Source organism: Neovison vison, chromosome 4, assembly GCF_020171115.1.
Source record: "Neovison vison isolate M4711 chromosome 4, ASM_NN_V1, whole genome shotgun sequence".
Taxonomy (NCBI): Eukaryota; Metazoa; Chordata; class Mammalia; order Carnivora; family Mustelidae; genus Neogale; species Neogale vison.
The window spans coordinates 82415973-82488061 of NC_058094.1; the positions used below are offsets into that span (position 1 = coordinate 82415973).

The following is a 72089-nucleotide window of genomic DNA, read 5'->3' on the forward strand; positions in this document are numbered from 1 at the left end:
CCTCCCAAAATACATATGGTCTCGCAGAATATACAGCTTATCTTATGCACTATGTTAAATGCTTACATAATGTTTATATCAATAAGCCTTTTGGTGAATCATTACAGAACGAGAATAATCTCCTTTTCTATTTCCTTATTTAGTTTGGAGTGTATTCATCCATGTTTAAAATGAAAATTCAAAAAGAACTTCATCTATAACTCTCCTCACACAGGCACCTATTTTTAGCTGTTGGTTTCTACCTTGAAATAGTAACACCATAATCAGCAAAAGCCATTCCAAAGTAGAAAGTGTATGTATATATGTGTATATGTGCATGCATTGAGTGTGTGTTTTTATGTGCGTGTGTGTGTGTGTGTGTAGCGATGGGTCTATGCTCAGGTGACTTGGGTCATGTCCAGTGAGGTTCTGGCGTTCTACTCTGTCTAGAGGCTGTTCCTATTGATCCTGTGTCTGAATCAGCTCAGGATAGCATACCCAATACCACAGACTGGATGGCTTCAGCAACAGACATTTATTTCTCCTGGTTCTGGAGGCTGGGGAGTCCAAGATCAGGGTACCAGCAGGGTTCTAGACAGCTGTCTTCTTGTTGTACCCTGAGAAAGGAAAGAGAGAGGTCTGGTGTCACCAGCTCTTGCACGTCATAGCTCCATACGTATGACCTCATTTAACCTTAATCACTTCCTAAAAGACCTATCTACAATGCAGCCACATGAAGGGTTAGGGCTTCAATATGTGGATTTTGGGGACATAATCCAGTGTATGGCAATCAGTCTATTATCTTACCTAAGATGAAACCAGTGCTATTTTCTTTGCCGTAGCAAGTGCTCAATGCCAAGAAATGAAATAGATCATGAGGAAATAAAACACATGATACTTATTTCTGACAATGTCATGCCTGAATTTGTACCTTTGTGTGGTATTTAAAGAAATTGAGAGCTTAAGTTTTATTCACCTTCAGATGTACTTTTTTGTATCAGCCCTGTTCCCTGAGGAAACTGCAAAATCTTGTTGTCCAAACCACTAGCCTGTGAAGGATATGAAGTAAGAGTCAGGGGAGCATGGAGTTAGAGATCAAATAGCCTCTAATTATCAGCTTCCCCAGGCACTTGTCCTTGAAACTTTTCAACTCTCATGTTCCCTTGGTTTCAATTTATCTTAGTTTTTCCTAGCAGAAGATAGCTCATATTTTCTTAAAATAATGAGTTGGATCATTTATTTTTATTTTTAAAAATATTTTATTTATTTGTTTGACAGAGAGAGTGAGTGCACATGCAGGGGGAACAGCAGGCAGAGGGAGAAGCTGGCTCCCACTGAGCAGGGAGCCCAATGAGGGGTTTGATCCCAGGACCCTAGGACCGTGAGTTGAGCCAAAGGCCGATGCTTAACCAATTGAGCCAATCAATCATCCCGAGTTGGATCATTTAATGTGAAAATGTAGAAGAATGCTACTATCCAATATGAATGGGTGCCATAATTGGCTTGTGAAATGATGGTTAATGGGTATGCACACTCTTTGTCCTATATGTTATTGTCTCTGGAGGTCTCACTCATTCAATGTATATATTAAATAATCACTATGCTATGACACCCAACATAAAACATGGTGTGTTGTGTTGTGGCATTGGGATTTACTATGTTGGTATATCTTCCTGACATAAATAATAATGACAAAGTAAGAACCAAATATGTGCCAGATTCCATGCTAAGTGCTTTAATAGGTTATCTTCATTCTTATAAAAACCCTGTGACAGTGTACAAGTCACCCCATTAAATAAAAAACTAAATATGACAACTTATTAGAAACTAATAAGAAATAATAATGCATTTTTTCCTTTCCATAATTCCTTTCCATAATAATGAATTATTTTCCTTTCTTTTATTTTTGAGTAGAAGAATGACTAAATGGGTTGGTGGTGGTGAAGAAAAATTCTATGCATAATAAAGGGCTGCTAAAGCCACAGTGAACCCCAAAACCACAGCAGATACAGACAGCAGCATGGGTTCTCCTGATAGCCTCTGAGGTTAATCAGAGCTTGACACCCATCCTTTTATTTCTAATAAACACAATTAAGCTATATCCTCGACTTCTTTGCCCAACCTTCAGAGAGGCTCTGAGCCCACCTGGATAGAGTCACAGTATATGATTTATTAGTTTCAACATCCACTGTTTAAATAGCTTAAACAGCAAAGGCATAGTTTAAGCACAATGTACTGTGGAAGATTATAAGTTCTGGGAGCATGAAGAGTAGAGTAGATTTTAACAGAATTTTAGGTCACAGAATACCCTGAGATGGCCCTAATATTTGTCTAGTTACTAGCCCAATACCTATTTGTTGAACTCAAGGAAAATGAAATCTGATATTGCCCTGTTGTTTTACAAATGGAAACCTGGAGAACAGAGAAATTAGATGTCTAAGGTCACAGAGCTCAGTAATTGTAGAGTCAGGACAAATACTAAATGTTCTTGCTCCAGATTCTCTGCATGTGTCTGAATTATAAGGCCTAACTACGGGGATGGGGGTGAGATGGGGGGTGGGGTGGGGGGTTTTGGAGGGGAGATAATTTGGGAGTCACATGGTTCTCACTGTGTCAAACACTATGTTAATTAAGATGTAATGCATCAACAGCTCTTTTTAATAAAGGGCTACTGTAAAATGTTAGAACTTGAGCATCTAAGTTCTCATCAGTTTGTTTAAAATCTCTATGAGATTTGAGTGTGAACACCTTTCCATTGTGTTGAGGGAATAGTCACTGGGTAAGCATTTTTTCTTCAGGAGACAAGGCTCATTCTCGGTGCCTCCCATTGGTGAGATGGAGGGTGAAAAAGAGAAACCTGCTATGTTTCATGAAAAAGAATTTTGTTTTGGAATATTACTTGAAGAAAAACAGACCTGTGATTTGATGACTCTGTATATATTATCTTTATTAGGTTAAATTCTTAGTGTTTAGAGTTTATCTCTAAATAACACATATACTATTTTCACTTATTTGCTGGCAATAATAGATGCTCTTCTATATCATTCAGCCTATGGATGAAGCCTGAATCAAAGAGATATCAACCTTGGTTTGAAATATTCTTACTAGATGGGTGATATATATATATAACCCATCTAATATACACACACACACACACACACACACATACACACATGCATATCTAGTATGTGTGTGTATATATATATATATTTAAAGATTTTATTTGTTTTTTTATTTATTTATTAGGGAGAGAGAGAGAGAGAGAGAGAGGTGGGAGGGAGAGAGACATGCAGACTCCACACTGAGTGTGGAGCCTTACACGGGGCTCAATCTCCTAACCCTGAGATCATAACCTTCAGCCGAAATCAAGAGTCAGATGTTTAACTGAGTCACCCAGGTGCCCCTAGGTGGAAGATATTGAGCAAGAAACTTAACATAAGTGTCTCTTTATCTTCCGTGAAGTGAGGATATTTATTTAGAGCACAAATCCAGTGGTTAGTATGAAATAAATACTTTGTATTGTTATTAATCCTCACTCAATGACAGTGTAACAGCCTTGATGTAGAACATGTCAATCTTTGGTTTATTTTGTACTACACTGAGCTTGACTAGTGTTTTGAGCAAATGAGACGTTACTATTTTGTGTTCACTTATTATAGTAAATGGAAAGGATTTTCTTATGACATGATATGTTTATGTTAGAGTTTACATAACCGATTTCAGTTATTTTTAGTATATTAAAATCATTAATATTCCTTAAGGGGATGGAAGTATGACATCTTTAGAGGACAAAATGTTTTAAACTTGGGGAATCTGCCTGTACTAAATTTTCAAATACTTGTTTGAGGTTTTTATAGCCAAGACAAAAATAATAAATAAATAAATACAAATTACTCTCTGATTGACTAAAGAATTACTTTCTGATTGACTTTTCTCATGTAAAACTTTATTCTCCCCCTATACCCCACTAAACACATTATATTTACCATTCAAAAATCCCATATGAATCTGACTGAAAGATATTTAAGGGATTCCCATATTTAAATAGTTTAATATTTCTTTTGCTTTTGCTTTCTCTTTGTGGTTTTGAAAAAGACATTCAAGAACAAAGAAGGGTTAGCGAAACTAATTTAGTATTGAATATTATTTTATGCTTGTCAGTTAAATTCTTGTAGTACTGATAAAAAGAAATCCGAAAAGTTCTTTAGTTTGTACTCTTAGGATCTCTCATCTCTTTCAGGTTTCATTAAAAGATAAATTGAGGGCACGGCTTGCATGGAGCACTGGGTGTGGTGAAAAAATAATGAATACTGTTTTTCTGAAAATAAATAAATTGAAAAAAAAAGATAAATTGAGGCAATTAAAAATTTTAAGAGTATATTTGAAGAAAAATCTATTGAATCAGGCAGTGTCAAACCAGATGTGGTTAGGAGCACTCCACTGACAGGAACTCAAGGGAAGACTTGGGTTAAGATGATGTGGAAGGAAGCAAAGCAAGGAAGTTATTTGATTGTCTCTAGCTTAAGCATTTGGCTTATCTGGAAAAGCCTAGTTGGCAATTTCTGGTTGGTTTTTCTTAGATTTAGATTTCTTAACCTTGAAGGATTTACAGGCTTAGGTTTCGGTATACTTATGTAGGCTACAAGACAAGGGAGCCACCTAATCTAATGGCCTCCTTGCTTAATTGATTTTATATTTCTTAGAGGCTGGACTAGGTAAAGAGGAAGTTTGGAGATTGGGATGGCTTTAATAGAGACCTCATCCAAGGGGGCTTTCTTGTACTTGCCACAGCCTGAATCTACTTTGGCCCTGGATCCTTCGGGCTATTTGGTCTACTTATAAACAAATCTAAACTTAGGTTATAAGACCAATAGACATCCGAGTTAGTAAGAGCTTGTTTGGATCAGTAGGACTATGCCAATTTGAAATATATCTTTTGAAACTGGACTTATGGATGTAAGGAATCACATACCAGCCTTCTTTTGGCCTAGGGTGATGACATTAAGGGAGGGAGAAGGAGAGATTATTTTGGCATTGATTAGTGGTGCTTCTAATTAGCTGTACTTCTCTGTCTTGATGACTTTTGGTAACTTCCCTTAGATGGTTTGCTTAACTTTAGACTTTATTTTATATTTAAGATTTTCCATTTTACATTAACTTCCTTAAGACAATCTAACTGTAAATATTAAACTTTAAACTCTAATTGAATAGCTGTTTCCTCTAGAAGAAAGTACTTTTCCACATATGAGATCAGCCCATCAAGCTGTTGATAACCCAAATGTGGTTGTGTTAGTTTGGTCTTTGCACAAGGGAAAAAATAGAGGGCTGGCTTTCATTATCAGAGAGGTTAGGAGGACATGACATTATTATTTCTCTATTACTTCACACAATGTGATATAATCTTTTATTAGACCTTCTCTACTAGCTGTTTGGAAAGAAATCAAATGTGCAGCCTCTGAAACTCAAGGAGGCATCTCTGTGGTGATGAATCTTTGGTGGATACTTGTATTTATCAGAGGTTTTAAAATTGAAAACTGTGCTCAGTTTCAAGCCAGGGTTCCTTGGTGGAACTTTATTCTTCTACAAATGGGAAAATACATTTCATTTTCATAGGACCAGTGTCCTTTCTCTGCTATTTATTTCCTTTAATTGTCAGAATAACAGGTGCTAGTAGATAACTTTTTAGACTGTTCATTGTTAATGTTTTAATTTTCTTGTAAACTATTTATGTTTTATCCTTTCTTCTGTTAGCATCAGGGCTCACTGGGGTGGGAAATTATGGAAGCAGTTTTTGGAAAAAAAAAAAAAAACATCAGGTAACAGTCTCTTAAAATACCACTACTTTGGGTAGTATGTATAAGACTAATTGGTACACATGATGATGTAAGAACCAGTCACTTCCCCAAATAAAATCAACTGAGAGACCAAATGAGGATAAAAAGATTAGACATGGATTGATTTGATCAATAGAAAAGTTACGGAATGCAGGTCATTAATACACAAAGTTCTTTAATAGGTTTATATATACATTTTTGCTTAAAATAAAGCAAAAATTCTGGATATTTGGGATGGCCCATATGTTGGATCTGAGTTAAAAGAGATGAGGTAAGTCATCAAGAAAACAGTAACTTCGGTGTTGCCAGGGTAAAAGAGCCTCCTGCTACAGAAAATAGAGTCCTTGCATTTCATAAGATGTCAATGCAATCTCGATACGGCTTCCATCCTTGCCCTATGACTGGGCTCTAAGCAGTTTGGGGGTTGGCAACTTGCTGTTTGAACAGATGAACTCAAAAACAGTCAGCCCAGGGAGTGTGACAGTGCATACATTTTTTTGCTGGGTAGTTACGGGTGTCTGAAAACCCACATTTCCTACCAGTGTGGCTAGGGAGAAATGCTGCAGCTGATCCAGCTGTGAGTTGTCTGAACCTCCTGATTTACAAAAATAGTTGCTTTCTATGAAGGCAAATCTCTGAACCTTTAACGGGTTTAGAGGAAGTCCATTTCAGGATGATGGTTACATCCCAGAGATATAATGCTTCCTGGCTTTCTACAAGTGAGCATAAAGCAAGTTTTGTAATTAGATAATTCTTTGGGAAAAATGTGTATTCACTTATTTTCGAAACATAGGTTTACCCAGGCTGATTTTCTGTCTTAAGTCTGGTTAGTGCTTGATTTCACAAGGGGCTATTACAAACATGTTTGTGGTGTCATACCATCACTCAATGGATACTGTAGAACTTAGAAGTCTGGATACAAGGGTTAACAAATACAAAATATATTTTGCAATTTGATGTTGTCATTGTTATCAACTCATGCCAGAAAACTCGGGGTCATCCTAGCTCTCACCCTCTTCCTCCAACTGGCTCCAATCCAAAAGGTCACCAGAATGTGTTTTTTCAACTTTCTTATCATTTAACTAAAAGACTGTCTACATTAATTGTCAATGCATTGCTTTGACCTTACTTTCTGCTTCACAGTAGGTTTTGGTTGTCTTTTTTTTTTTTTTTTTTTTGAATCCTTCAAATAGCTGATTCCCCTCTCTTTCTCTACTCTGTACTCTCTCATCTTACCCAATGCATCTCTCTTTCTCTGGCAAGACTGATTTGCTATACCAACTGTATAACAGAATTTTTAAGAAATATTAGGGAAAACAATCTTTGCTGATCAATTTTTTTTCATTCCAAAGGGAAATCATTCTCTTATAACCCAGATTTCTACTTCATTGAGCAGAAGAATATCACCGAGACCACTAGAACAATGTAGGCACTGAAATGTCAATATTGGTGATCTTTAAAATTAAGAACACTTTAGTAGCTCTTTAGTCTTTCATTCTGAACTAGGTTGAGGGTGTTAATGTGAAGTCATTTAGGCTGTTTTTGAAACACAGACCATGGTTGCTCATTTCTTATAATGTCTGTGACTAAGGTATCATTTCTTCCATTTCCACTGATGTCTTGCTTTATCACTATGTCAGCTCCATACTCATTGTCATACCATACCTTGTTACAATGACTACTTTCAAACAAGTTTATTTCCTTTATTGGTCCATGAGTTTCAACAGACATGGGTTCTTTAATCCTTAGAGATTGCACCTGGCATGGTACATGGAAAGAACTCAATGAAAGTCTATTGGATCAAGTGTAATCAATCATATGATTTTTTTATTCCATTCAATAAGACTTCTGTGCAGTTCTCATTATGAAATTACTTACATACTCATATAGAAAACTTGGAAAAATGCAAAATCAAATCCCACAGACCAGAGATATAGTTAACATTTTGGCATGTTTCCTGTTCTATTTACATATATATAAACCAATATATGTAAACTTAAATATATAATTTATTTACATAAATAAATATGTAAATAAATATACATAAATAAATATATGATATATATATCATATATTATATTATAGAATTGAAAGCATGGCTGTGGATATGTGTTTTAAAAGCAGTATGTCATGAACATTTTTACCATGTCTTATTATCTTCCAGACTATATTGTTAGTAATGGAATTATTGGACCAAATTATCTTACACACTAAGACTCCTAAAACACAATGACAGATTGCTTTAAAAAAAGGAGGTTAACAATGTTCAGTTTCACTAACTGAGTATAAGCGTTTGGTTCTGCTACATTCTTGCTATTATTGAATATTTAATTATTATTAATGTTTAAACTTTTGCCATATCATATCACATCTCATCATAAGATGAGGAGTTGTATTTGCAGTCCTTTGGTTGTTAATGAAGATGACCAATTTTCTCAAGTCTAGTATTCACTTCTATTTATTTTACTCTGAAATGGCTGTTTCTGGCTTTTATTCATGTTTCCATTAGGGTTTTGATATTCTTATTGATTTGTAAAGGACAAAATATTGATAATAGTAAGCCTTTATGATATATTATAATCATTTCATAAAGTATTTGCCCTTTAGTTTTTATATTTCTTGTGTGAATTTTTGTGAAAAAATTTGTGTGAAAAAATAATATTTTTCAATATTATGTTTTGATGCAGTTATTTGTCACTTATTCCATTTCTTTATGCCTATAAAGAAATTTATTTGAACCTTAGAAATGTCCTTATCTTTTTCCTGTTTGATTTTTTTAATTAGGTTTAACAATCTATATCTATCATCTATATCTATATCTATAGAAATAGTTTTCATCTTTTGTATGAGGTAAGGATTTAGTTTAATTTTTTTCCATTAATTCTTGGTAAATTCGCTTGCCTGTAAAATGTCATTGTTATAGAAAACTACTGTTATCTCCATGCTTCCTGCTCAATCAATGTTGAAAATACTGATTTCAGAGCCTGAACTCAAGTGGGAACCATTAAATCAGAAAATCATAATTGGAGAAAAAGGACAATTAATACTACTTTGCTAACTTTTATTTCAATGTGTGAGTCAATAGGGGAGGCACAGGCTTTCATTCTTCCATCATTGCCTTGTTAGCTCATGGCCACTATGAATCATTCTAGGCTGGGAAGAAATTATGGTTGTGGTTCCTCAAACTGAATTATCTCCAGAGATATTGAAGTGCCAAACCATTACTGTGTGGTCTTATCACATTACTAAGTGAGTTCTAGAGAATTGTTTAAAAACAACATCATGGTGCACTTGGCTACAAAGTAGATCTACTTTCTAGATTGATTTAGCCTTAACCCCACTGGGGAGAACAATCAATGGCAGAGATTACACATAATTTCCCCTGCATAGTGGAAAGAATTGGAGGATTCATGGCAGAGAAGGCTAATCTTCAGATATGTCATCCTTAGGGAGGTTGGGAGAATGAGTTTGTTCATGGGGATAATTTCTGAAATTTTACTATCTGAATAGAAGCTAAAATAAATCATGTTACTTACACTCTTTATGCAGTATTCAGTAATTCAGTAAATATCTGTTGCTGTAGGAACTACTTTTAAAGGATAGTAGGAGATGTAACAGAAGTACACAAGAAAAAATATCCCTATGCCAGTGTTATTGGAAGCACAAAATGGACTAAAGGTTGAGAGACAATATGTTCATCCATCTGAGTGCATCAAGGACATGAGGTTCTGAGACCTCAAGAAGCTGCTGGGTGCTTTAGTTATTTTAGTATTTTAAAGATTTAATTGGGGGAGGGGAAGGGAGAGGGGGAGAGAGAGAATCTCAAGCAGACTGTGTTGAGCATGGAGCCTGATTCAGGGCTCGATCTCATGACCCTGAGATTATGAACAGAGCCAAAACCAAGAGTCTGATGTTTGACTGAGCCACCTAAGTGCCCCATATAAGGATCATTTGCTCTGAATGCAGCAGTGCCTATGTCTGTGTGTGTGTGTGTGTGTGTGTGTAGGTAAGGGAGAAAGGGTTTAGGACTGGAGAGGATGGAGAAGAATTCAGAGTGTAGGAAATGAAATGAGAACAGGTTCAGAGACAGGGACATACTCCATGTATTCAGGGAATAAAATATAATTGAGTTCCCAGAGAGGATAACTAGAAAGGGATGAGGTTATAAGAGCCCACATACATGGTGCTCAGTCAGTTGTTCTCAGAGGGATGGTTCTTCTCTATGCGGCCTTGCTAAATCTGGGATAGGTTTTTTTTGTTACTGTAATAACTTGGGAACACTGGCATTTAAAGAGTGAGGGTCTACATTATTAAGCAACCAGCAATATATGGGGAAGACCTAGTCAGTAATTTCCTGTATTCTCAACTTTCAGATTTTCCACCAGAAAGTGATCTAGGTAAAAACTTTTCATAGTGATTTTCGTTTAAAAACCACTCCATTTTATTTATTTATTTATTTATTTAAAAATTTTATTTATTTATTTGACACACAGAGATCACAAGTAGGCAGAGAAGCAGGCAGAGGGAGAGAAGGGGGAGGAAGCAGGCTCCCTGCCAAGAAGAGAGCCCGACGCGGGGCTCGATACCAGGACCCTGAGATTATGACCCGAGCCAAAGGCAGAGGCCCTAACCCACTGAGCCACTCAGGCACCCCAAAACCACTCCATTTTAAACAGGACATTTCTACTATAGCTGAGAACAACAAGAAGAAGAAGGGAATAGAATAAAAACAGAAGGGTTTAGGCACACTGGTTTGTACCAATTAAAAAAAAAAAAACCTTTTATTGTCTACATTTGTTTTCTATTACTGCCTAACAAATTACACAGACTTAGTGCCTTATAGCAATACTCATTTATCAGTTTATAGTTTTGTTGATCAGAAGGCTGGGTTCTTTCTCAGTGTTTCCTATAGCTACAATCAAGTGTTATTGGGACTGTAATCTCACCTGAGGTCAGGCCCTCTTGCAAGATTATTTATCTTGTTGGCAGAATTCACTTCCTTCCAGTTGTAGGGCTAAGGTCTCTGTTTCTTGGCTGATTGTCACCTGAGGATCCTTATCAGGTCTTACCAGCCATCTTCTGTCACCTGCCATGTAGCCCTCTCCACAGAACAGTCATGTGCTCCTTCAGAGACAGGAGAATGTTTCTGAAGCTTTGAATCTCTGACTTTCTCTGCTTCTGATCTCTGGATCCAGACACACCTAGTTAAGTCAAGCCTACATAATCTCGCTTTTGATTAAGTCAAAACCAACTGATTAGTGACTTAATTATGTCTGAAAATTCTGTTTTGCCTATAATATGATATAATCATGATAGCGATGCTCCATCATACTCACTGTTTCTGCACATAGTGAAAGGGAGGCAATTACGCAGCAGTCCTATGGACAGGAGAGTGAACTCTTGGGGGTTACTTTACTATTCTGCTTTCTAAATTGTCTAGAAGCATCCAGAAATACTGTGCTGGCACCCTAATGTTCATGATGATTGAATACTTAGCAGATCTGGAAAATTCTAGGCTTGGCTTTTGCCTTGGCCTTGACAGTGGATCAGATACAAAGAGATTATATGAGATCTAGGAATCGGGCAAAATTACCGCTCCTTCCCCAAGAGAAATCATCACAGGATATTTAATAAGTATGTGGGTGCATATGATACTAGCCATAAAACCAAAATATGCTTTAATATACTATCTTCTAGATGGGGAAACATAGTTTAGATATTGGTGTCATACTGTAGTGATTATGAATTGATTTAAATTGGCTAATTTGTCAAGTGTAATTTTTATTTCCTGCATCACTTAATTTCATTTGATCTGTTGGTATTTAACATGTAAGGAGATGAGAGGAGAAAAGAATAAAAAAGTAGTTGTGGAACAATGAAGGTGAGAACAACAGATTAGAGAAAGAAGAGGAAAGTGAGCCCTGGTAAAACCAAGTTTTCTCTGCTTTCCTCCTCCTAGTGCTGAGCTGTTTGCCTGCATAGTAATAGCACCTGTCTGACAGCCTCTTTTCTTATGGTCTTGCTAAAACTCTTTAGAACTTGAAAACACGATCTGTGGTGAGGCTTTTGGTTCAGAAGATTTAAAGGAGAGAGAGGGCCTCCTTCAGAGAGAGGGTTAGAAGCAGCTCTCTAAGGGTATTGGTACTTGGCTCCAGTGTCTTACTTATTTCATCCTGCTGATCAGGCTGCTCACAGTTTGTTAATTAATGGGTGTTTTGTTTGAACAGAGGTATTTTATACATTGGCTTACACAGTGATAACTCATCTATAATTTGTGGTTTGGAATGAGGGTATATCCTATATCCCTGTGGTTATTAAGGGGTAAGTGGTATTGACATCATACGGGAACTATTTGAAGTGGAAATCTGCCTTTCTACCCCAGGCCTACTTCATCAAGCCTCTGGGCAGGTTCCAGCCATCTGTATTAAGTAAATCCTCCAGGGGTTCTGATGAACTCTAGTTTGAGAAACAGTGCTCTACTCAAATCATATAGTCTTACCTTCCCTCTTATGTCTATACCATCAATCTATTTATATACCTATCCCCCTACCTATCATCTTTCTCTATTTCTGAATTTCTTCTTATTGGAAGCATAGAGAAAATGAATACTATTTTATACATTTCCAAAAATTTAGAATATTTAAGTTAACAAAAATTTAGAGTATTTAGTTTAAGTTTGATTGCAGCTCAAGAGGAGGTAAGTCAGAAGACAGTAGGTAGCATAAGGCTATTGCAGATATGCAACCCAGTTGTTCAACAATTAACAGGTTAAGGCTAGAGCTGTGTGTAAAGGACCATGAAGACAGTGGCATTCTTCTTTCTTGAGTAGGAATCCCAAGATTCTTTTCAAAAAAGTTCTTTATCACCCATAGTAGGAGATTAGGCAAAAGGCTTCAAAAGGCTTACTGTAAGTCTCTTGGTTTCATTTTCTGTGAGGTTTTTGCTCAAAAATTAGAACAGTATAGCATGGGGGTTTAGGGGGTGTAGGGAAGGAAAAAATGAAATAAGATGGGATAGGGAGGGAGACAAACCATAAGAGACTCTTAATCTCACAAAACAAACCAAGGGTTGCCAGGGTGGGGTAGGGAGAGGGTGATTGGGTTATGGACATTGGGGAAGGTATGTGCTATGGTGAGTGTGAAATAACTAATCCTGATGATTCACAGAGCTATACCCCCGGGACAAATAATACATTACATGTTAATAAAAATAATTTAAAAAAATTAGAACAGTACAGTGGTAGAAACTAGCCCACGGTAGCAAAGATATCTAGAAAATGCCCATTGTTTTGGCAGTTCTTTTCTTTTCTTTCTTTCTTTCTTTTTTTTTTTTTCAGATTTATTTATTTATTGGAGCAGGGGAGAGGCAGAGGGAGAGGGAGAGAATCCTCAAGCAGGCTCCCCACTGAGCAAAGAGCCTGGTGTGAGCTCAACTCACAACCTGACCTGAGCTGAGCTGAAACCAAGTCTGACACTTAACTAGACTCTCTGCCTCTTTTCTTATGGTCTTGCTCAAACTCTTTAGAACTTGAAAGCAAGGTCTGTGGTGAGGCTTTTGGTTCTGAAGATTTCAAGGACCTTTAGAAGCAACAGACACTCAAATGACTGAGCCACAAAGGAACCCTCAAGTCAGATGCTTAACCAACTGAGTCGCCCGGGTGTACTTATTCATTTATATTTATAAAAAATCTAGGATCTAAATATGTCCTAGACTTTTTTCTTACATGGTAGACTTTATAGATTCCATATCAGTGTCAAAGTTTTACACTGTCCTAGATTGTGTGCCAATGCCCAGTGGAACCAGAGCACACACTGAGAGTTGGAGCTGAGAGATATGTATTGGAAGCCTGGCATTCCACAAGTGTGGAAAAATGCTTCAAAACAACAGTATAGCTGTGGTTTTTATTTTTCAGGTGGGTTATTTTGAAAATGCTAGTGTATTTTTGTTAGTATCACAACTTTGTGAAAAATAGTGGTTTTTATGGTCACATGTGGGCCATCCTCTGGGACAGACTGGAAGGGGAGTGGAGCAAGCAGGAACCTGGGTGCTGGCTCGGTTGTGGAGTGACCCCACAGCACCTCTTGCCTGCAGAGCTGCAGTGCTGAAGGTCCCAGGGCCAGATTGCTTTTGCGAGAAGATTAACTGGAGGAGACAGAAGCAAGAAAAGTGAGAGGATGTGTGCCAGCTCTACCCCTAAAAATTTCAGGAATAAATACCAGGAAGCCAGACACCCATTTGTAATCCCTTGGGACCAAAAATAGGAGAGAAAGTTGAGACAAATGCAGAAATGATCAGAGGAGTGAAAATTAAGAGGGATAGGAATAAGGTAAAACAGAGAGAGCGCTTCTCTTATGGGAGCTTCTGGACAGATGCTGATGATGTTGAGGAGGGCCTGGGGAGGAGAGGGAGGTGAGGGTACGTGTTTGGTTTGTGAAACCTGAAGAAACCTTTATCCTCCCACTGCTCCTGTTCTTACAGAGAGTTTGTTCTTTTTTCACTATTTAATGGGCCAGTTCCACAATTGCTTCATATCCACTCATAAAAGTGTACACAGATCCTGTACTGGATCATGAATATTATAATGTCCTTTGTTCCCAGTAATAGCATTCATCGCACCCCAGGAAGAAGAACCACCAGGCCCACAGCCCCAGGCACATCCCATTGATGTTTCTCTGCAAATCCAGGAAACTAGTCTTCTATTGTCTAGGGTTTACTTAGATCTGGGAATGTAGGGTGAAAAAAATTCCATGCTAACATCTTCCTCTGTTTAAAATAAATGTGTTCTACCTGATGAAGTCCCTTAATAACTAATCTTTACAACAGTCTTATGAGAGAGATACTACTTACCAGTGAGAAAATTAGAGCAGGGAGATGCCCAGGATTACACAATAATGCCAAGTGGGAGCCTCACTCTATTCCTGTACAGCACAGGTATTCAGGGTGCTCCCCTTGCCTCATATGGTTGGAGAAGAGACTACAGTTGGTGGGAAAGCAGGATGGTACCAAAAGTATACCAGCATTTTTTCACACTCAATGAAAGTAAATTTTTGTTTGTCACTTGGATTCAATAATGTCAAAAAAGGTCATGTTTTTGACAATATGTAAGTAGTTTTCTAAAAACACATATACACAGTATTAAATATAACCCCCAAATAATTTTCTTCTCTGTAATAAACGTTCACATATAAAATTGTCAATGTACTCAATTATACTTAATTATAATATTGTCCTGTACTCTATTAAATATGATCTTCATTGGCAAACTCGTCATTGATACCATGGATAAATTTGAGAAACAGCAAGCAAAGAGTAGCTCTCCTATTTATTTCATTTTTAAAGACAGTGGTTTCATAACTCAAAAGCTTCACCAGGTACAGCTGCCACACAGACAACTGACCTCTATTGAAACTAACTCCATTTGGGCCACATCTATCTTTTATAGATAAAGAGGAATCCTAGCATTAAGTACATGAGCACAAGTCTGGATACTTGGATGCTCCATCTTAATAGCCACAGAAGACATCATCAAAACTTATTATAAATGAAGAGAAAGGGAATAGTGTTGAGCATAAATCAAAGTAAGTGACAGGAATAGAAGTGACCTGTGAATTTTATTGTGTATTATTCATAAACAAATTTCAGAGAATGGGAATTTATGATTAAATAGAGCAATTCTATGTAGCTAATGATTATGGGCACCCTAGGAGAAAGTTACACACATATCAGCAGGGACAACCCTCACCCTTTCATCAGTCAGTCCCCCTTTGGTGAAGCTCTTCTGTTGGAATAAGTAAAAGAGGTTTGCATTTAGCTTCTGAAGGTGCTACATATTCATGAAGCAGGCACTTGTGAGGCTGTTGGTCTGTGCTATGAAAGGGAATTCTGTTTCCACACTTTGAAGTTTTATCAAAGTTCACATAATACTGACCATATTCTAAATGTCTCTCTCTGCAGCTGAGATGTGAAGCCCTAATGCAAAACAAAGTTTTGTCTCTGACTTCTTATAAATGAACATGTTAAAAAATAAAATGGATACATGAACATCATGGGCATAAATAATAATAATGATAAATACCATTTATTGAGTAGTTAATAAATGCCAGCCATTTTACACCAATTATCTCCAATTACCTTCTCCAAATATATGAGTTAGAAACTTATTTATTTACTTGACAGACAGAGATCACAAGTAGGCAGAGTGGCAGGCAAAGTGAGAGAGGGAAGCAGACTCCCCACTGAGCAGAGAGTTCGATGCGGGGCTTGATCCCAGGACCCCAAGATCATGACCTGAGCCGAAGGCAGAGGCTTAACCCACTGAACCACCCAGGTTCCCTGGGTTAGAAACTTTTAACTCCCATTTTCAAATAGATGTTATGTAATTTGCCCAAGGTTGTACAAGACCTATGGCTCTGATATAGGGTGTCTCAGGTGCTATTTACACATGATGCTATTTCACTGTATCCCTGTTTGTAGATATGATGACTACAGGAAGTTGAAGCTTGGAGAGTTTACACAAATTACCCAATATCCCAGGATGAGGGAGTGTGAGATCTGGACTTCCAACCAGGCCTCTCTGTTCAATATATATGTGTTCTTTTCACTGTAATTGGCTGTTTTCCAGGACCCCTAATAAAGAAGATCTATTGCTTATCCAAAACAGCATTCTAAGTAAAAGGAAGAAATTAATCAGATGCCTATAAATGCAATGTAGATTGAACAATTGAGCAGAAATGATGGAGTTCTGAGATGGCTATCAGAGATGTGTGAAAATGATTTTGGTTTAAGCCACTACTCCATTCTGCAGTTAAATCCATGGCATAGCATTTTTGGGCCAAATTTTTAATAAAGGAATTTCAGTTTACAAATGAGGATAATTCATGATTAGGAGATATTTAGGCTGTGGAGAAGCTAGACTAGGTGTAAAGAATGAGGTCCTAGAATGTCAGACTGAGACAGCCATGGTTAGTTTGGTGTATGGTGAGTTGTGACTTAATAAAAGCAGTAGTTAGATTCTTGGACACTCACCCTATGTTCACATCTCCTACTTATACCCAGGAATGCAGGAGCCATATGAGAACCAGTACTTGAAGAATAGTGCATTTTGCTAAGTTTCTCCTTCCTAGATTACGTTCTGTGCCTTTTCTTTACCTCATTTCCCTCATGTGAAACAAGGGGTTTTATGAGATAATCTCCATGGACTCCCGTAGCTCTGTCATTTTATACCTTTCAGACCTTTTGTCATCATTCAGTACATTCTCCAGAAACTTCTCAAGGCCTTCCTGATGAGATGAAGGAAGCCGCCCTATTCCTAGGATGGATGCTAGCTGTAACCCTGACTTAAGGTTTTAATCCAGCCATCAAATACCCAAGGAATTAAAAAGCTGTAGTTTCCATGTTCACTCTCACTGTGGAATGTTATATATGAAATAGTGCTCTTTATTTTAAAAAGATTTTATTTTTTTATTTATCTGAGAGAGAGAGTGAGAGAGTAGATATGCATGAGCAGGGGGGCAGAGTAGAGGGAGAGGGAGAAAGAGAATTTCAAGCAGACTCCCTCCTGAGCACAGAGCCCCATGCAGGGCTCCATGTGAGGCTCAGTCTCATGACCTCAAGATCATGGCCTGAGCAGAAATCTAGAGTCAACACTTAACTAACTGAGCCACCAAGGCACCCCAAAATAGTGCTCTTTCTGAAAACAGCTATAAATTACCCAAATCTCATTTCATCTCATTTTGGGCAGACATTTTATATAAAGAGCATTTTTTTTTTTTTTTTTAGAATTTGAAACCAACATTTCAAATGAATTTTTAGACCAATATTTCCCAAATAAAAGCCATCTATTTAGGAAATTAATATTAACTTCAAAGAATGTATTTGCTACTTATTCATTTCTTTATTTTTAACGACACATAATTCACTAATACAGGAGCTAGAATTTCTATTGCATACCATGAATATAGTTCAAAATCCTTTTTTTTCTGAATAGTTTGGACAAATATATTTTTTTTTCTCTGTTTGCTTTAAGCAGTGGAGAATAATGACTTGGCTGAATTAAAGAAACATATGCAATATGTTACACAGATTATCTGTTTTTATAAAAGAACAATCAGGATATCATGGACTAATGAGCAAAGGAGGTATGTAGGGTGATGTATGGCTCTAAGCAATGGAAAGTTGTTCAACTATTTGGCACCAGAAATGCTTACCAAGTATTTTCCTCCAATTCATCACCAAAACAAATGGGAAAAGTAATTAGAAACAAAGTGAAGGTTTTGGCAGTAAACTCTCCTCTTCTAAATTAGAGTTTCAAGTATACAGTCATATTTGAATTCTGCAGCTACCACAACTAAAACAGCTCTAGTTTAATGAGTCAGTTATGAGGGTACGTCTCTACTCTGTGCTTTCCTTTTCTATTGACCTTGACCCATCTCAGGAGCTGACTCCTACCTGGAATTCTACTGTGAGCCTTTAGGTCATTGTGTTCCTTTCTTTTTTGACTGCCTAAACATTTTTTTTTTTTTTGGTAGGATTGCTTATTATTTTTCTGTCTTGTTAATTAGTCAAAAAATATTTGTTACATGGGCAAGAGATATATGCCACTGAGATAGATAATATATAGTGATAATATATAGCGATCAGACGGAAAACAAACATAAACCTGTCCTAACACTTCTGAAAACTAATTTAGATAAAGGGGATAGAGGCATTTAGCCAAGAAACATATTATCTCCACATGTTTGGTAATTCTAAGCCAGGTAGAAAGAGTCTTGTTGACTCTGGATGGGGAACTGGACTGCTTCCGGAACAGGGGCACTTCTCTGTTGAAGAATGAATAAAGGGAGGGCTAGTGGTCAGCGGTAGTTCTATCCTGAGAGAAAACAGACAATTGTCAGAAAGCAAATGGCCAGGACAGAAAAAGGAACTAATGGATTTAAAAGACATATGCAAGGTATTCATAATAGACAGAAAAATAACATCAGTAACAAAGTCAACAATAATCTGTGTAATAAAACATACTTATTGAGGATTTTCATTTACATGCATTCTTCTATTTAATTATCTTAATCTTATTCTATGGAGGAACAAAGGCTTAGAACTGTGACTAACTTTCCCAAAACAACACAGATTATTGAATGTTATACTGAGGATTGCTGGAGAAAAATTGTAAATTTATATAAAGGACTTTGAGAAAGTTTTCTGTGTTGAATGAGGTAGAGCTACCTTAGTGAGCACAAAGATCATTGAAGGGGACAACAGTATTCCAATGCAGAAATAATTGGAGTTCATAAGTGAGTCCCAAGAGTATGAAATAGGTGTATTAAAGAAGTGTAGGGGGTGTTTAGCAGATGAAGGGCTATATAGAATAAATATTGATAAATATTTATCAATATCAATAAATAGTGATAAATATTAAAAAACTAGTTCTCAGTTTCCCATGGACTTGAGAAAGGACCATCAATTCCCACTATCATCTCTAGGAATCTAAGAGCTAGGGAGAAAATGAAATTTGTTCACAGTATACACAGGAGCGTAGCAGGGCTGTGAAGTAATTACTTTGGAAAGAGACAAATCTGGATTTGAAACCTAGCTGTGCCATTAACTGTCTGAGGATATTGGTAGTACTTAGGCAAGTTATTTAGTTACCTCATATGTAACACAAAGGTGGCATACCAGTCTAACAAGGGAGTGATAAAATATAAAGGCAGATCCAGTCACACTGAATGGTGGCTTTTGTTGTGAGTTCTGTGACAGCCATGATGAGAACCCAAACTCCTGACTCCTCCAGCCCAGCAAGCTGCTCCCCCTATCAGTGCCACGCACCACTTTGAATTTCAGAAGAAAGACTTTTACTAAGACAAAATTCATGCTATAAACTATTTCAGTGTGCTACTTTCCTGGGAGAGCTTATCATTCAATAGCAGTCACTTAATGTTAACTGAACAAAAACAAAAACCCCTGTGTCTAAGGTTATCTGAAAAAAGCAATCTCTAAGAAGTTTCTCTTTCCGAAGTTGAGGCATCCAATTATTTCAGGGGTTCTCCTTTATGCTCAGTTCTAGACACCAATTTGCCATTATTTCCTTTACGTTTCAGTTAACTAGAGCTGAGAGATTCCAACTCCCCAGGGCTATTCAGCTTTAGTCACTGAATCCATCTCAGCACCAGTCAGCTTGCATTCCATGCACCACCGAGCAGATTCATGTAGCTGCAATGCAATCTTTTTGTCTTTTTGGGATACATAATAGAGTGCCTTCTCAGCAACAGTGAGAGAAAACTAGGCAATGACTTGAATCCTGCTCCTTAGTATGTATAAACTGATAGAAAAGTGTGTGTAATTCAGAGACACCAACTAAATTTCAAAGAGATGAAAAGACATTTCTGAAATTTAATGGTTGAACATATTGGATCCATAAATAAATTTAATGCAGCTTCAAGATTTGAGCCACATTGTTTTAACTAGTGCATTTAAAAATTTCTTATTTCTTACTTAAGTTCTGAGATTTTTTAAAAAGACATTTATTTATCATCTGTGATCTATTGGCACTTCCTAATTAAATATTGAAAAAGTTATACCCACATCTAAAAACCTATAAAAGCCTAAACTTCTTTCAAGTCAAAATTGCTGTGGGACTACTGTTTTTCTGTACATCATCTCTGTGTTTAACCATACTATTTAAAGAGGCTGGTTTGCAACTCTTGTGTTTCCTGTTCTAATTTTTATATTTAAAGAATCATAGATTCTTTTAAAAAGATTGTAAAAGCGACAACATGGATAGAACTAGAGCGTATCATGCTTAGCGAAATAAGTCAAGCGGAGAAAGACAACTATCATATGATCTCCCTGATATGAGGAAGTGGTGATGCAACATGGGGGCTTAAGTGGGTAGGAGAAGAATCCATGAAACAAGATGGGATTGGGAGGGAGACAAACCATAAGTGACTCTTAATCTCACAAAACAAACTGAGGGCTGCTGGGGGGAAGGGGGTTGGGAGAAGGGGGTGGGGTTATGGACATTGGGGAGGGTATGTGCTTTGGTGAGTGCTGTGAAGTGTGTAAACCTGGCGATTCACAGACCTGTACCCCTGGGGATTAAAATATATGTGTATAAAAAATAAAAAATTAAAAAAAATTATTTTGAGGGAAAAAAAAAAGAAAAAAAGAAAGATTGTAAAAGTTGAAAACATCTTCTGCTTGATTCTTCTTTATGATGTGCCAGTTGGGTCAACATCTAGCCTTTGTCAAGATGTCTGCAGTCATGAACACAGTTTTCCACACCCATTCATTTTATTGGACAACTCTTAGAAACTTAAAATGTTTATTAAGCTGAAACTCTCTCAATAGCTGCTGCTCTTTATTGTTCTCTTTTGGGAGGAGCCCCTAAGCATATTTTTTATTATATTGTTCACTTTTATAAAAGAAATATTTGCTCATTGTAGAACCATTAGAAAGTATGAGATATAAAAATGAAATTCACCTATATTTCTACCCTGCAGAAATAATCACTATTAATCACTAAATTAATCACAAAATTAATCACTATTAACAATTGAAATTGGAACTGAACTCTGGCTTTATTTATACACTATTTCTTATGTTGTGAACAGTTCCCCACATCATCTGATATTCTTCAAAGTTGGTTTCTAGTAGTCCAAAATTTTGATGTGCCATAATTTATTTACCATTCTCTGAGTTTGTTGGTCACCTAGTTCAGACAAGTATTTGTTTGTAAGCCTTGGAATTACTTTCAAATATTTGAAGAGAGTATGCATGTATTCCCTGAATCTTTTCCAAGTTAAATATCCATCAGTTTTTATTGCAAATGTTTCTCCTCTGATGTGGTTTCCCTGCCTTTTTTTTTTTTTTTTAATCTGAAGTGCTTTCTCCTGAATTGAAACTTGTTTCACCCACAATCAAAAACAGTACTTTGACCAACATCTGGACTTTTCAGAGCCAATTGGGAATGTTTTCCTATAATTGGTGAATGTTCTTTAATAGTGCAATATAATACTTCATTAGTCTTTTCCGCTAATATTGGCTAATACTATCTTTACAGTTAATTATTTTTCGTTTATAGAACCTCACAGAGTATCAGGTATATAGTCTTGATAAACTCTAATTAATAATAAAATTCAAAATCCAAATGATTCCTTTTTGTCCTAGTCCTATACAATTTGATGTTTATAATGTAAAAGGTATTTATTCACTTTATATTTAACATTTGTGCCATTATTTCAGGGGTCAATTAGAACGTGACTGTGAATAGACAACATATGGCCTTCTCTGTAAAGGTTCAGGCTATTTGTAAATTCAGCATTTCCTTCTTCATTGTTCTCCATTTCATTAATAAGTTGTTGAATCAGACAGAACTAAAGACATAGGATTCTGACACTCTTGTAGAAACCTTTGCCTAGGTTAAAGTCAATCCATTTATCTGCAGCTCTGGACCAACCTTTGACCATATTTCCACCTGGTCCTTGTAAGATTAGTCATTTAGTCCTCTCTGTTATATTTGCTGCATTTTCCAGATTCCAACACTCTGTTAAAGAATAATTTGGCTTGCAAGAATTAATTTGTTTTTGATGAAACCATGCTAATTCTTGATAATCATTATTTAAAATATCTTATGCTTATTAACTTTCTTCAAATAATCCATTTTAGTTTCTTTTCAAAGATTAAGTCAAAGTCATGTACTCTTCAGGTATTAAGTCATTTAAGCTACTTAGATTTTAGTTAATTTTAAAATTCTTTTCTTCCCTCAACAAAATAAGTTTGGGGGAACATACCTTAACATAATAACATAATAAAGGCCATATATGAAAAACCCACACCTAACATCATCCTTAATGGAGAAAAACTGAGAGCTTTTTCTGTAAGGTCAGGGAACAAGACAAGGATGTCCACACTTACCACTTTTATTCAACATACTGGAAGTCCTAGCCACAGCAATCAGACAACAAAAAGAAATAAAAGCAATCTAAATCACCAAGGAAAAAGTAAAACGTTCACTATTTGCAGGTGACATGATATTATATACAGAAAACCTTAAAGACTTCAGTAAAAAAAAAAAAAAAAACCTACTAGAACTGATAAACAGGTTCAGTAAAGTTGCAGAATACAAAATTGATGTACAGAAATCTGTTGCATTTCTATACATCAATTATAAAGCAGCAGAAACAGAAATAAAGGAATTTATCCCATTTAAAATTGCACCCAAAACCATAAGATGCTTAGGAATAAACCTAACAAAGAGGTTTAACAATCCTCTGAAAACTGTAAAAACACTGATGAAAGAAACTGAATATAACACAAAGAAACGGAAAGACATTTCATGCTCATGGATTGGAAGAACAAATATTGTTAACAAGTCTATACTACCCAAAGCAATCCATACATTTAATGTAATCCTTATCAAAATGTCAGCAGCATTTTTCACAGAGCTAGAACAAATGATCTTAAAATTTATATGGAATCACAAAGACTTCAACTTGCCAAAACAATATTGAAAAAAAGAAAAACAAAGCTGGAGACATCACAATTCTGGACTTCAAGTTATATTACAAAACTGTAGTGATCAAAAGAGTATGGTACTGACACAAAAATAGATACATAGATAAATAGAACAGAATAGAAAACCCAAAACTGAACCTACCACTATATGGTCAATTAATTTCAACAACGTTGAGAAGGATATTCAATGGGAAAAGGGCAGTTTCTTCAGTGAATGGTGCTGGGATAACTAGACAGCAACACAAAAAAGAAAGAAGCTGGACTACTTTCTTTTATTTATTTATTTATTTTTTTCCCAATTTATTTATTTTCAGAAAAACAGTATTCATTATTTTTTCACCACACCCAGTGCTCCATGCAAGCCGTGCCCTCTATAATACCCACCACCTGGTACCCCAACCTCCCACCCCCCCGCCACTTCAAACCCCTCAGATTGTTTTTCAGAGTCCATAGTCTCTCATGGTTCATCTCCCCTTCCAATTTACCCCAAAGCACATACCCTCCCCAATGTCCATAACCCTACCCCCCTTCTCCCAACCCCCCTCCCCCCAGCAACCCACAGTTTGTTTCGTGAGATTAAGAGTCACTTATGGTTTGTCTCCCTCCCTATCCCATCTTGTTTCATGGATTCTTCTCCTACCCACTTAAGGCCCCATGTTGCATCACCACTCCCTCATATCAGGGAGATCATATGATAGTTGTCTTTCTCCGCTTGACTTATTTCGCTAAGCATGATACGCTCTAGTTCCATCCATGTTGTCGCAAATGGCAAGATTTCGTTTCTTTTGATGGCTGCATAGTATTCCATTGTGTATATATACCACATCTTCTTGATCCATTCATCTGTTGATGGACATCTAGGTTCTTACACCATACACAAAACTAAATTCAAAATGAATTAAAAACCTAAATGTGAGATCTGAAACCATAAAAATCGTGGAAGGGAACACCAGCAGTAACTTCTTTGACATCACTATAGAAGCTTCTTTCTTGATATGTCTCCTGAGGCAAGGGAAACAAAAGCAAAGGTAAACTACTGAGACTAAATTAAAATAAAAGTTTCTGCACAGCAAAGGAAACAATCAACAAAACTAAGGCAACCTACTAAATGGGACAAGATATTTGCAAATGACATATGTGATAAAGTGTTAGTATCCAAAATATATAAGAACTTATAAAACTCAACACCCCAAAAACAAATAATCCAATTAAAAATTAAAACAGACATTTCTCCAAAGAAGACATCCTAATGGCCAACAGGCACATGAAGAGGCTTATCACCATTTTTTAATAGAGAAATGTAAGCCAAATTTACAATGAGATGTCAGAATCGCTAAAATCAACAACAGGGGAATAAAAAAAACAGATGTTGGTGAAGATGTGGAGAAAAAGGAGCCCTCTTGCGCTCCTGGTGAGAGTGAAAACTGGTACATCCAATGTAGAAACAGTATAGAGTTTCCTCAAAAAGTAAAAAATAGAGCTACCTTATGATCCAGCAATTACACTACTGGGTATTTACCCAAAGATTACAAGAACACTAATTCAAAGGGATATATTCACCCCTATATTTATAGCAGCATTATTATTATTTATAATAGCTAAAATATGGAAGCAGCCCAAGTGTCCTTCGATTCATTGATTCATCAACTGATGAATGGATAAAGAAGTGGTGATATATGTGTGTATACACATATGTATACATATATACATGTATATGTGTACATATACACATGTATATACATGTATATATGTATATACCACATATATGTGTATATATATAAATTTTAATGGAATATATATATATTCCATAAAAAGTAATATTCCATTATATATGCTAGAATATTATTCAGCCATAAAAAAGAATGAAAGCTTGCCATTTGCAATGATAAGGTTAAAGCTAGAAAGTATACTGCTAAGTGCAATAACACAGAGAATGACAAATAACATTTTACTCATATGTGGAATTTAAGAAACAAAACAAACAAAGGGAAAAAATAAAAGAGATAGAAAGAAAGAAATTGAGAAACAGATTCCTAATTATAAAGAACAATCTGAAGGTTACCAGAGGGGAGGTGGGGACGATAGGTTAATAGGTGTTGGGGATTAAGGAGTGCACTTGTCATGGGGAGCCCAGAGTGATGTATGGATGTGTTCAATCACTATATTGTACACCTGAAACTAATATAACACCATATATTCATTAATTGGAATTAAAATAAAAAATTTAAGGAAAAAATTCATGGGGTGCCTGGGTAGCTCAGTAGGTTAAGTATCTGCCTTCAGCTCAGGTCATGATTCCAGGGTCCAGGAATCAAGCCCCACATCAGGCTCCCTGTGCAGTGGGGAATCTGCTTCTCCTTCTGCCTCTGCCCTTCCTCCCTGCTTGTGCTGTCTCTCTCAAATAAATAAATAAAAGTAAAAAATAATTTAAGACAAAAATTCAGGCAATAGCTGGAGCTTCCAAGAACCTTTAGAAATGGGTCATGTACAGTCTCTTTAATAAATGGTGCTGGGAAAGTTGGACAGCTATGTACAGAAGAATGAAACTTGACCATTCTCTTACACCACACACAAAGATAAACTCAAAATAGATGAAAGACCTCAACATAAGGCAGGAATCTATCAAAATCCTAGAGGAAAACATAGGCAGTAAACTCTTCAATATCAGCCACAGCAACTTATTTCAAGACACGTCCCCAGAGGCAGAGGAAACAAAAGCAAAAATGAAGTTTTGGGACTTCATCAAGATCAAAAATTTATGCACAGCAAAGGAAACAGTCAAGAAAACAAAGAGGCAACCCATGGAATGGGAGAAGATATTCAAAGATTACACTACAGACAAAAGGCTGATATCCAAAATCTATAAAGAACTCCTCAAAGTCAACACACACAAAACAGATAATCATGTCAATAAATGGGCAGAAGACATGAACAGATACTTCTCTGAAGAAGACATGCAAATGACTAACAGACACATGAAAAAAAAAATCATCATCATTAGCCATCAGAGAGATTCAAATTAAAACCACATTGAGATACCACCTTACACCAGTTACAATGGTCAAAATCAACAAGACAATAAACAACAAGTGTTGAAGAGGGTGTGGAGAAACAGGAACCCTCTTACACTGTTGGTGGCAATGCAAGTTCTTGCAGCCACTTTGGAAAACAGTGCGGAGATTCCTTAAGAAATTAAAGATAGAGCTACCCTATGACCCCACAATTGCACTACTGCGTTTATTTACCCCAAAGATACAGATGTAGTGAAAAGAAGGACCATCAGTACCCCAGTGTTCATAGTAGCAATGGCCACAGTTGCCAAACTGGAAAGAGCCAAGATGCCCTTCAACAGATGAATGGATAGAGAAGATATGGTCCATATATACAATGGAGTATTATGTCTCCATCAGAAAGAATGAATACCCAACTTTTGTACCTGCGTGGATGGGGCTGGAGGAGATTATGCTGAGTGAAATAAATCAAGTAGAATCAATTATCATGTGGTTTCACTTGTGGAACATAAGGAATAACACAGAGGACATTGGGAGCTGGGGCAAATCAGAGAAGGAGACAAACCATGAGAGAATGTGGATTCTGAGACACAAAGTGAGGGTTTTGGAGGGGAGGGTGGTGGGGGGTTGGGTGAACCTGGTGGTGGATATTAAGGAGGGCACATATTACATGGAGCACTGAGTGTGATGCATAAACAATGAATCTTGGTACACTGAAAAAAATAAAATATAATAAAATTCCAAAAAAAAAATCTGTAGTTTGCTGTTTCTTTTTTTTTTTTTTAAAGATTTTATTTACTCATTTGACAGAGAGAGATCACACTTAGGCAGAGAGGCAGGCAGAGAGAGAGGAGGAAGCAGGCTCCCCGCGGAGCAGAGAGCCCGATGCGGGGCTCGATCCCAGGACCCTGGGATCATGACCTGAGCCGAAGGCAGCAGCTTAACCCACTGAGCCACCCAGGTGCCCTGTAGTTTGCTATTTCTAAGCAAATTAAGTGTTATCCAGTTTTAAAAAATAAAAAAGAAATGGGTCCCATATCAAGTAAAGCAGTTTATTCTCAGTAAAGACTGTGTACTTTAGAATATTTTAATTTGTGGAGTGAATCTTTATGTATGTTAATGACATAGTATGACACAAATTAAGTTTAATTCAGTTCATACAAAAAGAGGCAGTCAAATTATGCTTCAAGGTATCTTTGTCAGTCTGGAAATGGATATGTAAATATTTTACCTGGAAAAAAATACAAGAAGGCTGTATACCAAATTATTAATTGGGCTTCACTCTAGCAGACAAGCTTACGAGTGAATTAAATACTATTCATCATGCTTTTTAGTATTTTTCCAAAATTACTAAAATTTAATCAAATCTTAAATATAAAAAATGCTATTTAAAATGAAACAAAGTAACCCATGCTCCATGACTTATATGCACCAAGACTTCCAAGAAAAAAAAAAGTCATACTTCATTATGGTTTATTTTAGCATAAAATCATGTGAAAAGGACTTGTCAATAAATGTCCACATGGATAGATAAGGAGTAAGGAAAATAAAATACTATATGTTATAAAACAGAAAAAAATAAAATTCTTTTTGTTTCATTTTGCCTTCAAATTCACTAATCATTTCTTCTGTAATATCTAATATGCTGCTAATCCCATATTTTTCATTGCAAAGGTTATCATTTTCATCTTTAGAAATTTGATTTTAAGACCTTCATGTCGCTAAGTTTTTGATCTGTGGAATTCTTTTTTTTTTTTTTTAATTTTTTTTCCAATTTATTTATTTTCAGAAAAACAGTATTCATTATTTTTTCACCACACCCAGGGCTCCATGCAAGCCGTGCCCTCTATAATACCCACCACCTGGTACCCCAACCTCCCACCCCCCCGCCACTTCAAACCCCTCAGATTGTTTTTCAGAGCCATAGTCTCTCATGGTCCATCTCCCCTTCCAATTTACCCAAAAGCACATACCCTCCCCAATGTCCATAACCCTACCCCCCTTCTCCCAACCCCCCGCTCCCCAGCAACCCACAGTTTGTTTCGTGAGATTAAGAGTCACTTATGGTTTGTCTCCCTCCCTATCCCATCTTGTTTCATGGATTCTTCTCCTACCCACTTAAGCCCCCATGTTGCATCACTACTTCCTCATATCAGGGAGATCATATGATAGTTGTCTTTCTCCGCTTGACTTATTTCGCTAAGCATGATACGCTCTAGTTCCATCCATGTTGTCGCAAATGGCAAGATTTCGTTTCTTTTGATGGCTGCATAGTATTCCATTGTGTATATATACCACATCTTCTTGATCCATTCATCTGTTGATGGACATCTAGGTTCTTTCCATAGTTTGGCTATTGTGGACATTGCTGCTATAAACATTCGGGTGCACGTGCCCCTTTGGATCACTGTTTGTATCTTTAGGGTAAATACCCAGTAGTGTAATTGCTGGGTCATAGGGCAGTTCTATTTTTTACATTTTGAGGAACCTCCATGCGGTTTTCCAGAGTGGTTGCACGAGCTTGCATTCCCACAACAGTGTAGGAGGGTTCCCCTTTCTCCGCATCCTCGCCAGCATCTGTCATTTCCTGACTTGTTGATTTTAGCCATTCTGACTGGTGTGAGGTGATATCTCATTGTAGTTTTGATTTGTATTTCCCTGATGCCGAGTGATATGGAGCACTTTTTCATGTCTGTTGGCCATCTGGATGTCTTCTTTGCAGAAACGTCTGTTCATGTCCTCTGCCCATTTCTTGATTGGATTATTTGTTCTTTGGGTGTTGAGTTTGTTAAGTTCTTTATAGATTTTGGACACTAGTCCTTTATCTGATATGTCGTTTGCAAATATCTTCTCCCATTCTGTCAGTTGTCTTTTGGTTTTGTTAACTGTTTCCTTTGCTGTGCAAAAGCTTTTGATCTTGATGAAATCCCAAAAGTTCATTTTTGCCCTTGCTTCCCTTGCCTTTGGCGATGTTCCTAGGAAGATGTTGCTGCGGCTGAGGTCGAAGAGGTTGCTGCCTGTGTTCTCCTCAAGGATTTTGATGGATTCCTTTCTCACATTGAGGTCCTTAATCCATTTTGAATCTATTTTTGTGTGTGGTGTAAGGAAATGGTCCAATTTCATTTTTCTGCACGTGGCTGTCCAATTTTCCCAACACCATTTATTGAAGAGGCTGTCTTTTTTCCATTGGACATTCTTTCCTGCTTTGTCGAAGATTAGTTGACCATAGAGTTGAGGGTCTATTTCTGGGCTCTCTATTCTGTTCCATTGGTCTATGTGTCTGTTTTTGTGCCAGTACCATGCTGTCTTGATGATGACAGCTTTGTAATAAAGCTTGAAGTCCGGAATTGTGATGCCACCAACTTTGGCTTTGTTTTTCAATATCCCTTTGGCTATTCGAGGTCTTTTCTGGGTCCATATAAATTTTAAAATTATTTGTTCCATTTCTTTGAAAAAGATGGATGGTACTTTGATAGGAATTGCATTAAATGTGTAGATTGCTTTAGGTAGCATAGACATTTTCACAATATTTATTCTTCCAATCCAGGAGCATGGAACATTTTTCCATTTCTTTGTGTCTTCCTCAATTTCTTTCATGAGTACTTTATAGTTTTCTGAGTATAGATTCTTAGCCTCTTTGGTTAGGTTTATTCCTAGGTATCTTATGGTTTGGGGTGCAATTGTAAATGGGATTGACTCCTTAATTTCTCTTTCTTCTATCTTGTTGTTGGTGTAGAGAAGTGCAATTGATTTCTGTGCATTGAACTTATATCCTGACACTTTACTGAATTCCTGTACAAGTTCTAGCAGTTTTGGAGTGGAGTCTTTTGGGTTTTCCACATAGAGTATCATATCATCTGCGAAGAGTGATAATTTGACTTCTTCTTTGCCGATTTGGATGCCTTTAATTTCCTTTTGTTGTCTGATTGCTGAGGCTAGGACTTCTAGTACTATGTTGAATAGCAGTGGTGATAATGGACATCCCTGTCGTGTTCCTGACCTTAGTGGAAAAGCTTTCAGTTTTTCTCCATTGAGAATGATATTTGCGGTGGGGTTTTCATAGATGGCTTTGATGATATTGAGGTATGTGCCCTCTATCCCTACACTTTGAAGAGTTTTGATCAGGAAGGGATGCTGTACTTTGTCAAATGCTTTTTCAGCATCTATTGAGAGTATCATATGGTTCTTGTTCTTTCTTTTATTGATGTGTTGTATCACATTGATTGATTTGTGGATGTTGAACCAACCTTGCAGCCCTGGGATAAATCCCACTTGGTCGTGGTGAATAATCCTTTTAATGTACTGTTGAATCCTATTGGCTAGTATTTTGGTGAGAATTTTCGCATCTGTGTTCATCAAGGATATTGGTCTATAGCTCTCTTTTTTGATGGGATCCTTGTCTGGTTTTGGGATCAAGGTGATGTTGGCCTCATAAAATGAGTTTGGAAGTTTTCCTTCCATTTCTATTTTTTGGAACAGTTTCAGGAGAATAGGAATTAGTTCTTCTTTAAATGTATGGTAGAATTCCCCGGGGAAGCCGTCTGGCCCTGGGCTTTTGTTTGTTTGGAGATTTTTAATGACTGTTTCAATCTCCTTACTGGTTATGGGTCTGTTCAGGCTTTCTATTTCTTCCTGGTTCAATTTTGGTAGTTTATTTGTTTCTAGGAATGCATCCATTTCTTCCAGATTGTCAAATTTGTTGGCGTAGAGTTGCTCATAGTATGTTCTTATAATAGTTTGTATTTCTTTGGTGTTAGTTGTGATCTCTCCTCTTTCATTCATGATTTTATTTATTTGGGTCCTTTCTCTTTTCTTTTTGATAAGTCTGGCCAGGGGTTTATCAATTTTATTAATTCTTTCAAAGAACCAGCTCCTAGTTTCGTTGATTTGTTCTATTGTTTTTTTGGTTTCTATTTCATTGATTTCTGCTCTGATCTTTATGATTTCTCTTCTCCTGCTGGGCTTAGGGTTTCTTTCTTGTTCTTTCTCCAGCTCCTTTAGGTGTAGGGTTAGGTTGTGTACCTGAGACCTTTCTTGTTTCTTGAGAAAAGCTTGTACCGCTATATATTTTCCTCTCAGGACTGCCTTTGTTGTGTCCCACAGATTTTGAATCGTTGTATTTTCATTATCACTTGTTTCCATGATTTTTTTCAATTCTTCTTTAATTTCCCGGTTGACCCATTCATTCTTTAGAAGGATTCTGTTTAGTCTCCATGTATTTGGGTTCTTTCCAAACTTCCTCTTGTGGTTGAGTTCTAGCTTCAGAGCATTGTGGTCTGAAAATATGCAGGGAATGATCCCAATCTTTTGATACCGGTTGAGTCCTGATTTAGGACCGAGGATGTGATCTATTCTGGAGAGTGTTCCATGTGCACTAGAGAAGAATGTGTATTCTGTTGCTTTGGGATGAAATGTTCTGAATATATCTGTGATGTCCATCTCATCCAGTGTATCATTTAAGGCCTTTATTTCTTTGTTGATCTTTTGCTTGGAGGATCTGTCCATTTCAGTGAGGGGAGTGTTAAAGTCCCCTACTATTATTGTATTATTGTTGATGTGTTTCTTTGATTTTGTTATTAATTGGTTTATATAGTTGGCTGCTCCCAAGTTGGGGGCATAGATATTTAAAATTGTTAGATCTTCTTGTTGGACAGACCCTTTGAGTATGATATAGTGTCCTTCCTCATCTCTTATTATAGTCTTTGGCTTAAAATTTAATTGATCTGATATAAGAATTGCCACTCCTGCTTTTTTCTGATATCCATTAGCATGGTAAATTCTTTTCCACCCCCTCACTTTAAATCTGGAGGTGTCTTCAGGCTTAAAATGAGTTTCTTGGAGGCAAAATATAGATGGGTTTTGTTTTTTTATCCATTCTGATACTCTATGTCTTTTGATTGGGGCATTTAGTCCATTAACATTCAGGGTAACTATTGAGAGATATGATTTTATTGTCATTTTATTGCCTATAAGGTGACTGTTACTGTATATTGTCTCTGTTCCTTTCTGATCTACCACTTGTAGGCTCTCTCTTTGCTTAGAGGACCCCTTTCAGTATTTCCTGTAGAGCTGGTTTGGTGTTTGCAAATTCTTTCAGTTTTTCTTTGTCCTGGAAGCTTTTAATCTCTCCTTCTATTTTCAATGATAGCCTAGCTGGATATAGTATTCTTGGCTGCATGTTTTTCTCGTTTAGTGCTCTGAAAATATCATGCCAGCTCTTTCTGGCCTGCCAGGTCTCTGTGGATAAGTCAGCTGCCAATCTAATATTTTTACCATTGTATGTTACAGACTTCTTTTCCCGGGCTGCTTTCAGGATTTTCTCTTTGTCACTAAGGCTTGTCAATTTTACTATTAAGTGACGGGGTGTGGGCCTATTCTTATTGATTTTGAGGGGCGTTCTCTGAACCTCCTGAATTTTGATGCTCCTTCCCTTTGCCATATTGGGGAAATTCTCCCCAATAATTCTCTCCAGTATACCTTCTGCTCCCCTCTCTCTTTCTTCTTCTTCTGGAATCCCAATTATTCTAATGTTGTTTCGTCTTATGGTGTCACTTATCTCTCGAATTCTCCCCTCATGGTCCAGTAGCTGTTTGTCCCTCTTTTGCTCAGCTTCTTTATTCTCTGTCATTTGGTCTTCTATATCGCTAATTCTTTCTTCTGCCTCATTTATCCTAGCAGTGAGAGCCTCCATTTTTGATTGAACCTCATTAATAGCTTTTTTGATTTCAACTTGGTTAGATTTTAGTTCATTTATTTCTCCAGAAAGGGCTTTTATATCTCTGGAGAGGGTTTCTCTAATATCTTCCATGCTTTTTTCAAGCCCAGCTGGAACCTTGAGAATTGTCATTTTGAACTCTAGATCTGACATATTACCAATGTCTGCATTGATTAGGTCCCTAGCCTTTGGTACTGCCTCTTGTTCTTCTTTTTGTTGTGAATTTTTCCGCCTTGTCATTTTGTCCAGCTAAGAGTATATGAAGGAGCAAGTAAAATACTAAAAGGGTGGCAACAATCCCAGGAAAATATGCTTTAACCTAATCAGAAGAGATCCCAAATCATGAGGGGGGAGATTGGGTGAGGGATCTCCTCTGATTGGGATCTCTTCTGATTGGGATCTCCCAATCTCTTCTGATTGGGGTCTCTTCTGATTTGGGGATAAAAAGAGGTTCAAAAAGAAAGAAAGAAAAAAAAAGAATTAAAAAAAGAGATTGAATTAAAAATTCAATCAAGAATTAAAAAAAGAATTAAAAAAAGAGATTGAAGAGATTGGGATCTCTTCTGATTTGGGGATAAAAAGAGGTTCAAAAATAAAGAAAGAAAAAAAAAGAATTAAAAAAACGAATAAAAAAGTATAAAAAAGAAAAAATATATGTATATATATTATATAAACTAGTTAAAAAACGTTAAAAAAGAAAAGGGTAAAAGTTAAAAAAAATTTTAGCAGAAGAAAAGAAAAAAAATGAAAAAGAAAAAAAATTAAATTAACTGCAAGACTAAAAAATCACAGGGAGAAAGCCATGAGTTCCGTGGTTTGTTTTCTCCTCCTCTGGAATTCTGCTGCTCTCTCCTTGGTATTGAAACTGCACTCCTTGGTAGGTGAACTTGGTCTTGCCTGGATTTCTTGTTGATCTTCTGGGGTAGGGGCCTGTTGTAGTGATTCTCAAGTGTCTTTGCCCCAGGCGGAATTGCACCGCCCTTAGCAGGGGCCGGGCTGAGTGATCCGCTTGGCTTTGCTTTCAGGAGCTTTTGTTCCCTGAGCGCTTTCCGTAGAGTTCCGGAGGACGGGAACAGAAATGGCGGCCTCCTGGTCTCCGGCCCGGAGGAGCCGAAAGCCCGGGGCCCCGCTCCCCAGTGCGCTCTCAGCGAACAGCTCCCAGTAACTCCCGTCTGCCCAACCTCCGGCCGCGCTCCGAGCTCACCGAGCCCACGACTGGCCCAAGGCAACACCGAGCTGCGAGCTTACTGTCGGCTCTGTCTCTGTAGCCGGCCTTCCCGTTCCAATATCCGCAAGCTCTGCAACACTCACACACTCCCGATCTTTCTGTGACCCTGCGAGACCCGAGGCCACGCTGACCCCATGTGGGCTTCACCTCGGTTTAGCCTCTGGAGCGATGTCCCTCAGTGGCACAGACCCTTAAAAGTCCCGATTTTGTGCTGCGTTTTTCCGCCGCTTGCCGGGAGCCGGCCCCTCCCCCCAGGGTCTATCTTCCCGTCGCTTTGGATTCACTTCTCCACCAGTCCTACCTTTCAGAAAGTGGTTGTTTTTCTGTTTCTAGAATTGCTGTTCTTCTTCTCTTCGATCTGCCGATGGATTTGCAGGTGTTTGCAATCTTTAGATAAGCTCTCTAGCTGATCTCCTGCTAGCTGAAGTAGTCTCAGCCTGCTACTTCTCCGCCATCTTGACTCCTCTTCCGATCTGTGGAATTCTGATTTGCCATCCTTCCTTGTCTGATCCTCTAACATCTGTATCAATTTTGGTAAGTTTCAATTGATTGATCTTTCTCCTTGTTATGAAGCATATTTTCCTGCCTCTTTGCCTGCCTGGTAACCTTTGGCCTAATGCCTTATATTGTGAATTTTATAATTTTGGGTGCTGTATATTTTTGTATTTCTATAAATGTCCAAGAGCTTTGTTCTGCAATTTCAGGCAAGTTATTTGGAAATAGTTTGATGCTGTTGGCATCACTGCATTTTATACTGCTCATTCTTCCATGTGGTTCTTGCTCTGGTGATGGGTAGTGTCTTCACACAAAGCAGTGATTGCTCTTCTGCTGAATACTTGAGAGGGCCTTTTGCAGACTGGGGTTCTTTTTCTATGTTATCTCTTCTCTGATTCTCTGTCTTGAGAACTCTAGAACTAAGGTGATTTTTGGGTCCATTTCATTTGCTTTGCATCTTTTGGGAATCACTGTTTTTCATTGCCTACTACCTGATGTCAGTGTCTGACATTGTTTGTTTTTTCTTTACTTTTTCAAGTGGGAGGGAAAATATGGTCTTATTCTTGTTATTCCATCTTGGTCAGAAGTAGAATTGCAATTTTTTAAAATCAGATCTATCAAGGGGCACCTGAGTAGCTCAGTCAGTTGAACCTCAAACTCTTGGTCGTGGTTCAGGTTATGATCTTGTGGTTATGGGACTGAGCCTGGCTTTGGGCTCTATGTACAGCACAGAATCTTCTTCAGACTCTTTCCTCCTCTTCCTCCCCGTGTACCCCTCATCACTGGTGTACTCTCCCTCTCTTAAAACAAACAAACAAACAAACAAAAAACAACAACAAAACAAAACAAAAAACAAACAAAAAAACAGATCTGTCATGTGCTAATTGTGGAATTTTGATTTTTGATTGATGGCTGATTTTTAACCTTTTGATCAATTATAATAATCTTTTTTTTAATTGGAGCATTTAGTCCATTTACATTTATTGAAAATATTGATGTATTTATTTCTATAATCTTTTCTGGTTTCTGTTTTTCTTACCATTTCCATGACTTTTAAAGCAATCTTTTCTTTCTTGACCTTTTTGACCACTTTCCTTTTCAATTTATCTTCTGGTAGTTTGAAAGTTAATCAATTCATTTCTAAATTTAGTGATTATACTAGAAACTTTAGCATAGGTATACTTAATCTATAAGTCTGAATATAATCAATATTTTTACCTTTGTCTCAAACAAGGACTTTACAAAAGTTTAATTTTAATAATCTTCCCTGAATATATATTTTGTTTTTTTATTGTGTAATTTAATTCTCTCTCTTTAGAACTCACAATAACATTATTTAAAAATTTATACCATCAGTATATATTTAGATTTACTCACTTTATTTGCCAATTCTTTGCTGTTTGTTTCTTTTTGGAAATAGATTTTACCATAGATCTTCTGGAGAAAAACTCTTAACTTTTATTTTCTACCCACCATACAGACTGACCTTCATTTATAGGCAGCCATGCATAGGGAAGTGGAGACTGCTGGACTGTTGGCGCCATGAACACGACCAAGGATCCAGAGAGCCAGCATACTTTGTTTATTTTACCATTTTCCTAAAGATTTACCATAAGTGTAGAACAGAGACAAAAATTAGTAGATGAGATACAGTCACATGTTTTGAAAAGTGATAATAGCACTATAATATTTAATTCTTATGTACTTTAGAAGAAAACTCAGACCTTTACTTCTAAATGGGATTTGGTGGGCAAGGGAAACAAAGTAAGAAATGAACTCTTGGGACTTCATCAAGGTAAAAAGCATTTGCATAACAAACAGTCAACAAAACCAAAAGACAACTGACAGAATGGGAGAAGATATTTGCAAACAACATATAACGTAAGGGCTAGTATCCAAAATCTATAAAGAACATACCAAACTCAACACCAAAAAACAAATAATCCAATCAAGAAATGGGCAGAAGATATGAACAGACATTTCTTCAAAGAAGATATCCAAATGGCCAACAGACACATGAAAAAGTGCTCAACATCACCACTGGGCATCAGGGAGATACAAATCAAAACCACAATGAGATATCACCTCATTTTAGTCAGAATGGCTAAAATTAACAAATCAGGAAACAACAGATGTTGGTGAAGAGGAGGAAAAATGGAAACCCTCTTACACTGTTGGTGGGAATTCAAGCTTGTGTAGCCACTCTGGAAAACAGTATGGAGATTCCTCAAAAACTTGAAACTAGAGCTACACTATGATCGAGAAATTGTAGTACTGTGTATTTACCACAAAGATACAATGTAGTGATGGGAAGAGGCACCTGCATCCCAATGTTTATAGCAGTAATGTCCACAATAGCCCAACTGTGGAAAGAGCCCAGATGCCCATTGACAGATGAATGGAAAAAAAATGTGGTATATATATACAATAGAATATTACACAGCCATCAAAAAGGTGAAATAAAAGATGAAATATTGCCATTTGCAATGACGTAGATGGATGTAGAGAGTATTATGCTAAGCAAAATGAGTCAATATTAAACTGATAAGAACAGATACTACACTTGATCTTAGCCAAAAGGCCGAGAAACGATGCAAAATGAGTCCATAAAAGAAAGACAATTATCATATGATCTCACTGATATGTGGAATTTAAGAAACAAGACAAAGGATTATAGGATAAGAGAGGAAAAAAAAAAGAAAAAAGAAACAAGACCAAACCAGAGAGCGAGACAAAACATAAGAGACTCTTAATCTTAGGAAATAAACACAGGGTTGCTGGAGGGGAGGGGGTTGGGGGATGGGGTTGATAGGTGATGAACCCTGGGGAGGGTATGTGTTGTGATGAATGCTGGGTGTTCTGTAAGACTGATGGATCACAGATCTGTAATTCTGAAACAAATGATATATTATAATTAAAAATGTTTTAAAAAAAGAACACAGATATAAATAAATAAATAAATTAGATTTGGTAAACAGTATAACACTACACAGGTCTCTGTTGTAATTTCTGGAAGGCTATGAAAGGAGAAAACTTCTTAGGTTTTATTGCAAATTTAATTCCTAAGAAAAAAGACTTTTGTTTAGTACATATGGATTTCCAGTATTATAATTATTAACCTCATACAGACTGATAATTATTACACAAATACAGACTAATGAGGATTTTATACTTAATTATTAGATTTGGTAAGAGTGTTACTTAGTGCAGAGGTAAATAAATTTCATCTTTCCCCAAATGAAGACACTTCACTCAGTTTTTCATAGAGGTTAAAGAAATTGCCAGTAGCATGAAGCTAGTTAGCAGTAGACCTTAATCTGAAACCCAATGCTCTTTCTAGTGCATCATACTTTATCAGCAAATTTAAAAATGTTTAAAAATAAAAAACGTGATTTATCATAAGAATCATAAATCATAATGGCATTACTTCATTGTTCATAAATGCATTTATGGACATAGGGTAGATATGGAGAAGTGTTAACATATTCTGTGTTCTTAGGTGTTCATGGAGGTATTCTCTGTGTGCATGTATGTGTGTGTGAGTAAAAATATTTTGTAAATGGTTAAAAATTCATCCCTTAGATTAGCATGTGTTGGTTTTGGATTCTTAAATTCAGGAAATGTAAGCTAAATTTACTCCTGCCCAGTATGGCCATTTAGCTCTTGATAGTTACCTTATAATCTTTGGTTAATGAGATTAGGAATTTAATCCAACTTTATGAGTATGTGTAGTGCTTATGTGTGCATCTATGTAATAAATTCTGCCAATCTGTAGCACATTTGAAACTCTGAAGTTGCTCTGAAAAGTTTGAGCAACCATCTTCTAATCAAGAGATTAAAGGATGCCATAAATTATAAATTGCCTAAGAAGTTAAAAATGTTTCCAAAGCCTAACTAAGCAATTATAATCATTCCATCATTGCAGTCATAAAATGAAACTGCTGACTAGAAGCTACAACAAATTGTAGAGTATTCTTTTGCTCATTAAAAAAAGTTTCTCTGAAAATAGAACCTTTTTTTTTTTTCATTTTTGTACTGGAAGAAAACAATATGTATTCTAATGGAAAATCACTTTAATCAAAGTCAGAGGATCTGATACCTAGTCCCCTTTTCTAGTTAATTCTATGAACTTTTATAGACCGTTTTTCTTTATTTTCTAAATCTGGGTTGAAATACATGATTGACAGATTTCTTCCAACAGATTGTTTTTTGGTTAACCTGTGGGATAAAATAAGTTGGTATTTTATGTATTCATTCACATCATTCATTCTTTTTTATCATATAGCTTCTGAGTGACTTCAGTGTGTGGGCTACCATATTATTTATTTTTCATAATATTTGTTTTACTTTGTATTCATTGTCTTTTTGAAAGAGCTCACATCTATCCATCTATTCATGCATTTGTCCTTACATACATACATACATGAATCATTCCTCAACCAATGTTTGTTGGTCATTTGTTTTAGGTAAGAACACTTAGGAGTTTATGGATTTTCTGATCATGTAATATTTCTAGAAATATCTGAGACATTTGATAAATAATAAATTTCAATCTTTATCTCTCATGCCACTTAGGAAGAATAATTTTTTAATAGAAGATAATATTGTTAATGCATTATTTTAATGAGAGAATGTTAATGATAAAAATGTTCAAATTGTGTATGTTATGGGATTAGAGAATTTTGTGACATGAATTATGATCTGTACCATAAATTGAAATATAACACCAGCAGTCAATGTACATTAGTACAAATAAGTTACGGATACTATAGAGAGAAGTAGGTTGAGTAAAATTCTTCCTACAAGAGTAAAATTCTTCTTTTAGCCTGTTGTATTACTAACATGATAATTCATTGGAAATAAGATTTTGTATTATGGTAAAAACTGGTGGAAGTAGATAATGTTCACCATAATACTCAGCTGGTTGGTCCTTCTTTTAAGCTTCCACAATATGGGTAAGCTTTCTGAGGCTAACGCAATAATTCCTACCTGTGACACAAAAATGGATAGTCCAATGACTTCTCAGTCAGGGATTCAGCTATGTTAGAGGCAGAATCTCACCCAAGGGCTCAAATATGTTGTCAACCTGATGTTTCAAACAGGATGATTTTCAGGAATGGAATACAGATGGAAGCAGATTCGTGAAAACCCGTTTCTGAGCCTTAACAAAAGGCTCTGCCATGGAATGAGCAAATATGTAATGTAACCATATGCTGTACACTAATTCTGAGCATATCTCTAATGCAAGTAGCTTTCAAAAAAGATGCCCCCTCCTCTTTGTGTGTTTTTAGTGAGAGGAACTGAAGTTGCACTTTCAAACAGTTGTGCTATCGTGGCCACTTTCTCAGTATGTTGATTTATCTGTCTTGCTATCCTATTCTATAATGTAGTGAGGTCATAGACATTTATTAAGCTCTTTGGATGAGAAGTTACACTGATCTCACTGTGGGGTGAATGATAATAAAAAAAATACCATTACAGAAAACCAGTCATGAAAAGAGCAGATTGGTAAAGAAAAGAAGACAAATCATTTTTCTGTAAGTTAAATAAATATTCTTTTTTCAGTTTTCATTGTGTGTAAATTTAGTAGGGATAACACAGGGGAAAAATACTTTGTTTTTGGGAAAGGTATGCTTTAGAAATTTTAAGAATGTAATGCACTCATTCTTTCACCTCTTTGTTGAACCAAATTACATCTTAGTGTCCATGCTCAGTGCCTGGAACAGAATCTGTGGGCTGTGTTGCAGATGCTTACAGAACAGTAGCTAAGGAAGGGGAAAAGTTACACCAAGGGCACAGTTGAGCTTTCCTTTTTTTTCTTCTTCTTCTTTGGATCCACATTTAAGTATTTTTCTTTCTTTGTCTGACTTATTTCACTCGGTGTATGACTTCAAGGTCCATCCATGTTGTTGCAAATACAGATTTCCTTTTTTTTTTATGACCAAATAATATTTCATTGTATATGCCACATTTTAAAAATCTGTTCATCCATTCATGGATTATTAGGTTTCTTCCAAGTTTTGGCTCTTATAAATAACGCTGCAATGAATATGGGGGCACACATATCTTTTCCAATTAATGTTTTGTTTCCTTCAGATAAATACCTACAAGTGGAATTGTTAAATTAAGTGGTAGTTTTATTTTATTTTTTGAGGAAACTTCATACTGTCTTCCATAGTAGCTGCAGCAATTTACAGTCCTGCCAACAGTGAACAAGGGTTCCCTTTTCCTCATATGTTTTCCAACACTGTTTCTTTTTCTTCTCCCCCTCCCCCTCCTTTTCCTCCTCCTCCTCCTTCTTCTTCTTCTTCTCCTTCTCTTTTCTCCTTCCCATTCCCATTCCCTTCCCCACCCCCTCCCTCTCCTTCTTATTCTTCCATAATAGCCATTTTAACAGGTGCAGGTGGTATCTAAATGTATTTTTGATTTGCATTTCTCTGATGATTAGTGATATTGAGCACTTTTAAATATACTAATTGGCCATTTCTATGTCCTCTTTGGGAAAGTATTCAGATCATCTGCCCATTTTTTTTAGTTGCACTGTTAATTTTTTTTTTTGTATTGAGTTGTAGTTTTTTGTATATTTTGGATATTAGCCCTTATCAGAGATAGACTTGAAAATATTTTCTCTTATTCAATACATAGGTTGCCTTTCCATTTTATTAATGGTTTCCTATCCAGTACGTAAGCTTTTTAGTTTGATATATCCCATTTGTTTTGATTTTGGTTTCAAATCCAAAAAAATCATCACCAAGACCAATGTCAAGGAGCTCACTGCCTGTGTTTTCTTCTAGGAGTTTTATGGTTTCAAATCTTAAATTCAAGTCTTTAACCCATTTTGAGTTTATTTTTGTGTATGGTGTAAGATAATAGTCCAGTTTCATTCTTTGGCATGTGGCTGTCCAGTTTTCCCAATGCCACTTATTAAAGAGAATACCCTTTCCCCGCCGTATATTCTTGACTCCTTTGTCGTAAATTAATTGACCACATATATGTTGGTTTATTGCTGGGCTGTCTGTTCTGTTCCATTGATCTCAGTCTCTATTTTTATGCTGGTACCATACTGTTTGGATTGCTCTAATATTTTACAATATAGCTTGAAATTAGGAGGTGTGATGTCTCTGGTTTTTTGTTCTTCTTTCTCAAGATCACTTTTGCTATTTGAGGTCTTTTGTAGTTCCCTATAAATTTTAGAATTATATGTTCTGTTTCTGAGAATAATGCCATTGAAATTTTCATAGGGATTGCATTGAATCTGTAGATTTCTTTGAGTAGTATGGACATTTTACCAATATTCTTCCAATTGATAAGTGTAGAGTTTTTTCGATTTATGTAACATCTTCAGTTTCTTTCATCAATATCTTATAGTTTCCAGTGTAGAGATCTTTTACATTCTTGGTTAAATTTATTCCTAGGTATTTTATTCCTTTTGATGCAATTGTAATGAGTAGGTTTTTAAATGAGGTTCATGGCTTTATAGAAGAAATCACTATTAAGCATAATGCTTGAAGATGGATTGTTTTTTCTAGGTTGGATGGTGAGAAGAAATTCTAGAAAGAAAGAACAACAAACCAAAAGCCATAAAAGCATGATACATTTTGAAGTTTCTAGAGATCAAAAGTACTTTGGCATGGCTAAAACTTAGGGTGCCAGAAGTATTCACAGGTGAAAGACTGGGAAGTAGGGGAATCAGGGAAGGCTTCATATACAATACAAGCAGTTACAGTTCCGCTCTGCTGACAATGGAGAGCCACTGAAAGATTTTAAACTGTGAAGGTTAAAATAAATCAACAACAAAACAAAAATGATTGCTTTCCTACAGAAATCCTACTCAGCTGCATGCAAGGGACATGTAGAGAGTCCATGAGCATATGGATTGTCTGGATGGTGATGATGTGGGTGTAGAACTAGCCTGGGGTAGGACTCAGAGGGGACTTGATAGCTATACAAATGTGTTCTTAGGCCTGTGATTTTGTGTCTGGGTGGATATTAGGAACAAGGCTTTGGGGAAAGCTGAGGTGCCTTTGGAACCTTTATCTCTTAGGGAGATCAAGTGGCTGGATTAATGTCAGGCAAGGAGAATGTGGTAGATATCTAAGAAAAAGGTAGAGATTTGGTATGTGTGTGTTTTTAATACATGAATGTATGTGTGTATAGGCACGCACATGTTACTCATATATAATTCACATTTCTTTGCTTTTACATAGTTTCATGCAACCAAAATAGTGGATAAGATTGCTTGAGAAGGTTAAGGGAGGAAAGATGAGGGCTGAAAGCATAGCCTTGGAGACATCAGTGTTTAAGAGGCAAACCAAAAGAACCTGATCTGGAAAGGGAGTCTATTAGGAGAGAAAGGAGAAAATCCAGGAGGGCTTAAAGAGGAAGGGAGTTAACATTATCAAATGCCACCAAAAGACAAAGTAAAATGATGACTCAAACACATTCATTGACTTTATCCATCAAGAGTGCATAGATGGCCTAGGCCAGGACAATTTGAATGAAATGATAACGGAGAAAGTCACCTTTAGTAAGCTGACAAATAGATGCAACAAAAATACTATATATAGAGGCTTACTTCTTTTGGAAATAAAATTAGATTTTTTTCCTCCAGTTGTTATCATTGGCATGCAAATCTTGTTATGGGAGACAGAAGCAAAAGTGTTAAATAATTTACTAAAATTATAGACAGAAATGTATTTTCCAAAAAGACATCACATATTTGAGAACTTGAGGCTATTGAAAAATCTAATATCTTTGTCAGCTTCTCTGATAGTTATAGAAATGAAGTAGTTGTATATGGAGATTTGATTTCCTATCATTGTCTGTAGCATACAGGTCACATTTCCCAATAATCAGGCCAATCTTGTGTGTGACTCCCAGGTACAAAATTGTAAACGTCAATGTCTAGTTTCATAGAGGAATAACTATACATTAAGTTAACTGAATTTCTTTTTTCTTTTTGAAAAATGGGTTTTGAATACGAGTGTTTTCACTAATATTTACAAAAGCTGATTTTTCATTTACTGATGAGTGTCTTACATGCAGCTGAACTGAAACCTCACTTTTCATTTGTTTTATATTTCTAGTATTTCATATATTGCCTATTGTGAACTATAGCTGATTCATCCCACTATTATTATTGTTGTGATTATTGTTATTAAATGCTCTCAGTACTTATGCTCAAGTACTTTATAGCAAACTTTATGCTATGTATAAAAAGATGACAGACACATTTCCTGCTCTTAAGATGCTCCCAATTTATCTGTGTTGGGTGGGAAGCACAGACACTATAATTAGAAAATTATAATGTTGTATTTAAAATGCTATAATAACAGAATTTTATTGACGGTGGTAATATTTATAACTACTAGCATTTACCACATGCTAAGCACTACTCTGAATGGTTTGGGTGAATTATGATATTTAATACAATGGGCTGAGTAACATCATCAACGTTTTATGATGAGGAACCCCAGAGAGAGTATGGGCCTGTCGAAAGTCACATGGCTGGGGAGTGGCCAAGACCAAATTCAGTGTGCTTCTTTGGTTCTGAAGCCTGCACTCCAAATCACAACGCTAAACTGCCTCCCATTGCAAACGCCTTGAAGGATCACATAGGACCCCAGAGAGCATGTTTCCCTGAGGAAAAAAGGATGAATTTGGAGGGTCATCCCAACATTACATCATGGAAGGCAGTTGATATTGATGATGAGGGACACCCACGTAGCCAGTGCAGGTGACAGAGCTGCTATTACTGGCTATGTGTGCTTCCTTCTGAACAACTGTGAGGCTGCTTCAAAGGTAGTTTTATCATGGGGGTGATATTTGCATGTTGTCTTGGAGAATACTTGAACATGTGATAAAGAAAAGACAGGACATTCCAAACAAAGGAACAGCAAGTGCACATATGTAGAGTTATGAAATAATGTGACCAATATGTGATTAAAAAGTTTGGCCCATTTCACTCCAGTGTGCCTAAGGAGAGACGGGGAGATGGGGAGGTATGGAGCTAGATATGTGACATGCAAACAAGATCAACTTTATCCTGTGGCACAGTGCATCCTGGAAATGAATCTCACCCCTGACAAGCCCTTGGTCATCAAATACATGGTGGAGAACCAGGTCAAAGGAGATCTTTCTAACAACCCCAGAACAAAGTAGCAACCTAATAGTAAGAAACGGGAAGGACAAACAAGATAAATGTAATCCAAGATAAAAACATAACCAAGTCTGATCTCAGAGATTCTGTAATATTCTTTCAGACTGTGTTTATTGGCTCATGTGGCATACTTGTCTAGCAGGATCTAATGGTGCATCTAATGGTGTTGGCCACTCTCCCAAGCACAGGGGCATTCGGATAAGCCATGCTTAATATGAAAAGAGGGGACAGAAATGTTAATATTGTTGCATAGTATTATAATGATCCTAATAGTATGAATTATATTAAGTAATTAATTTAAAAAGTTAAATCTTATTATTTTGAAATATATTTTCACTCAAATGACAAAGATAGCAATGTCTTTAAATTCAAGAGGTTACATTTGAGTTTTATGTGAAGATTCAGTCACAGCTTCTTATTCTCCAAAAAACATTATTATTATTATTTAATTTCTTTTCAATGTAACAGGATTCATTGTTTATGCACCACACCCAGTGCTCCATGCAATATGTGCCCTCCATAATACCCACCACTTGGCTCCCCCAACCTCCCAGCCCCCGCCCCTTCAAAACCCTCAGACTGACAGACAAATGGATAAAGAAGATGTGGTCCATATACACTATGGAGTATTATGCCTCCATCAGAAAGGATAAATACCCAACTTTTGTATCAAAAAACATTTTTTTATGCAATGTGGTATATTATCATCTCAGAGTGAAGCTTTGTTGCTGACTGCTATTTTCACATGCAAGTGAATGGGATTCAGGGAACACTATTAAGCCTATAGTCTAGTCCTCCTGGTACTGTGAAATTTAGGACATATTAAACCACCTCATCTTCCTTGAAATCATTTCTTTAACCTAGAAGAGTGGCCTGCTCTTTAGTGACATCTGCTGGAAGGACCACGTTCACAAAGAAAGAAAAAGTCTGGAACTATTTTGTCAGGTTGTCTGTTCTCTTTAGGTTTCCACAGACAGGAACGCCATGCTTCAAAATTATATTGCTTTCTTTTATATTTGGATGCTTTTAATGACCTCAGTGATGCAGCTGAACACTCAAGTTCATACTGACTTACCTTGGACTGGTTCACACCTTCCATTGACATTTTCATTGTTAGCTCCTTTGTGCAAGCATGGGGTATTTGTTAATTCTAACCACGTAACCTCTGGAAGACAAAGGATTTAAATGAAATGCTAACTGCCCTGTCTGAGGGAAGTGGGAATTTGGTTTAGGATAATGAGGTGGAAATTATAATAAAATGAGAATCAGGAAGACTGTTTTCTGATACAACCTCTGGTCCTCTGTGGCTGGCAGATGATGAATGTGCCCTTCCATTGTCCTAGGCCTATTTTCCTCAGGAGGAGTTTAAGGTTAGGTGGGAGTCTGTAGACAGTACCTACTTTGTAAGCAGACACACACTTGAGAGCCATTCCCCATGGCCACTTGCTTTGCTTTGAGATGAGTGAAATGTTTTGAATGAAAAGTTCCAATTCTGAAATCAACATATTAACAACTGCCTTGAAAAGGTAGTGTTAAGATTTAGCCAGGATGACTATGTACCTACATTCCACTTCTTTCCTCTCCCTTTTGCTTTTCCCTCTTGTCTTACACATAGAGTCAGAGGTTGGACTAATTAATCTGTAAGACAACTTCTTTTTAAAAAGTTCAAGTTCTTCAAGATTATAATAGCATACTTGTTCCTTGTAAGAAACTGGGAAATTACAGAAAAGCACAACCTAAGTCTTTGTGTGTATGTTCCCCTGTTACCTTCCACTTTTAACTTTCTGTGAGCACCTGATGGCTCTCAGTGCCATTGTTTAATTGATTTAAACCAGTGCTATTGTTTAACTGATTTCCTCATCCTGGGGATTTTGTGAACAAGTCCAGTTTGGTTTAATTCATAGTTTGAGAAGTGATTATAATCCATTTCTGGAAAATAGTGTGGAGCTAGGCTGGAAATTTCATTGAAGAGCAAAATAAAGAAGGTAGATTGAAAAACTATTATAAGGTTGTTCTAATATCTTCTTTGAAGTCTTTATAGTATTGTGATTTATGTATAGATACTTTAGCCATTATTGAAGGTATGTAGATAAGTATCAAACGTGAAAAAAAAAGAAAAATGCCAGTACTACCTACCCAGCACCAACCCCAGGCAATGTTCACATGGGACGGGCCCTTTCTTTCTTGTGCTCTTTACTTGGTGGTCTCCGTACAGCTAGTGATGATTTTCACTGAAGCAGCACCTGTCAGAAGTTAAGACTCCTCAGAGCTGCTCTCCTCAGAGAATTCTGAGATGCAGATCTGAACTTGGGAGGCCCTTCTGTGACTGAATTTTCCATACAGGTTTGGAAAACTTTGTTGAGCCTCCCTGGCCAGGGGTTCAACCCTTTCTTACCCCTGGCTGTTTCATTCACTGAAACTACTTGCCTCTCCCTTACAAAGGATGACGCTTGGCCAAGTGTGAGCCATGTCTTCCAAAAAACTACACTGAATGAAGGAATGAATGAACACCATCATTTCCACTTTTGCCAGGGTCATATTGGGTGTGGTAGGGCTTTCTAGAGAAACTTATCCAATAGAATGAGGAAATCAATAGGCTCTTTCTAAGACAGAGCAAGAAAAAAGAGAGAAGGATTCATTTTAAGGAATTGGCTCATGCTTTTGTGGGGGTTAGCAAGTCTGAATTTTGAAGAGGAGGCTGACAGGCTGGAGACCCAGGGAAGAGTTGATTTGCAGCTCAGTTGTGAAGGGCATTGGAGGCAGAATTCCCCCTTTCTCAAACACTTCAGTCTTTTCCTCTTAAAGACTTTAAGCGATTGGATGATCATTTTAGGGTTCACATTAGGGAGGGTATCTGCTTTTTCAAAGTTTACTGATTTTGGTGTTAATCACATATAAAGATATACCTTCACAGCAATATCTAGACTGGTGCTTGACCAAAATCTGGGTACCATGGTTTAGTCAAGTTGACATAAATTACCCTTCATAACAGGTTAACATCAAGCCAGACAAACAGCAACAGAAGATAGACTCAAGCTCTGGCTGCTTGACCCTTGGTAGGCAGGAAATGAACCTGAGATGAGAGAGAACCAAAGAACCTGATTGGAAATCAGGCAAGCCATGCATTCAGTGGTGTCCTCCAGCTGCTCTTCCTCACCTGGAAAATGTTTTTCCAATTCCTATTCTGAAAGAGCTGTAAGATGGAAAAAGAAAGATGTTTTAGGGCGGGAGGTGAAGTTGTGGAGAGATCTGTTACATTCTTCCCCTGATTTGAGGGTCTGGACAGTTTAGAACCCATGGATGAGGAGATGGCATAAGGGACAGCAGTTGAGAAAGGAGATGGAGGCTGGGACGCTCTAGCAGTTAGGATCAGAACAATAGGGAACCTGGCTGCAGGGAGCAGAGCACGCAAATGGCTTTGACTCCAGAGACAGAACAGAGGAAGGAGTTCACAAGTGTGCGCTCCTGGGAGAGATGAGGGCCGGGCTATCAGGAGTTACCTTACTCCCTCCCGCCCTTCCTGGAAGCCAGGGGAGACAAGATCCTGCTTACGTTATTTCTGCAGTTTTATGCTTTTGACTTTGCAGTGACTTAGTTGCATCCCCGCCTTCAACAAGAATGCTTTTGGCTCAAGTACAGATCTGCTTGATCTTTTTTTCATGAAGATAGGCTTTCTGCCAGAATGAATATTTTTTACTTATGAGGAAACAAGTAGCACACTCAGACAGAAATCAGCCTGTTAAGTTGGTGCTCTCTGAGAGTTTCCCTTATTTGTTTTGCTCTCTCAGTGCCAGATTCTTAGCTAAAATGGCTAGGCATGGGTCCCCTTAGCTCAGGCATCTGCTCACAATAAACCTGTAGACCTCCCAATAGTGCCCTAGTTTGAGATGGTCTACAGGTTTATTGTAGTGGTGGTCCCCACCACAGTGGGAACAGATGACCTGTGTAGCTTGGGTCTTAAATTCAAGATCTCAAATTTAGATTTTGATATTCTCTCCCAATGACCTATGCATTCAGTCAAGGGGAAGGCTGATAGTGTTTTTTAAGAGCATTGCATTTGTCTTATAACTTAAACTGGACTACCATCTGTGGACAAATTACAGTTTTATTTTTTATGTTTAAATACCCACTTGTTTAATGTTTTCAAAAAATATGCCCTATGTCTGGCATTTATAAAATATACTGGGAACCTCAGAACCTCTGGGAAAGGTCTAACATCTCTATCACTCTGTGAGATCTTTCTCTGGATTTTTCCACACAGACATAGTATAGCTCCATCTAACCCACCCAGAAGGTGTGTAATGGGCAGTGATGTGGGCATGGTGTGCCCTGTTCCATGAAGGAACTAAATAACATGATCTTGAGCTATGTTAATTTGTTTTAGGCTAGTTCACCTTGCTGTCTGTCCATGCTTGTTCTCTGCCCTCTGTGTACAATGGAGGAATCATTTAAAACTCATTTTGGAAGGAGAATCTTTTGGATTAAATTTGAACTAAAACCCATCTCTTATTAGTTAAAAACATCAATTCCAAATTTCTCACCATAAAAATCATTAAACATTTCTTCTTCAGCTTTAACAACTTGAGCTGGAGGCAGACAGGCCAGGCAGACAGATAAACAGACAAACTCATGTTGACCACTGCCAGTAAGCACCATGAGCTCAGTTTTCATCTTGGTGCCTTTCCTGAAGTTGTTTCCAAATTGAATTCCAGTGAAAAGTGAATAGGATGAAAATTGTGCTACATAATAATTATTTTTATGAATATTATTTTATCAATAGTACATATAAAGGGATGAATTGTGCAGGATATATAAAAATTCAATTGTAACTCTATGCAAAGAGTGAAAAAATAATGCTACAAATAATGCTAAGTGAAGTTTTATATAAATGAAAAATTTTCTGTGGGTGAAATTTTAGTGATCCATCTTGAACATAATAGAGGCAATATGGGAAAATAAATAATTATTTTTGGATAAACTTATTTACACAGAAGGTAGTATGATCCAAATTTGGTGGTCATTTGAATTCAGATGGTCTTTTAGTGTAATTTCATGAAAAGGTATGGTAAATACTACTTTCAGCAATCCATATACAATTCTAAAATGCAGCAATTAAAACTAGGAAGGGAAGTCTTTCCTTAGAGTTTTAGTTTATAATCTACCTAACTACACAAGTTTATGTGGTAGAATATATTGACAAAGAACATGAATGTTAACATGCTAACTTTGGTGCATCTAAATATGTCTTTTAAGAGATTTAAGTTAAGGGGGAAATAATCTTTGGGTCTCTTTAAATGTGCTTTGCTTTTCTGGAAAGCTGCTTCTCTGGCTACCTGAGCAGTGAGAACTGTGCGTTATGTATCTCGCAGCCCCCTAAATAACCCTTGCGACAGTGGACAACTTGCCACACTACTCTGTGGCAGGAAACTTATTCTTGCTTTTTAGTGAAGACAAAGGGAATTTTGATAACCAACACACTTAATACCTTTACTCTTTTTTTTTTTTAATTTCTTTTCAGCATAACAGAATTCATTATTTTTTCACCACACCCAGTGTTCCATGCAATCCGTGCCCTCCTTAATACCCACCACCTGGCTTCCCCAACTCCCACTCCCACCCCTTCAAAACCCTCAGATTGTTTTTCAGACTCCAGAGTCTCTCATGGTTCACCTCCCCTTCCAATTTCCCTCAACTCCCTTTTCCTCTCTATCTCCCTATGTCCTCCATGATATTTGTTATGCTCCACAAATACGTGAAACCATATGATTATTGACTCTCTCTGCTTGACTTATTTCACTCAGCATAATCCCCTCCAGTCCCGTCCATGTTGCTACAAAAGTTGGGTATTCATCCTTTCTGATGGAGGAATAATACTCCATAGTGTATATGGACCACATCTTCCTTACCATTTGTCCGTTGAAGGGCATCTTGGTTCTTTCCACAGTTTGGCAACCGTGACCATTGCTGCTATAAACATTGGGGTACAGATGGCCCTTCTTTTCACTACATCTGTATCTTTGGGGTAAATACCCAGTAGTAGTGCAATTGCAGGGTCATAGGGAAACTCTAGTTTTAATTTCTTAAGGAATCTCCACACTGTTCTCCAAAGTGGCTGCACCAACTTGCATTCCCACCAACAGTGTAAGAGGGTTCCCCTTTTTCCACATCCTCTCCAATACACTTTGTTTCCTGTCTTGCTAATTTTGGCCATTCTAGCTAATACCTTTACTCTTTTTTTTTTTATAGTTTTTTTTTTTTTAAGATTTTATTTATTTGACAGACAGAGATCACAAGTAGGCAGAGAGGCAGGAGAGAGAAAGGAAGGGAAGCAGGCTCCCTGCTGAGCAGAGAGCCCGATGCGGGGCTCGATCCCAGGACCCTGGGATCACGACCTGAGCTGAAGGCAGAGGTTTTAACACACTGAACCACCCAGGCACCCCAATACCTTTACTCTTAAATTGATTAGTGAAAAGTTTAAATTTAAAATGTGGTGATTAGTTCAAGCATCTTTTTGCATTATTTTTAATTACATATATTATGTATTACTGCTGTATTATTTAATTGAAAATGAATTCAGAGTTGGCATCATTTTGTAGAACTGAAGCTGTGCATACATTCTGATCTAGCAATCCTAATTCTAAATACATTCCAGAGAAATATTTCTTCATGTGCACAAGGAGATATGTATGCAAGTTTATTGAAATATTATTTGTAAATGTTGCAAAAAATTGATAACAGTCAAAATGACTGTCAGTAAGAGGATATATAAAAGAACTGTGTCTGCATAGTGAAATATTATAAAACAGTTGAGGATAAATATCTAGATCTTTATGTGTCAAAGAATGACCTAGAAGAGATGCAGTAGAGGGGGAAAAAGAGAAGTTTTAAAAACCACAGAAAGGGACGCCTGGGTGGCTCAGTGGGTTAGGCCACTGCCTTCGGCTCTGGTCATGATCTCAGGGTCCTGGGATCGAGTCCCGTGTCGAGCTCTCTGCTCGGCAGGGAGCCTGCTTCCCTCTTTCTCTCTCTCTGCCTGCCTCTCTGTCTACTTGTGATCTCTCTCTGTCAAATAAATAAATAAAATATTTTAAAAAAACAAAAAACAAAAAACCACAGAAAGTTTAGTTTCATTTCTGTAAATTTAAAAATACTAACTATTCTATATTTACCTCTATTATGTTTATTTTCATATTTTTATATGTATACATTTTACTTTTTTATTTACATATTCATATACCTATATATATTTGTGTGTCTAAAGAGAAACATCACACTCAGGAGAGAGGTTATATTTGAGAAGGAGACATAGTAAAATTAAGGTAGTGGTTAAAAGAGATTTTTATTTCACCTGTAATATATTTTTACATGTGATTTGTATAATCAAAATAAAAATGTGTGGAACTGTGAATAGAAGTATGTCAAGTGAAAGCAGTTGTTAATTCTGGATATGGATAATAAAGAGTACTCTTATTTGTACTTTTCTGAATTTTTTAAAAATTTCAAAGCCTTAAAAAAAGAAAGTGATTTATCTTTTTATATTTACTCCCTTCTTGTATTGTTGGAAGCTCAATTTGGGAGGACTATTAGGATTTATGGTTTGATGTGAGAGGACAATCTTTTCTGTAATTTGAAGCTTCTATGTTGAAGGGAAACTAAGGGCCTATCTATAGTAGTTGGATTTATATAACGTTATCTCCTGTAGGTTTATAGTGAGAATTTCACATAATTTATAAAGTTTCTTTTATACCTTGTAGGTCTATAGTGAGAATTTCACATAATTTATAAAGTTTCTTTTAAAAATATAGTACAGACCAAATAACAATGTATGATGTTTAAGCAGTGCATTCCGTCTTACAAAGACGTATAGTCACAATGAGTTATTTTGATTGAATACCTTTTAAAAAAATGTCATGCATCTTTTTTCTTTCTTGGTGACAGAATTTAATTAATTATTTTAATTGAAAAAGCTCCCATAAAATTGCAATATCCTTCTAAGTCAACCCAAGAGAAATATAAACTGATAGAATTTTAAGGTAATCTTATAAAGATTTTTGAGTCAAGTATTCTAAAATAGTACTACTTTTTATGGTGGTGAAAAATTTTATTTTGAGGAATTAGTTGAGGGGAAGTACATATTTTGTTTTTTTGTTTTTGCTTTTGTGTTTGTTGGCTTCCTGACACACTAATGCTCTGTGAAGGTTTTGCAGTATCATTGCCCATGGGTCTCATATTTCTGAACAATTTTTTCATCTTTTTCTTGTGATCCCTACATTAGTGATATAAACTCAGCTCAAATAAAGTTATCAAACTTAGAGTTTATTGCCTAGATAACTAAAAAGTCGGAGAGAAGTTTGATCTCAGGCATAGCTGGATGCAGGGCTTTGTTTTCTTCTCCCATATTTTCACCTTTTTGTCTCTAGTTGACTTTATTTTCTAGTCTGGACACTTATGGTCATAGATACTCATTTTTCATAATCTCTGATCCCAGACACAGAGCATAACTGTTTTATTCAGCAGCTCATGAATGCCCCCAATTTGCTTTGCTTGAGTCATATGCTCCCCACAGAAGAAATAGTGTGTCCAAGGAGACAGTTGTCTGGCCTTAGTCACCCTCTTGAAGGGCACATGACTGACATTTCCACCAAAATCATAGGCAGTGAAGTGGGTTCTTCTCTCACTGAAAGAGGGTCTAGGCAGACCAATACCTAAGTTGGCTATCTGTGCAGAACATTTTGTTTGTTGCTCTGTTGTACCACTGATACTTTATATACTAGTGCTGTAATTATTTATTTGTAATCTTCAACTCAACTGTGCCTGCTCAGTAGCAAGGACCATATATATTGTTCATCTTTGTGTTCTTATTATTTATGTGGCAATGTAGTTGGCATTCAGTAATTTAAATGTTGAATAAAGTAATGTATTAATTGATGAAAGAGAATGTTGGCTGCCTCTCTTACACTAATTGTTTATTTTTGTTGTTTGTTTGTTTATGTATTTTAATATTTCCTTAGAAGACTGTTATGTTCCTGGACTATTAAGAAAAATTAACTAATTAATAATAATTTTGCCTAAACCCAAGTAATGGTGATATGTTGAATTGATAAGTGACATCTGACCTATCAATATTGTTCAAATTTATTATGATCAATTGGCATGTTGCCATATACAGAATTTGTTTTAGTGCCAGACAAATATGACAAATGGAAATGGTGTAACTGCTTTTAACACTTTGAAGAGATTTGTAACTAGCTGCACTTTTCTGGTGTCTTTAGACTAGCATATAGCACCTGATATGCATAATCTGCTATAAACAATTTATGTACCTAACAATTATGCATAATGTACCTAATTCTGTCTCGTGGTTAGTCCTTCAGTGCCATAATTTATTTATAAAAATAGAATTGGTTTTTAGACTTCTGGAAATAATAATCATAAATATTATATTATATATTAATAATATAATATATAGGGGCGCCTGGGTGGCTCAGTGGGTTAGTGCCTCTGCCTTTAGCTTGGGTCATGATCCCAGAGTCCTGGGATCAAGCCCCACATGGGGTTTTCTACTCAGCGGGGAGCCTGCTTCCCTTCCTCTCTCGCTGCCTGCCTCTCTGCCTACTTGTGATCTCTGTCTGTCAAATAAATGGATAAAATCTTAAAAAATAATATAATATATAATATAATATTATATTATATAAATATATCATATAAATATTATAATATTTCTCCTTTTTATGTTCCCAGGGACTTGAGGTTTAACAGAATACAAGAAATTCCTGGAAGTGCCTTCAAGAAACTCAAGAATTTGAACACTCTGTGAGTACTTATGCTTATCTGTGAGTTTTCTAAAATTATAATCGAGTTGGATTGCAGATTGCCATGAAAAGTCATTTGGAGACTAAAGATAACTAGTATGGGAGTGGTAACTTGTTAGTGCTCTTGTAATCAGAAATTCTCTGCTTCTTTCCACTACCTATATTTTTACTACCTTCTGAATCTGGGAAGTAGTCCTGCTTATCTAGTTGTCCTTTATATTATATTTGTTTAGAAAGCTTCATGGTTGAAGAAACTGAAAAAATAAATACTTTCTTTATGGATCCTATAGCCAAAGCAATAGGCATGGAATAAAAACTCATGGTCTTAGGGCGCCTGGGTGGCTCAGTGGGTTAAGCCTCTGCCTTCGGCTCAGGTCATGATCTCAGGGTCTTGGGATCGAGCCCCGTATCGGGCTCTCTGTCTCTGCTCCACAGGGAGCCTGCTTCCTCCGATCTCTCTGCTTGCCTCTCTGCCTACTTGTGATCTCTCTCTCTGTCAAATAAATAAATAAATAAAAATTCATGGTCTTGTGACTATGAAATCCATGCTTTCACCATTATGCCACTGGATTTCCTTATTTGTAATACCACAAGTACCACAAAATCATGTATTTAGAGGAAAAGTTACAACTTCATGGTTAAGCTCTGATAAAAATTTTCAAAGTCTAAAACACTCATTTTATTCATTCAAATATTTATTATCTGTGCTCTGCTTAGCAGTTTGCTGGCTTAGGATCCAGACCAAAATACACAGGTCCTCGCCGGGGTATAGCAGATAGTCTGACCTTGTGGATGATCAGTAAACAAAGACCCAGCTGTTAAAACTGTAAAACCCGTAATAAAAATATGGCAACTACTATAAGGGAAAAGAGTAGAATGATATGAGAGATGATGATAGGGGGCTTACAGGTACTAACATTGCTCTATATTTAAAATTCTTTATGTTGCATTTAGATTAATCCATAGGGCAAAATCATTGGAAGTTAAGAATATTCAGTGTTGTTAGAACTATGTGGGTATATTAATCTTCTTGACATAATATTTTTGTAATCAAGTTAATAGTATTTTCAACCTAGCTGAATTTATCACTGTGCTATAGCCAACCCAGTTCTTCTAACTTCAGGGTTGAAATTATAACTTTATACTTGTATTTTTCCCACCTGGATTCTTTCCAATAATTGATGCCTGAATACACATACTTTATCACAATATCTCTGGTTGGGGTGATATAAGAGCATAAGAAAGTAAAAACTGTAAGGTTTATTTCTTACTTAACAATAAAGCAGTTGTTCTCAAACCATAATATGTAAAAAAGTTTCCTGGGGAGCTTTTGGCCAGGAAGATGGCTAGTTCTCTTCCCCAAAGATTCTGAATTAACACTTCTAAGGAGGGACCCAAAGATTTGCATTTTAATGAGTATCTTTAGGGGGTCTGGCACTTGGGGAGCACTATCATTGAAGCATTCAATTGCTATCTACTGAGATAAGTAGATGATAGAAAACCAAATATCTTATTAATTTATCAAATTGTTAATATTACCAAGTGTTATCAAATCTCTTCTTTCAATACAGTTGCCACTTAAAAGTTTTTTGAAGAGTTGGGGCGCCTGGGTGGCTCAGTGGGTTAAAGCCTCTGCCTTCGGCTCAGGTCATGATCCCAGGGTCCTGGGATCGAGCCCCTCATTGGGCTCTCTGCTCAGCGGGGAGCCTGCTTCCTCCTCTCTCTCTCTGCCTGCCTCTCTGCCTACTTGTGATCTCTGTCTATCAAATAAATGAATAAAATCTTAAAAAAAAAAAAGTTTTTTGAAGAGTGAAGCAAAATGATGATCTTTACTGTAGTTTGGCCACATTTTGGAATTATAGCTCATAATACTGCAGTTATTAATAAACAGTCCATCTCCTCTTTTGGTAGAAGCCATACTTATTATTAATTTGTGTCTAAATATTTTTATGAAAAAATCAAGATGAAAAATTACCATTTGTGGTGGTAATTACAAGCCTCATTCTATACTGGTTGTTTTATGTACATTAGCTCCATTTCTCATTCCATTTCACACTGTGTAATACATGTCCTTATTTCCATTTTAAAGATTAGGAAACTGAGATTCATAACTCTCATGTAATTAACCCACATTCATACATCTAGAAAGGGGCAGAGTCAAGATTCACCCACGCATTGATCTGTTAACTGCTGAGCTATATGGTTTCTCATGACAGCTCTCAGGAAGGCTAGTTCCCTGGAATAACAGATGACGGGTAACTTAAATAGTAAGTTGTGTAAGAGGGAAAAGAATGAGGTCAGAAATGGGACACTGAAAAGCTGCTGGGCTTGGAGAACATGTGCTAGACCAGGGTGGTGAAACCCCAATTGCTCAATGAGTTCCAAGGACCCAATAGAGTTATACTTATGCCGGTATATTCATGAAAGTTAGGGAAAAATAAACCTTTTGGCTGGTATAATTCTGAGCTTCTTGTTGTATGCTTTTTTTACACTACCAAATTATCATTTTTTGTAAGAAAATCTCAACATTTAAAATATTTCTCAAATAAGATATAATTTTAAGGTATGCTATTATGTTTGATATAATGTGATGAGAAATCTTCACTATGCCTCATCTCATAGAGCTTTTTATCATATTGATGAATCAACAGTCAGTATTTCACTTATTTGTTTTTATTTAAAGATCTGGCATAGTGTTTTCTTTTCTCTCAAGACTTTGAAGGATTGATGTTTAATGGTTTGCCAAAGGTGTTACTCTGTAAGTAGCCATAACTTTAGTTAGGATATTTGTCTTTATTTTATTCTGTGATATAGCAAGGAAACAAAATTTTCTGTAGTAAATATTAGCATAATTTTCTAGTTGGAGATACACAGAAAAATTTAAAACAGGCATTAATTTCTGGGATAATAGAAACATGTAGATTAGGTTTCACTTTCCATCCATTACCAGTAATAAGACTTTGGCTGGATGACTTTGTTTCTTATTTACTTTGTAACTTGCTTTAAAGATGAAAAAATAACCACACAAGGCTTTATGCTGATCTAGCCAGTATCATACAAACCATCAAGATGAAAAAAGAAAAATTCCAAAGATCCGAATAAAATGCAAATAGCAAAAAGTTCAGATGTCAATGAAGGCAGCCAGGACTTGAGTAGCTAAAATCTGGGAAAGAAAGGAAGCTCACTGAGCTGACTCAAACCTCTGTGCAACTTTTCCTTCTCTGTCCAATTGCCAAATCATGTTGTAGAAAGATTTAGATTAGATATCAAGATTTATTATAAATAAAAGAAATTACAAGTATGGATTTGATTCAATGGCAAAGGAACAAATGAAGCAGAATGAAGAGTCCAGAAATAGACCCTTAGGTAAAATGGTCACCTGAGATGTCACAAATGTGTATTGGATTGCAGTGGGGAAATTAGAATTATCTAGCAAATAGTGCAGAGTTACTTGGCTATCCATGTTGAAAAAGATAGATTATGGCACTATTTCACTACTTTGGCTCACATACAGTGATCAATTCTAGTAGTCTTTGTAAACCTAAAGTTATGCAAAATTAATTATAGAACAAACTATATTCCTGTGAGCTATTACAGTTAGAATTACACAGCTAGATGTGGTTGCAAGGGAGGGAAGGAGGGAGGAAGAGAGAGAGAGAGAGAGAGAGAGAGAGAAGCAAACAGGAGAAAGCACAAGGAGAAAAATTGGCTTAGAAAATGAGAGGGGCTGAATTTTGTGAATTCTTGCAACCAGCAAAGCATAAAGCCTAGAGTTTAAAAGGTCAGCAGGCTTGATTGGGATAGATCTCAGAGGACAGTGCCCTTTTCATGGAGAGAGTTCAGGCAAACAACCCAGGGTAGAGTGATCTGAAGAACACCTTGAGCACACAGTGGGGAGATTATTCACTTATCTTGGATAGTGCCCCTGGGAGGCAACATTCACAGAGATGGCTCTCCAGGAACAGGGAAATAGGCCAGCACAATTTCCCTCCCTTGCTCCTCAGCCTAAACACAGAACCACTGGTGGGAAGCAGTACCATGCCACACTGGCTACCTGACTTGCTTACACTAAGTACCACCCCCGGACTCTGACAGGACTGCGCTTCCCAGGCAAACTTGCCTTAGTCCCAGTGCAGAGTGTCCCTCCCCCAGAAGACCAGCACAAGTCCCTGCCTATACCACATCTCCTGACCAGAAAGTTCTACAGGGCTTCAGTTCTGATGGGGTTAGTGTCAGGTCTCATTTCACAAGCAAACCACTTCACACCTAGTTAAAACTTGCCCCATTCAGACCAAGGACCAAACACTACCCAGAGCAGGCAGGGAGAGCCTCTGCAGATGGCTCAGCTGAAAAATAGAACAGCCACAACAAACAACAGAGCACATGAAACCAGGCCATAGACTCTACATGACCTCTTTTTCATAAGGCTATTACTTTCAGTAGCAGTAGACATAACTTTCAGAGCAGTAGACATAACTGGGTCTTCTAACACAGAAGAAGAAGGCAGAGACTTAGACAAAATGCCAAGATGGACAAATATATCCTAAATGAAAGAGCAAGATAAAGCCAAGACCAGAGATTTAAGTGAAACATATATAAGTAATATGCCTAATGGAGAATTGAAAACAACAATCATAAGGATACTCACCGGTCTTCAGAAAAGAATAGAAGACATCAATGAGACCCTTATCATAGAAATAAAAGAGTAAAAAAAGAATCAGAGATGAAGAAGGCAATAAATGAGATTGGAAATGGGCTTGATGCAATGAACAGCAGGCTGGAAGAAGCAGAGGAATAAGTTAGTGATTTAGAAGACAAAGTCATGGAAAGCAATGAAGGTGAACAAAGGCAGGAAGAAGATTTATGCAACACAGGAATAGACTTAAGGACTCAGACTCCATCAAATGTAATAACATTCGTATTATAGGAGTCCTAGAAGAATAAGAGAGAGAAAGGTGGAGGGCAGAAAAGTTATTTCAAGAAATATTAGCAGAGAACTTCCCTAATCTGGGGAAGGAACAGACATCCAGATCCAGGAGGCAGAGAGAACTCCCATCAAAATCAAGAAAAGCAGACCAGCACTAAGACATCTTGTTATTAAATTGGCAAAATATGATGATGAAGGAAAAATCTTAAAAACAGAAAGTCAAAAGAATTCTTTAACTTACAAGGGAAAACCAATAGGCTATCTGGAGATTTCTCAACAGAAACTTGGCAAGCCAGAAGGAGCGGTATTCAAAGTATTGAATGAGAAACTTCTGCAGCCAAGAATCTTCTCTCCAGCCAGGCTGTCATTCAGAATAGAAGGAGAGTTTCTCAGACAAACAAGAACTAAAGGAGTTCATGACCATTAAACCAGCCCAGCAGGAAATATTAAAAGGGACTCTCTGATTTAAAAATAAAATTGTTTAAATCCAATTTATTTAACATATACTGTATTATTAGTTTCAAAGGTAGAATTCAGTGATTCATTGGTTGCATACAACATTCAGTGCTCATTACTTTAAATGACCTCCTTAATGGCCATCATCCAGTTACTCCATCCCTCCATCCACCTCTCTTTCCAACAACTCTCAGTTTGTTTCCTGTAATTTTAGTGGAAAGTAAAGACCACAAGTGGCATTGATAAAAGGAATCAGAGAAAATCTCCAGAAACAATGACAAAACAAATAATAAAATATCAATAAATATTTATCTATCAATAATTGCTTTCATGGGCTCCTGGGTAGCTCAGTCTGTTAAGTGTCTGCCTTTGAATCAGGTCATGATCTCAGGGTCCTGGGATTGAGCCCTGTGTCTGGCTCCCTGCTCAGGAGAGAGTCTGTTTCTCCCTCTCTCTCTGCCCCTTCCTTCTGCTCATGCTCTCTTTTTTCTCTCTCAGATAAATAAACAAAATCTTAAAAAAATAATTACTTTGAATGTAAATAGACTAAATGCTCCAGTCAAAAGATATTGAGTATCAGAATGGATAAAAAAAAAAACAAGACCCATCTATACTGCCTACAAGAGACACATTTTAGACCTAAAGACACTCACAGATTGAAAGTGAAGGAGTGGAGAAACATTTATCATGCAAATAGATGTCAAAAGAAAGTTGGAGTAGCAATACTTACATCAGACAAACTAGAATTTTTTATACTCATATATATATTTTTTAAGATTTACTTACTTATTTCAAAGAAAGAGAGAAAGAGAGCACCAGTGGGTGGGGCAGAGGGAGAATCTCAAGCAGACTCCACACTGACCATGGAGCCAAATGTGGGGCTCAATCTCACAGCCCTAAGATCACGACTTGAGCTGACAAAGCCAAGAGTTGGACTCTTAATCAACTGTGTCACCCAGGTGCCCTATTGTCTTTATCCTGCTTGGTATCAGGGTAGTGCTATCTTCAAGGAATGTTCCCTGTATTCCATTATTTGTACAATTTTGATAAACATTGTCATTAGTTATTTTTTAAAAAAATTGGTAGAATTCACTAATGAAACCCTGTGGTTTTGACCTTTTCTGTGGTGGGTGATTTTTGATTCCTAAGTCAACTTTCATTTTTGTTCTTGGTCTAACAAGATATCCTGTTTCTTGGATTCAAGGTTAATGATTCAATTTTGGTAACTTGTAAGTTAAATTGGTAAACTTTTTGGAATTATATATATTTTTTAAGTTATCCAATTTGTTAGTGTAAAATTGTTTAAAGTACTCTATTATCACACTATGTATTTCTGTGGTTATCTGTTGCATTATTTTCTATTTCTCATTTTGGTTTCTCAGTTTTTTCTCTCTTTTTTTTTCTTAATGTGGTTAAAGCATTGCCAATTTTGTTTATTTGTTTGTTTTTTTGAAAAACTGGTCATTACTTCCAATGTTATGTTGTTGTTTATTCTGTCTCTATTTTATTCATTTCTGATTTTTCTTTGTTTTTTTTTCTTCCTCTACTAAATTCAAGCTAAGTTTCTTCTTTTTCTGGTCCTTTGTGGGGACTATAACACTATATCATTGTTTATTTGATTTTTTTTTGTTGTTGTTAATACAAGCATTTACAGTATAAATTTCACTCTAACATCTGCTTTTGCTGCATCCCATAGGCTTTGGAATATTGTGCTTTCTTTTTCTTTTGTCTTAAGACATATTTTGATTTGTCATTTAATTTCTTATTTGGCTCATTGCCTGCACAATAAATGTGTTGTTTAATATTTACACATTAAATATTTAATATTTACATTACAGATTTTCCAGCTTTGGATTTTTAGTTTTGTATCATTGTGGTTAGAAAATATGCTTGGTATGATTTTAGTCTTCTAAAATTTGTAAGATTTCTTATGTCTCTTTTAATGTGATTTAAACAGGGGTTCCTTCTGTGTGTACTTGAAGAAAATGTGTATTCTAGTTTTCTTGGATGAAATGTTATATATATATACAGCTTTTAGAACCATGTTTTCTGAAGTGTGCTTCATGTAAAAAATGTTCTTATTGAAAAAATAACTTGCTGAGAGTACTCATTTGGAAAAAAGCAGATCATGGGGTGGGCAATGGGTGAAATAGGTGAAAGGGATTCAAAGTGCACTTATGATGATGAGAATCAGGTAATGTGTAGAATTGTTGAATCACTATATTGTACACCAGAAACTAATACAACACTTTTGTTGACTACACTGGAATTGAAATTAAAACTTAATTTAAAAAAAAGAATTACACAGCTAGAATCATAAGGATGAGACCATCAGAGTCCAATGTCATCTCTACAGGATGGCGTCTTGCAAGACAGCTCACTACAGTGACTCTGAGAGATAGTGAGAATAGTGAAGCCACAATTTTACCAGTTTATTACCAGTACACAAGGTAATAAGGAAAAGAGGTTTAAAAATAAAGTTAAAATTTTCACAACAGAATATTAACAATTTTGACTATGTGGCTTTGATACCAATGTAGCAGTACAAAGTGAGGTCAAACATCTGGTGATTTCATTTCCTTGAGTTGCCTTTGCACTAATTGCACAAAGAGCTCCTTTGTTTTCTTGATGTTTAAAACAAATTCAAGACACTACTCCTGCAATTGTAGAAGAGTTTTCTGGAAGAGAGTTGGCTTCCCCCCCCCCCCTAAATATAGACTTTGGAAAGAAGTTATTTAAAAAGTTTTTTAAACATTATATACTGCTGGATCCTAAGAGCTAGAGGGTAAGACCAGGGATTTGTTATCTAAAGACGCTGTATTTCACTCCCTTCAGAGAAGTTTGGCAGGACTCTTTCCAGCAGGTTTGAGCCTTCTAGTTTCTGGATGAAACTGATAAGAATAATACATTTTGGAAGCGGGCTCAAATTCAATTATGAATAACCCAAATGGATTACTTAAGTGGATTACTCAAATATGCTTAAAGGAGAGATAATTGAGACCCAGAGGAGCAACAATAAATAATAAAAACTAAGGACAAAGTTTATACTATACCACAGAAATAAAATAAATGCATGCTGTTATTTAAATAGCATAACAAAACACATAGACCTTAGTCCAGGCCTGATCCCCTCTGGTTTGCATGCATTCTTCTGGGAGAAAATCTTTCTCAAATGGCAGGGTGAAAAGAGCCCTAGGGAGAATGTCAGAAGTGGGTATTATTTTTGTTTCTTCAAACAGTTTTGTGAAGTTTGGTGAGTTACTTAACCTAAGTTTTTATTAACATATCCCCCAACTTTTTAATTTGAAAATTGTCAAACTCACCCCAAACTCAAAAAAATGATAACATGATTATTTGTATGCCCTTCATATAAATTTGTCAGTTGTTAACATTTTGCTATATTTTTATTTCTCTCTTTATGTACACATATATATACATGTATAGATATTCATGTATTTATGTATTTGCTCTAATTGACTAAAACACTTCCAAAGAAGTTGCAGATATGATACTTCATCTTCCATAATTTTTTATTTTTATTTCTTATTAACATATTAAGTATTATTTGTTTCAGGGGAACAGGTGTGTGATTCACCAGTCTTACACAAATCACAGTGCTAACCATAGAACGTGCCCTCCCCAATGCTAGGCACCCAATCGCTACCTCCCACTCCCCTCCGCTCCAGCAGCCCTCAGTTTCTTTCCTGAGATTAAGAGTCTCTTATGGTTTGTCTCCTTCTCCGGTTTCATCTTGTTTCATTTTTCCCTCCCTCCCCCTATAATCCTCTATCTTGTTTCTCAGATTCCTTATACCAGTGAGATCATATGATACTTATCTTTCTCTGACTGACTTTTTTCACTTAGCATACTACCCTCTAGTTCCATCCATGTTGTTGCAAATGGCAAGATTTCAAGTTTGTTTGTTTGTTTTTTGATGCCGGCATAGTATCCCATTGTATATATACACCACATCTTCTTTATCCCTTCATCTGTTGATGGACATCTAGGCTCTTTCCATAGTTTGGCTGTAGTGGACATTGCTGCTATAAATATAGGGCATGTGCCCCTTCGGATCATTACACTTTATCTATTACATTATCTTTAGGGTAAATACCCAGTAGTGCAATTGCTGGGTCATAGGGTAGCTCTATTTTCAACTTTTTGAGGAAACTCTATACTGTTTTCCAGAGTAGCTACACAAGCTTGCATTCCCACCAACAGTGTAGGAGGATTCCCTTTTCTTTCTATCCTCGCCAACACCTGTCCTGTCCTGGTTTGTTAATTTTAGCCCTTCTGACTGGGGTGAGGTGGAATCTCATTGTGGTTTTGATTTGTATTTCCCTGATGCCCAGTGATATTGAACACTTTTTCATGTGTCTGTTGGCCATCTGCATGTCTTCTTTGCAGAAATGTCTGTTCATGTCTTCTATTTCTTGACTGGATTATTTGTTCTTAGGGTGTTAAGTTTGGTAAGTTCTGTATAGATTTTGGATACTAGCGCTTTAACTGATATGTCATTTGCAAATATCTTCTCCCATCCTGTTAGCTGCCTTTTGATTTTCTTGACTGTTTCCTTCACTGTGCAAAAACTTTTTCTCTTGATAAATTCCCAACAGTTCATTTTTGCCCTTGCTTCCTCTGCCTTTGGTGATGTTTCTAGGAAGAAGTTGCTGTGGCTGAGGTCCAAGAGGGATTCCTGTCTCACATTGAGGTCTTTCAGCCATTTTGAGTCTTTTTTTGTGTGTGGTATAAGGAAATGGTCCAGTTTCTTTCTTCTGCATGTGGCTGTCCAATTTTCCCAACACCATTTGTTGAAGAGACTGTCTTTTTTCCATTGGACATCTTTCCTGGTTTGTTGAAGGTTAGTTGGCCATAGAGTTGAGGGTCCATTTCTGGGTTCTCTATCCTGTTCCATTGATCTATGTGTCTTTTTTTGGTGCCAGTACCACACTGTCTTGATGATGACAGCTTTGATGACAGATGATGATCTGGAATTATGATGATGTCAACTTTGATTTTCTTTTTCAACATTCTTCTGGCTGTTCAGGGTCTTTTCTGGTTCCATATAAATTTTAGGATTATTTGTTCCATGTCTTTGAAAAAAGCTGATGGCATTTTGATAGGGATTGCATTAAATGTGTAGATTGCTCTAGGTAGCATAGACCTTTTCACAGTATTTGTTTTACCAATCCATGAGCATGGAATGTTTTTCCATTTCTTTGTGTCTTCCTCAATTTCTTTCATGAGTACTTTATAGTTTTCTGAGTACCGACTCTTTGCCTCTTTGGTTTGATTTATTCCTAGGTATCTTATGGTTTTGGGTCCAATTTTAAATGGGATCGACCCCTTAATTTCTCTTTCTTCTGTCTTCTTGGTGTGTAGACATGCAACTCATTTCTGTGCATTGATTTCATATCCTGACACTGCTCAATTCCTGAATGAGTTCTAGCAGTTTTGGAGTGGAGCCTTTGGGTTTTCTACATAAAATATCATAAGGTTATGAGAGTATCATAAGGTTCTTGTTCTTTCTTTTATTAATGTATTGTATCACATTGATTGATTTGCAGATATTGAGCCAAACTGGTATCCCAGGAATAAATCCCACTTGGTTTTGGTGAATAATCCTTTTAATGTACTGTTGGATCCTATTGGCTAGTATTTTAGTAAGAATTTTGGCATCCATGTTCATTAGGGATATCGATCTTTAATTCTCCTTTTTGTTGGGATCTTTGTCTGGTTTTGGGATCAAGGTAAACTGACCTCATAAAATGAGTTTAGAAGTTTTCCTTCCACTTCTATTTTTTGGAACAGTTTCAGGATAATAGGTATTAATTCTTCTTTAAATGTTTGGTAGAATTCCCCTGGGAAGCCACTTGGTCTTAGGCTCTTGTTTGTTGAGGGATTTTTGATGACTGCTTTAATCTCCTGACTGGGTCTGTACAAGTTTTCTATTTCTTCCTGATTCAGTTTTGGTACTTTATACATATCTAGGAATGCATCCATTTTTTCCAGATTGTCTATTTTCTGGCATATAGTTGCTCATAATATGTTCTTATAATTGTTTGTATTTCTTTCCTGTTGGCCATGGTCTCTCCTCTTTCATTCATGATTTTATTAATTTGGGTTCTTTCTCTTTTCTTTTTGATAAGTCTGGCCAGGGGTTTATCAATCTTTTTAATTCTTTCAAAAAACTAGCTTCTAGTTTCGCTGATCTGTTCTAACTGTTCTTTTGGTTTCTATTTCATTGATTTCTGTTCTGATCTTTATTATTTTTCTTCTCCTGTTGAGTTTAGGCTTTATTTGCTCCAGCTCCTTTAGGTATAGGGTAAGGTTGTCTACTTGAGACCTTTTTTGTTTTTTGAGAAAGTCTTGTATTGCTATATACTCTCCTCTTAGGACCATCTTTGCTGCATTCCAAAGATTTTGAATGGTAGTGTTTTCATTTTCATTTGTTTCCATGAATTTTTAAAATTTTTAAAATTTTAAAATTCTTCTTTAATTTTCTGGTTGACCCCCTCATTCTTTGGTAGGATGCTCTTTAGCCTCCATGTATTTGAGTTCTTTCCAACTTTCCTCTGGTGGTTGAGTTCTTGTTTCAAAGCATTGTGGTCTGAAAATATGCAGGGAAAAAGCCTAATATTTTGGTACCACCTGAGACCTGATTTGTGACCCAGGATGTGATATATTCTGGAGAATGTTCCATGTGCACTAGAGAAGAATGTGTATTCTGTTGCTTTGGGATGGAATGTTCTGAATGTATCTGTGAGGTCCATCTGGTGCAGGGTGTCATTTAAGGTCTTTATTTCCTTTTTGATCTTTTGCTTAAATGATCTGTTCATTTCAGTGAGGGGGTAGAAAGTCCTCTACTATTGTAGTATTGCTGATACATTTCTTTGATTTTGTTATTAGTTGGTTTGTATAATTGGCTATGTATGCCCCTATGTTAGGGACATACATATTTAAAATTGTTAGATCTTCTTGTTGGACAGACCCTTTAATTATTATATAGTGTCCTTTCTCAATCTTACTATAGTTATTGGCTTAAAATCTAATTTGTCTGATATAAGGATTGCCGCCTCAGCTTTCTTTTGATGTCCATTAGCATGGTAAATTGTTTTCCACCCCTCTGGTGGAAATCTGGAGCTATCTTTGTGTCTAAAATGAGTTTCTTGCAGACAACATAATGATGGCTCTTTTGTTGTTGTTGTTGTTTTTTAATTTATTCTGATACCCTGTGTCTTTTGATTAGGGAATTTAGCCCATTTACTTTCAGGGTAACTATTGAAACGTAAGAATTTAGTGCCACTGTATTGCCTGTAAGGTGACTGTTACTGTAGATTGTCTTTGTTCCTTCTGGTATATGTTACTTTTAGGTTCTCTCTTTGCTTAGAGGACCCCTTTCAATAATTCCTGTAGGGCTGGCTTGGTGTTTGCAAATTCTTTTAGTTTGTTTGTCCTGGATGCTTTTAATTTCTCCTTCTATTTTCAATGATAGCTAGCTAGATATAGTATTCGTGGCTGCATATTTTTCTCATTTAGTGCTCTAAATATATCATGCCCATCCTTTCTGGCCTGTCAGGTGTCTGTGGATAGGTCTGCTGCCAATCTAATACTTCTACCATTGTAGGTCACAGACCTCTTGTCCTGAACTGCTTTCACGATTTTCTCTTTGTCTTTGAGACTTGCAAGTTTTACTATTAGATGACACGGTGTTAACCTATTTTTAAGGGAGGTTTTCCGTGCCTCCTGGATTTTGATGTCTGTTTCTTTTCCCAAATTCAGGAAGTTCTCTGCTGTTATTTGTTTCAATATACCTTCTGTCCTCCCCTCTTCTTTCTTTTTTTTTTCTTCTGGGATCCCAATTATTCTAATATTGTTTCATCATATTGTATCAGTTATCTCTTGAATTCTCCCTTTGTGATCCAGTAATTGTTTATCTCTCTTTTTCTCAGCTTCTTTATTCTCCATCATTTGGTCTTCTATATCACTAATTCTCTCTTTTGTCTCATTTATCCTAGCAGATAAGCCTTGAATTTTGATTGCACCTTATTAATAGCTTTTTTGATTTCAACTTGGTTAGACTTTAGTTCTTTTATTTCTCCAGAAAGGGATTCTCTAGCATCTTCCATGCTTTTTTCAAGCCCAGCTAGTATCTTTATAATTGTCATTCTGAACTCTAGTTCTGCCATCTTATTAATGTCTTTATTGATTGGGTCCCTAGGGGTTGGTAGTTGGTACTGTCTCTTATTCTTTTTTTTGAGATGAGATTTTCTGCCTTGTCATTTTGTCCAGAGAAGACTATATTAATGAGAGAACAAAATACTAAAAGGGTAACCATGACCCCAGAAAAATATACACTAAACAAATCAGAAGAAACCTGAAACCATATATATATATATATATATATATATATATATGGCTCTGTTGTGTTTATATTATATAGTCAGGCTGATGAATACAACAGAGCCACAGAATTGACTTTGGGTATATTTTGGTCTGTTAGAAGAAACTGTCTCCCAAAATTTTAAAGAAAAAAGAACTTATACATTTACAAAATTAAGGGCAAATTCAATGAAGAAATGGAATATGACTGTAAAGATGAGGATTTTAAAAAAGGAATTTATAAGAAAAGAAGTTGGTTGAAAGAATAAAGAAAAAAAAAGAGAGAGAATGTGATAAAGCTGGAGACTAGAACTAAGCCATACACTACATTTAGGATATGTTTTTGTCTGTTAGAAAAAACTATATTCCAAAATTTTAGAAAAAGAAATAGTTATATGTATACAAAAAACAACGTTATATACAATGAAGGGATGGAACATGACTATATCAATGAAAATATAAAAATATTTTTAAAAGGATATTTATATGATAAGATGTTGGTTAAGATGGGAAAGAGGAAAAAGTCAAAAAGAGAAAAGAAAAAGAAAAAAAGTGAAAATTTTAAAAATTTGATTTTGAAAGGCTAAGGAATCATGGGAAAAAAGCCATGAATTCTACGTGTTGTATTCCCCTAGCACTGGAGTTTTAGATCAGCAAACTTGGTCTTGGCTGGGTGTTCTTGTTGATCTTCTGGTTGAGGTGCATTTTGCAGTGATTCTCAAATGCCTTTTCTTGAGGTGGACTCACACCACACTTGCCAGGAGCCAGGCTAAGTAATCTGTTCAGGTTTGCTCGTGGTAGTTTTTGTTCCCTGAAATCTTTCCATACAGCTTTGGAGAATGAGAATGAAAATGGCGGCCTCCCAGCCTCTGGCCCAGAGGAGCTCAGAGCTTAGCGCCCCCCCCCCCTTCTGAGCCCTCAGAGAAAAGCAGTTAATCACTCCTGTCTCCCTGATCTCTGGCCACATTCCAAGCTCACCCAGCCTGTGACCAAGCGTTTCTATCTCTGGCCCACAACCCTGTTTGGAGTCTCCAAACCCAGCAGATTCCTGCAGAGCACTGCTGCACTGCTCCTTCTGGTGGAGGAAGGGGCATCTCCCCTGATCTGCCACTTGTGGGATCCCTGCTTGAAGTGTAGTGGCCTGACTTTGCTGCAAATCATGGTTTATGGCAACCCTGAGCTGAGAGCCCACTCCTCGGCTCCTTCTTTGCAGCCAGCTTCCCCACTCTGATACGTAGGAGCTCTGCCACACTCAGGCACTCCGAGTCTTTCTGTGACCCCAGTATGAGACCACACTAACCCAGTGAGGATTCTACTCCCTGCTTATCCACTGGAGTGACATCTCTCCTTGGAGCATACTTCTAAAAGTTCTGATTTTGTCCTCCGTGACTCTATCACTTGCTGGGAGCCAGCTGACAGAGACCTTCTCCCCACCGTGGTCTATCTTCCCATATATCACCTCAGATTCACTTCTCCACACATCCTACTTTTCAGAAAGTGGTCACTTTTCTGTTCATAGAATTACTGCTATTCTTCTCTTCAATTTCCTATTGAGTTTGTAGGTGTTCAGAATGTTTTGATAACTATCTAGCTGAATTTCTGGGACCAGATGAAATTTAGGTCTCCTACTCCTTTGCTATCTTGATCCTCCTATTCTTTAATTTATTTTTAAAGATTATTTATTTATTTGACAGAAAGAGAGACAGAGAGAGAAAGAATACAAGGAGGGGGAGTGGTAGAGGGAGAAGAAGACTCCTCACTGGGCAGGGACCCCCATGCAGGACTCAATCCCAGGACTCTGGGATCATGACCTGAGCCAAAGGGAGATGCTTAATGACTCTCATCTTCCATAATTTTTTAATGTATCTCCTAAGAACAAGAGACATTTTCCTACATAACTGCAATATCTTCTAACATCTAAGAAATTAATCTTGATTCAATAATATTATCTGACATAGGGTCCATATTCAACGTTTCCCAAGTGTCCCTAGAATTTCATTTATAGGTAAATTTTCCCCCCAGCTCAGCATCCATATGGTGTCAGGATATCATGTCTCTTTAGTATCCTTTAATCCAGAACACTCACCCACTTTGTTTTTCAAAGCACTGATATATTTTAAATCCAAGTCTGTTATTTTATAGGATGGACCATATTCTGAATTTTTCTTGTTGTTACTTTATGATCAGCTGTAGTACTGCTAAGTTTGATTGCTTAGTTAATGAGATGTCCACCAAATGTTTCCATTGTGAAGACAGTTTCCCTTTGTGATATGTATCATGTGGGTGATATTTCCATTGTAAAGATAGTTTCCCTTTTTAATAAGTATCAATGGCTGATACTTGAAAATCTCATATATATCCTGTTCTCCAAACAGTTTTTACCCACTGGTTTAAAATCCATATGTAACCAAGCCTAAATCACTTACTACACTGGGGATTGCAAAATAGTAATTTTCTAAGAGTATCATACTTCTACATTTAATTGGCATTCCTCTGTAAGAAGAGTTTCCTCCCTCATTAATTTTAATGTCATTATACACTTAGGAATTTTTTTCTGTCCACTGTGTTATAATCTGCTGCTGTCATTATTTTTTGATGCCCAAATTGTTTCAGATTTGATCATGGGAGCAGTTTGAAAAATGTCTTCATTTTTCTGAGATGTTCCCTCTAATCTTTGACAATTTCTCTGCTTTCTGGTCCAAAATGGTCTAAGTTTACTTTGAACTTTTCTGCCATAAATCTAGAAATAGCCTAGGAATTCTGGCTCTTTTAAATGGGAAATAATATTTAGAAACAAAAATCTGGGCCATTAAATAGACAGCTACACACACATTTATATAGTCATGATTTTATACTGATACCTTTAGTTCAAATCCAACATCACAGAATTTTTCTTCATTCTCCCCTATCAAACATTTTCATATTCTTCTCCCATCATGAGACCACTGATTTCCAAAAATAGGAAAGTATTTACTCTTGCTATAATCTACAGAACACTCAAAGTCATTTCAAAATTATTTATACCAAATACCAAATTTGTACCAAATACATTACAGCCAGCATGCTAAATTAAGTGTATAGTAACTCTGTATCCCTTTTTGTCCTTTCCATCACTGAGACAATACAGTCAGCATGCTGTATTTAAATTACTCAAATCAATTATTTCTTTCCTATGAATATGCTGTTTGCATTTTTAAGTTCTTTTATTTTTGGTTTACATTTAGTTTTAGGTTTTTAAAACATTTTGTTTGATATAATATGTACTTGTCTCAAAGGTCAAAAGTTTTTAAAAGAAGATATATTAAATCTCATTCCTACCCTTATTTTTCTATCCTGCTAGCACACACAGTCTACACAAATTATCTCATTAGTCTCAGCTTTTTCTTCTTCATGTTTGTTTTGTAATAACATGCAGAGATTTGTGTAAACATATGAATATATAAATACAATAATAAATACACATATGTATTTTATTTCACCTTCTATCTTACATAAAATGTGACATATCTTGCATTTTGACATTTGACAGCATATTCTGGAAATCATAATAGTTTACAAAAGTTCTCATGGAAGTATTTTTATG

At 36.6% G+C, this 72089-nt stretch overlaps 1 pseudogene; it reads right to left on the bottom strand.

Moving 5' to 3' along the window:
- Positions 1-37264: 37264 nt before the first annotated feature.
- Positions 37265-37363, bottom strand: LOC122905583 (annotated as a pseudogene).
- Positions 37364-72089: the final 34726 nt, after the last annotated feature.